Genomic DNA, 72,089 nt, shown 5'->3' with positions numbered 1-72,089 from the left:
ATCTGTATCACATCTAACTCTCGGTCACGTCGGTTGTAAATGCTTGTTCAAACCAGGAGCTCTTCTAAGAACAAGAACAAGAAAAAGGAAGAGACGGTAAAATTGAAAACCAATCCTTTTTACAGAGAGCAACCAATTTTTGATGAATCTTTTGAACAAAAAAATTTAGAAAAACCTTCGTCTTCAAATAAACCATTTTTGGATCAATCCTTATCTTCCAATATGTCTGAAGGAAGACAAGAAAAATAGGCTGATAAACGTAAAGCTCGTGATGACCTTAGTGTCCAGGCTAATGATAGTGATTCCTCTTCCAGCGATTCTGAAGTTTTCGAACTCAAAGAAAATATAGTAGCAAAATGTCAAAAAGACAAAAACTTCAAAAAGATGATGAAGATTATCATGGTCCGAGAACAAGAAGAACACTTTCTATAATTGGCCAAACAAGGAGCTAAACTCCCCCCTAATTACAATGTTGAAAGACTTATCACTAAAGAAGACAATAATCCACTAGCATTGGTGACAAAACAACTACAAGAACTACAAACTGAGATTAAGGAAATGAGAGACAATGACAAATCTCCTATGAAATATTCCTTGGATATGATTTGTCCATTTCCATTCAACAAGAGTCTTTACATGCCTCTATTTCCTTCCAGAATAGAAATTCCTAAGTTCAATATATATGATGGCAACTCAGATCCCCATGACCATGTTCGATAATTTTATGCCCTATGTATGGAGTTCATGCACGAATAGACTTATCTCATGCACCTCTTTCCAAGAAGTTTAGGAGAACAAGCTATGGAATGGTTTTCAAGCCTACATGTAGGAATTAAATCTTTTGAAGAACTAGCTGAATTATTTTTACAACATTACTCCTATAACATTTGCCATCCGGTCACAATGATCGAGCTTTGTAATACTAAACAGAAGACAAGAGAACCTTTTCTTACTTTCCTTCAGTGTTGGAGAAAGAGGTTCTCTAGGTATTCACGGCCCATTCTTGATTCTAAGAAAATGGACATCTTTGTCAATAATTTGATTCCTGAGTTGAAATATAATATCCAAATGCAAGTATACTCTTCATTCAACAAAATGGTAGATAGTTATCTCAAGATGGAAGATGTGCTTGTAAGAAAAGAGATATATCACTTTATAAAGAAATACATCAAGACTCTAGTTCCAAAGAAAAGAACAAATACTGGAAGTATGGCAAAGATAATAACAAAAATGTTGTTAATGATGGAGTGGTTGATAATGTCAAATCAAAATAAAACATGTAGTATTCAACCTGATTAGCAGAACACAAGCCCTCAAAGTAGCTGAAACTGCTACAAAAAACCCACCTAAGAAATCAAAAGAGTGGTTTAATGAGAAACCTTAAGCGTGATTTTACCCCTCTAGGTGAATCCTATGCGTTAGCTTTTAAAACTCTATCGGCAAATGAACTGATCACATTGCTAGACAACTATAAGCCATATGATCCCGAGGTCAAACCTAAATGGTGGAGGGAAAATGATACTGTGAATATCATCGAAACAAAGGTCACACAACAAATAACTGCATGAAACTCAAACACGAGATTCAAGACCTCATCGATGCTGGCAAAATAGTTGTTGGAAACCATACGACTAATGTTGATCACAAAGCCTTCAAACATCCTTTACCTGCTTATGAACAAGGTGATTCCTCAAAATCCAAGGGAGGTACCAAAGTCAATTACACCTATGCCAACAATGACAATGTGATCAACATGATTGAATCTTCCCAATCTGAATATTGTAATGTGATCATAGTTAAAGATAAGCAAAATAAAACACAAACTGCAAATATCGTAACTCGCGCTCAAAAGAAGGTTACTCTCAAAGGAGCTAGCTCTTCCTCTCCTGATCAAACATCATCAAATCCATTGACAACATCAAACATACCGACTGCTTCAAACAAATAGCCAAATACGATCACGATTGTGATCGTATCTGACATACCAATTGCACTTGAATGAGGTGCAATGGGTATGCCAATAGTAATTTATATAACTATAAATGTGGTAGAATATTTATAATTGAATATATGAATACTTTATCAATTTTAGATTCCAAGGTTACAAACTATTACAAAAAGATTTGGTGAGCTTTTATGTTTCCTTCTAATATGAAGTTGGTGTGGAGATTTATTCCTTGCCTTTGGTGGTGTTCCTTCGAAAATAAGATGGGGAGCGGATGTTCCTCCAAAAATAAGATGGTGAGCTGGTGTAGACAAGTTTTGTTGTAAACGAGCTTATTGTATAAACTTCTTAGTTTGATTTCAATAATCTAGATATAGATTAAATTTATATATTTTTTAATTGATTCCATCACTTTTTTCTTTAGCATCCATAAGCACAACATTATGTATATTAGGATTGCTAAGATAACTATTTTTAGTAATGGTTATGGTAAGTGTTTCTACTAACTATTTCTCTTTTGTATAAATCCTTGTCTTGTTAGTTGAATAATACAAGAATCAATATTTCTATCATACTACTTTGAGAGGGAAGTATGTCCCTATTCTTGTGTGTGGGAAGCTAGTTGAATATTACAAGAAGAAATATTTCTATCATACTGAATTGAGAGGGAAGCATGTCCCTATTCCTCTATTCATGTGCATAGGAAGTTGGTTAAATAATACAAGAAGCAATGTTTATATCATACTAATTTGAAAGAGAAGCATGTCCCTATTCTTGTGCGTCGAAAGTTGATTGAATGATGAGGTAGTTAAAATTTTCAGTGATGTGGTCTTGTGCTTGTGGCATTTATGTGAAATATTGCTTTATGCAAATTATTCTTGCCTATATTACCTCTGAAGAACTACATCTAAAAAAATGCATTATCTTTAAATTCTTCTCTTTATATGATTATATTTGTTTTAAACTTTGCTAGCTTTTTTAAATTGATATTTCAAATTATATTTTATCTATAATTAAAATCTCTAAAGAGACCCTCCTAAAATATAAAAAGAAAGATGATTTTATATAGAAATAATACAATAGAAAAATAATTAGGCATCAAACATATACATCCCTAAAAATGTTGAAGTTATAAGCATTGAAATTACAAATTAACATTTGTAAGCATGGGTCGCACTAGAGTATAGCCTATAACTACTATGTGGCAATCTCACAATATGTCCATAGGATTTATGAGCTTTCATAACCTAGTGGGTGATTTGAATCGAGATCATACCCTTATAATTTATTTTATTTTACATATCAGCTCATTCAAGCATCCAACTTATTACAAATATCAGCGCCTTTCAAGCAAACTAACAACAAGTGGAAGACCAAGGGTCACAACTTAGAAATCCACTTAGGAAGACCAACAGTCTACATAAAGGTGTCCCCCATGGGAGTTGAACTTGGGTCTCCACATTGAGAACTCAATGCTTTAACCAACTAAGCTCAACCCCTTGGACTTTTGCCTAATATTATTACATTTGCAAATATTGTAAATTAACACCCTAGGTACTCCCAGGTGCAATATTGGGAAAACAAGTGTAAATGTATAGATTTGCAATGCAACTAAGAAATAATTTGAATCATACGTTCAATAATGGTTACATTCAAATGAATACTAAATTATGAGGTTTGAGTTTATAAAAGAAAATTAAAGTATGTTTTTAATTTTTCTTTTTTTGAAAGAGAAATTGATTTTTTTTCTCTTTAAATCAAAGAAACAAAAAGCAAACATGATGAATCTAGAAAATAAAATGGGAAATCACTATAATGTCTTTGTATGATTCTATTTGTTTTAAACTATATTTACTTTTTTGAATTGATATTTTAAGTTATTTTATGATCTATAATTAAAAACTCTAAATAAACCCTCCTAAAATATAAAAAACAAGATACCACCATATAAAAATAATTACATAGAAAAAGAAATGTTAGAGGACTTTTTCCCATGGAAATAAATTGCAATAAATATAATTAAATAAATGTAATTATGAACATTATTATAGTTATGAAAGGGTGTGATTTTTGGTAACCACCATGTGACATTATATAAAAATGTAAATGAATAAGAAGGATACACGAAGAGAGAGGGAGAAAATAATAGAAGAAAAAGAATTTGAAAGAAGCCAAAGCGAGAGGATAGTTAAGGTCGTATTAATCAATTTTATTTATAATCATTGTTGTGAATACTTAATTAATCATACGGAAAAGACCATTACAAAATGTCTAGATTTGCAATGCAACTAAGATATAATTTGAATGACAAGTTCAATAATGATTACATTCAAATGAATACTAAATTATGAGATTTGAATTTATAAAAAAAAATTAAAGTAAGTTTTAATTTTTTATTTTTTTTAAAGAGAAATTGATTTTTTCTCTTTAAATCAAACGAATAAACAAAAAGCAAACATGATGAGTCTGGAACATAAAATGGGAAATCATTATCATGTATGAAATAAGAATCCTCTAGACTGAAGATTTGTTTTTGTGAATCTACAATTAATTCTTGAAAATTTTACACCTACACAACTTTGTGAGAAGGAATTAAGTAGCTTCTATTTACGAATCAAAGAGAAAATAGACTAATATGGCTTCTAGAGTCTTATTGTACAAAGAAGCAAATCTGGTGACATGGATATGTAATAGCTGATTGAAGTTTAGTGAAAAACATGAACACATTTTTTTGCCAGGTCACCTATTCTTGGTTTTTGGCATAGGATTATCTTGCAATGGCTAATTGTTGGTGATTCCATTTTTTATTACATAAATTTGAGCTTTATGTTTTCCTTTTTGATTGATTATTTTTAGATCGTTTTTTCATTCATTCTCTGCACATAGCAAAAGAAAAAGGGATCGATATCCCTGATTGATGGGTGACAGCCTGTCTAAGGTAGAATTGTTCTTTACACAGAAGTCCAACTACCCCATTTTTTATATCCATACAAGAATTAACTCTTACAACAGGATTATCTTCAAACTAATGCATCATGTCAAATTTTGTAATAGCTTTTTTACAAGCATTTATAAGCCAATCTTGATATAATGTTTCTGGACCATACATGTGCCTACGGAGCCAACTTAAACAATAGGAACTACAAATTTTGATGTCACTTATGAGAGGAAATAAGTAAGTATTCTAACTTAGAAGAAAGTTAAGAAAGGGCAACATTGATGCTGGAGAAAGGCAACAACGGAGTGGTGGTCTTCTAATCATTTTATTTTACCATGGCCAGGGTTTCTAATTTACAAAAGGTGGTGAAGATAAAAGATCAATTCGGATGTGAAAAGACAAAGAAATTAGGGTGATGGTGAAGCACCAAAAGCAAGGGAGATTGATGTGATATTGATGTGATAAGAAAAAAGAAGAATAGTTTTCAAAGAAGCAAATACATAAATAAGAGAAAGCCAATGCAGAAATGAAGAAGGCAGCATGGGAATGAGATGTTACTAGGAAATTGGTTAGGCTAGGAAATTGGTTGGCAAAAAAAAAGAGTGAGCAATTTAAGGATCATAGAGGAAGAGAAGAGGTTGCACAAAGATACATTGTTTATAATTGTGTAGGTGTAGTTTAGTGTATTGAATTTTCTGTATGGACATATCCCACGTCTTTTTATAATTTGATTAAGTCGTTCAACAAATACAAAACCAATTCATTATGATACTCAAAGTAAAAAAATTATTTTTTAGTTAAAATCACATCCTAAAAAATACAAGAGTGAAATGTAGGTGAAATCTAATTTTAACTAAAAACATATCCTCTCTCTATATATATATATTGTGTGTAATGTAGAGCCTTTTCAATATAAAGTGTAGCTTGGGCAGTACAGTTGGACAGTGCACAAGACAGGTGCTAACATGGAGGAGGATCGATGCTACTTAAAGGCACCAACTTTAACCACAATGTAGACACATTCCACAACAAAAAACAAATCGAGAATCAACAAGAACAGAGAGGGCAAAAGTTTTGGAAAACTACATTTGAAATTTTCTAATGTGAGACAACATTCCCGTGAGGGGCAAATCATTCTTCCCTAGATTTTCTTTGAAGAACTACACCTTAAAAAAAGCATTATCTTTTGTTTCCCTAAAATGCATTATCTTTAAATTCTTCTCTTTGTATGATTCTATTTGTTTTAAACTATATTAACTTTTTTAAATTGATATTTTAAGTTATTTTATGATCTATAATTAAAAACTCTAAAGAGACTCTCCTAAAATATTAAAAACAAGATACCACTGTATAAAAATAATTAAATAGAAAAATAAATACGCTTCAACATTTACAATAGATAAAGAAATAGGCTTCAAATATATACATCCCTAAAAATGTTGAAGTCATTAGCATTGAAATTATAGATTAACATTTATAAACATGGGTCACAGTGGAATATAGCCTATAACTATTACGTGGCAACCTCATGAAATGTCTACATGATTTATGAGCTGTCATAACCTAGTGGCTGATTTGAACCTAGATCATGCCCTTATAATTGTTTTTCATTTACCATTAAAGAAGAATGCCCTCAAGAATTTTAATCCACAAGTATTATGTCTAAAATTTCAGCAGCTTTTACATAAAACTGCCTAACATTATTACATTTGCAAATCCTATAAAATAACACCCTATGGGGAAAATAAATGTAAATATGTAGATTTGCAATGCAATTAAGAAATAATTTGAATGACACGTTCAACAATGGTGGCAATCAAATGAATACTAAATTATGAAGTTTGAGTTTATAAGGGAAAATTAAAGTAAGTTTTTAAAAAAATAATTTTTTTTTTTTTTTTTTTGATAAAAGTGGATAAGACCATTGAATTATATTAATAATTTTATTTTTTTTACATGTGTCTGATTTAAGGAAAGATCCAGTAAGAAAACCCTTCAGTATTGCTCAAGATAATATAAGCCTATCTACCCATTACAAAAAGCCCAAGGGCCCCAAAAAAACCTTCCCAACTACATAACCACCTCATTAGATATAAAGGAAGCTGCCATAAGAGGCATACAAAAGAGAACTAGTGAGAATGAAACATCAATCAGAAGTGCACCAATCACAGAAGAATCAAAACTGGATCACCCCTGTCTAAGAAGTACAACTCTCCAACCCCCAATTACATAACCAGTCTCATTAGATATAAAGGAAGCTGCCAAAAAAGGCATACAAAAGAGAACTAGTGAGAATGAAACATCAATCAGAAGTGCACCAAGCCCAGAAGAATCAAAACTGGATCACCCTGTGTAAGAAGCACAATTCTCCAACCCATTGATTAGAATGAAACCAACAACCAGAAGAGAACCTATGATAAGTGAACCCGCCAAAACAAATATTGTGAGCAAACATAGAATAATCTAGATAAGGAGAAGGGAAGGATGAGAGACCATCTCAAATACCAGTCCATCTGCATTTTCCAATTTCTCAAGGACAACCACCATCCACCAATTTTAACAAATCTTCTCCAAATAAAACAAAGCATCTTTCCCAGTGAATAACAATACCAAAGAAGCAATGAATACAAGAAGACCATCAGCCAACCACAGATATAAACAAAACCAGCTGGGGGATTAAAATGGAAACACCCAGCCCCAAGCCACGAAATCTCATCGAAATAATAATAACCAACCCCATATCATAATAAGCAAGCAGTTTTTTTTTCTATTTTTCTTTTTGAAAAAGATATTGATATTTTCTCTTTAAATCAGACAAATACAAAATAGTGATCACTACTCTGGAACATAAAATGGAAAATCACTAACATGTATAAAATAAGAGTCATTTGGACTGAAAATTTTGTTTCTGTAAATCTATAATTTATTCTTGAAAAATTTACATTTGCACAACTTCGTGAGATAGAATTAAGTAGCAGCTATTTAAGAATCAGTGAGAAAGAAGCAATTCCCATGAGATAAATTCCACATTAAAATGGATATATAAAAGGTAACTGAAATTTACTGAAAAACATGAACACTTTTTTTTCGAAGTCACCTATTCTTATTTTTGGGCATAGGATTAGCTCGCAATAGCTAAATGTTGGCAAGTCCCCTTTTCTACTACATAAATTTGAGCTTTATGTTTTTCTTTTTGATTGATTATTTTTAGATCATGTTTTTATTCATTCTCTGCACATTACAAAAGAAAAAGGGATTGATATCCATGATTGATAGGTGATGGCCTATCTAAGGCAGAATTGTGCTTTATACAAAATTCCAATTACTTCCATTTTTATCTCCATACAAACATTAACTCTTACAACAGGATTTTCTATAAACTAATGTCTCATGTCAAATTTTGTAATATCTTTCTTACACACATTTATAAGCCAATCTGGATATCATGTTTCTTGACCATACATGTGCTGACAGTGCCAAATTAAACAATACGAACTACAAATTTTGATGTCACTTCTGAGAGGAAAATTAGTAAGTATTCTATCTTAGAAGAATATTAAGAAAGGGTAACATTGGTGCTGGAGAATGGCAACAATGGAGTTGTGGTCTTCTAATCATTTTATTTTACTATATCCAAGGTTTCCAATCCTCAAAAGGTGGTGAAGACAAAAGATGAATTTGAATGTGAAAAGACAAAGAAATTAGTGATCCGAATTATGGATTCGGATGACAACACCTGATTGAAAACCTGCGGTATTGTAAATTCTGTTTGCAAGAACCAGAAAGCATAGAATTGAAACAAGCCAAAAAGTAATCTATTCCATTCGAAAATCCAACATATAGAAGTTCATGAGATTCCAAGGGTCACAAAAACCCCTTCAAATCGAAGTCCAACAGTCACATTTGTTTTTTACATAATAAAATCTGAAACTATGTAATTTTTCAAAAAACTATATAAAATTTGTCCTAACTTTAACTAGGCATAACTTTAACTAGAAATTGAATGGAAAAGAAAATAGCGTGAGCAACTTAAGGAGCGTAGAGGAAGAGAAGAGGCTACACAAGGATACATTGTTTATAATTTTGCAGGTGTAATTTAGCGTATTGAATTTTTTATATGAACACAAGTCACTTAGCCTAATCACTCGTCATTTTATCTATAATTATTCAAATAAATAATTTATATTTGATTACATATCTTCATTTTTTATTTTATTGTTAATTTGATAATTTTACTATTTAAGTAATAAAACACTATTCATCACTATTCACCCAACCCTCTTTTCAATATTTATTACTCTATCATCCCTTCTATAATTCAACCTTAGATAAATAAATACATAAATCATTTATCTAATCTCATTTCATTAACATTAAAAATAATTAAAAAAATCAATATTATTTAATTTTTTATTTAGTGTGCTTTTCAGTGAACTAATTCAGATTAGTTAACCTCATTAATAATGTATGCATGTATAATAATTATTAATCAAAGAATTTTGTGCTCAAGATCACAAGCTAGTACATGTATGATATTTAATATGTGAATTTGAGGTACTTGGGAGTAGGGGCCAAGATCTTCATATCCTTCCAAAATTTTACTTTTGAGTTTTTCCATCCACTTACTCCAAGGCTAATCTCCACCACTAAATACATACCACTTGGAAGCTTTACGTGCCTCCAAATATCTTAAGGGGTGAGATCCCTTGATCTCCCTAATCCATCTTAGCACTCTATTCATCCTCCCAAAATTTTATAAATTAAGGCTTCCATACAAAATTTAACAAGAAATATTTTAAATGTCATTTAAATATTTTGAGCACCTGACATGTAACTCTATCCAACATCAATCCTTTGACAAAACTACTATGTGATTAATGCATCAAGTATACCTGGGTGAGGGTATTTGGTAATGCTTTAATTATGGGTAAATGTATAAAGGTGTATCACAATTTATGCCAACTTATTAGCACAAGTGAATTTAAGTATTTCTATCTAAAAACTAATTCTAGTCAACCAGATTTTTTGGGGAAGAAAGGGGAGGCGGAGGCTCTACAACTCACTTGCGCTAAGGTTTGTGCGTGTGTACGAGCTTCTCGTCAATGCCAAGGTCGGACGGGCCTCATTTATTGGAGGTCTGTACAGTCCCTCTTTGCTATGCCCTTAGTTGTTGTTGATCGCTTTTTCTTATGTTTCTTGTAGATGACGCATCATTATTTAGGCGGTGAAGTTTCTCTGCCATTAGAAAAATCCTTCAAAGATGCCCTGACTGATCGACCTAGTGTGCACTCAGACGTGGCCTTCCTCCTGCAACCAGTGGCTCCCCTCGACCCCGACAGAGATGGAGAAGGTAAGGGGTTTGTTCCTATTAAATTCATACTTAGACCTAATTCTCTTATGGCCCAGACAATTGATATAGAAAAGAATAGACTTAAGACTTTTGTTATTTTTTGTGCGGCTTTGGATTTGAATGTTCTCCCCTCATGCAATTTTATTAATAATTGGTTCCAAAATATATGAGGAAAGAAACTAGGGTTTTTTGTATCTTTCTATAGAATGATTCAAACAAGGATTTTCATTGTTCTCTTGAATTCTCCTAAACATTAGTATGAAGTAGTTAGAAAACAATTTCGGAATGTGTGGAAATTTTTCTTTAGGGCTTTAAGTTGGTCACCCGAGACAAAAAAAGAAGATGTCATGGCGGTGTCGTGCCCTAGATGGGTCCTGGTTCAAAATGTTCCTCCTTTCTTCTCGAACCTTCTTCCTCAAACAGTGGCTAGTTTGGGTGATATGTTGAGAGTTGATAATTTCGCTACTCTCCTGCCTCATCTAGATGATAGGATGCTTATCACCATTCACCTTGGTATCGCCTTACCCAGTGAAGTGGTTGTTGACCTCAAAGAGGAGTCTTTTTCTTGCCTTGTTAACTTTTTAGGGGGTTTCAATGCTTGTTTTGTTTGTAAAATAGATGGACACCTCTGCAAAGAATGCTCGCTCCTTGTGAAACCCAAGCCCCCTTTCGATATTCATGTTGATTCACCTCCTTCAATTGTTAATGGCTCTGTCGTCTTGGCCCCTACCTCCTCCGCTTCGCCCTCCTTGCCCACCTCCATTTCGGCCTCCAGTTGTGCTTTGCCTTCTGGCTCTGCTTCTCCCTTTGTCTTTCCCTCTCCACCTTCCACACTCCCCACCCCCTCTACCCCCTCCAATTTCACTGGGCTGCTCGGTTGAATAGTGCCCCCTCCCCTCCCTTTGAATGCTCAACAAATGATTTTACAAAAATTAAGGAGCATAGCGGCTACTAGAAATAGAATTGAGATACTTTTCAAAGAAGATAACAAGCACACAGTTGCTAATGTTATTGGCAACAACAACACTTCTTTTGTGGCTAGGGGTTAGGCTACAGCCACCCAAGCCCGTACTCCTAGTAGTGATAATGAGGTCCCTAAAGTGAGGAGAAATGGGGACAATCAAGTTGTGTCTAAGGTCTCCTTGAAGGCCAATCCTCAGGGCCCGAATGAAGCTAGTTTTGAGATCACGAGGGCTTATAATCCTGAGGTCTCGCTTATTGATATCTTGATTTCTGTCAAGCCCTCAAGCACTACTCCCTTCAGGTTCCCTAGTAACCCTAATAGGAGCTTGAACTCGAACCCTGTGGGTGACCCCTCTTGCACCATTAGGAATGTTATTGTGGACATTTCCATAGAAATGGGGGCCTCTGCTACAAATAGGGGATTTAACAAGGAAGGTTTGGATTGGAAGCAATGGGCTATAGTGCCTTATGCCCCCTTTTCTGCTCAAAGGATGTTGGAAAAAGTTATGTCTGATATTGGACTTCAGATTTGTCTAGAGAAGACTTGCAGGCCCCACAAGAGAGCTAGTAAAAAGATCACTTCCCCTTTAGGAGCTGATCAATATGTCGGCCTTAAAAAACACAGAGGTAGATCGTTGGGTTCAACCAATAAAAAGAACAGTTTTGGCCCCCCTAAGAAGCACATCCTAAAATGCTATAAGTCCTTCAGAACCCCAATGGACACTGCGCCCTAAATTTTCTCCTATGACCTTGCATCTCATCTCTTGGAATGTCAGGGGATTGGAGTCCCCAGATAGAAAATATGTCATTAAAAGATTTCTCAGACTAAGGAAAGAGGTAGATTTTTTTATGTTGTGGGAGCTGAAAGCAAAAAACTTTTCTCTAGACATCAATTTGAAATGTATTTGGAAGGAGGCCACTCAATTTAGCACTAAGCACAACAAAGGGGAGGGGGGTACAACTATTCTAATGTCTAGAAAGTGGGCCAAGTTTATAGATTCGTGGGGTATTTCTCCTTGCAATAGAGTTGTTTGGCTCAAGATCAACTTCAATAGTACCTTTTTCGGTATCATCTCGCTATATGCCTCAAATGACCACAGAGAATGTATTTCATTATGGAAGTGGTTGGTTGAATTGGAAGATATCACATGGATTGTTGGGGGATATTTTAACATGATTGAAAATGCACAGGACAAAAGTGGAGGAGCTAAATTTGAATGGAAGCCAAATGAGATATTTTATTGGAATGGGATGATTAATAAGTAGATCTTAGTGGATCCTATAGCTGGTGGGAAACATGAGTATGGGGGCATTTGGTTTACTTGGTGTAACTATCAACAAGGGTCTAAAAGGATCTACAATAGATTGGACAAGTTTTGCTTTAACAGGAGTGCCTTCAATGAGATCTTTGGGCCTGATAATGCCAGTGTCAAGACCATCCCCTACACCCTATCTGACCACCATCCCATTGTCATCTCTATTCACCCCCTTTTATCCCCCATCACAAACCGTCACCCCTTAGATTTCTTTCCACTCAATGTTGGTCTGTTCAAAGATGAATGTGTTACTCATGCAACCTTTCTCATTAGAGAGTACAATGCTTGGTTCCCAACCTTTGAGAACGCAATTGATAAATGAAATCAAAATGTTGATAGTCGGAGAGCCATGTTCTAGATTGTAGGAAAGAAAAAAGTTATGGATGACAGGAAGATGGAGCTGGACCTGCATAACCAACTCTTGGAAGAAGAAGATTATATTCAAAAACACCCTGATGACACTGAAGTAGCCTTTCGCATCAGGGTTACCAAAGATTCCCTAAGATTTTTTCAGAATAAGAAGATTCAGGGGGCCAAGGTGAGAGCTGGATTTAATTGGGTGGAGAATGGAGACAAGGGGTCTAAGTTCTTCTTTAATTTCCTCAAGAAAAAAAAAAGGCTAAAGAGTCAGTGGGTTCGATCAAGGAAGGGGATAAGTTGATTACTGAGCAGGAAGATATCCTATCAGCCTTCTCACTCTACTGTAAGACCCTATTCACTTCAAAGGATTTGGCATTGAATATGGATGCTCATAATGTTTGTGCTCTTATACCTAAGAGGATTGAGGAGGAAGATGCAAAGATGCTTGATAAGGATATCACTTTAGGGGAGATTGCTCTGGCCATCAAAGCCCTGAAGAAAGAGAAAGGCCCCGGACCTGATGGACTATGAACATAATTCTATCAAGTGAACTGTGATTAGATTTATGAAGACCTGTTGCAACTATATCAGACAACTATAGACCAGGGATCCCTCGGCAGTAAGATTAACAATGACACTATCAAGCTAATTCCCAAAGAAGGAGATAATACTCTTATCAAGAATTGGAGACCCATAACCCTTCTAAATGTCTCCTACAAAATAAGGGCCAAAATCCTCACAGACGGGCTAGTAAAGGTCCTTCCCAAAATTATCAATTCCACCCAAACTGGATTCATTAGAGGGAGATACATTCTGGAAAACCTAAGTACCTATTGGGAATTCCTCCACTGGGAAAAGAATCCAATCAAAATGGGGAAATGTTGTTGATTGATTTCAAAAAGGCATATTATAGGATAGAATGGAATTTTGTCTTGAGGATGCTAGAAAGTCTTGGCTTCCCTCCTTTGTATTGCAAGATGGTGCAAACACTACTAAGGGATGTTTCAGCTTGTGTAGAAATTAATGGCAGAAAATCTGATATCTTCACCTTGTCTAGACCAATTAGGAAAGGGTGTCCTCTTGCCTCTACCCTGTTTGTCATAGCAGCAGATGCCCTACGCTACCTTCTTTGATATTGTTCCCTTTCCACCAGAGTATTGGGGATAAAGTTGCCTAATAATTCGGAACTCTTGAATGTTCAGTTTGTTGATGACATGGTCATTCTTCTGAACTTATCAGAGAATAATTTGGAAGCACTAATTGATGAATCTCTCAACCTTTTGTAAGGCTTTAGAAAGAAAAATCTCTCTCCCCAAGTCTATAATGTTGAGTTGGCAATCTCATCCTCCTCCTTGGTTTGCTAAATACTCTATCTCCTGGGGTGGCCCAGATCACCAAGTGAGATACCTTGGCATCCCTTTTGTTGTTAGCCCCAACCTGAAGGAGATGTGGGAGTGGGTTAAGAGTAAGATTGACAAGAATCTTAGGAAGTGGAACATGAATTATCTATCTATGGCAAGCAGATTTCAGATATGCCAAAAGATTTTATCCTCATACAATATTTTCTATTCATCAGCATGGCTATTTAGTAACTATCAGTTCTCTTTCATTCAGAAAGTAATTAGAGTTTTCCTATGGTCTGATGGAAAGGGAGCAAGGAAAAGGCATGCAGTCAAATGGAATTGGTGTATTATGAGCAAACACAAGGGGGGCATTGGACTAAAGGAATTAAAAACCCAAGGTATTGCTTTAGCTTATAAATGGATCTTCAAATCCCTAAAAGGTGATGAACCTTGGAAAGCCCTCATAAGACATTACATTAAAAAAAAATTCCCCAAATGTGCTCCTACATGGAAAGGACTACCATTTTGTGACTTGGTTGCAGGGAACTTTTTGGTGAAACCAATGGGTTCCCCTATCTTTAATTCTCTTTGGAAAGCTTGGGAATGGGCTAAAAGTTACATTAGTAACAATGGTATATTCAAAAAGGACAATACTATTTGGGGGCAGAAATATGTTTGGTGGAATATATTACATAAGGATAGGCCTCTAGCTCTGCTTCAAGGGTGTTCATCCAGAGCTTGGGCGAAGAAAGGGATTCGTGTGTTTGATGATATTTTTTAAGATGGAAGATTTCTTTCTTGGTAGGAGTTGATGAGAAAATTTAGTGTCCCTTCCTCCCAATACTACACCTACACTGTGGTTCATTCTTCTCTTGACCCTCTCTCGAACCCCCTCTTGATCTGCATAGACTTTGACCCTATCGATTCGTATACTTGGCTCTTTGATCTTCCTTTATCTAATGTCTCCTCAAAGACCATCTACCTCACCCTCTCTGAATCTCAGGAGGTTCTTTCTCACCTTTCACATACTTGGCCCCCTCTACCCATTAGCAGTTGGAGCAAATCTTGTCCCGTCTTTGGTCTTCTCCTGTAGAACCTAAGATAAATTTCTTTGTTTGGAAAATAATACTTGATAAGCTTCTGGTGTGTTAGGTTGATGGCAATATCCCTTCTTGTTCCTATTGTAGAACTCTTGATAATGTTTGTCACATCTTTGATTGCTTGTTGGCTAAAGAAATATGGACCATGTTTGGGTTTAAGTTGTGCAATAATATTAATGTAGTTGATGTCATCTGTAGTACCCCTACTCATTTGAACTCATTAGACTCATATTTTATTATTGTTTGTTTTCAGTGGATGCATTACTATGATGTGTTATTCAAATTTTTATGACATCATTTCATGCTTTATCTGGATATGAGATGAGTAATTTATTTATAGTATTTCAATACTTGTGATTTATGGCATTTTATGGATTATTGCTATGTACTGACATTTTACTTTATCTATGCAATGTGTAATTATATGTTGTGTGTCTGCGAGTGTATTGGATGCAAGGGGACGGTTTTCCTTCACTCATTTCAGTGAGACAAGGAACGTCGTGATTCTTCTTCATTGGTGTGTATGTTGTGTTCTCTATATTGTATATATGCATGTGTGGTTCGGTGATGCAGGATATTGCAGGTACAAGTACCAGGTAGGTACGGGGTATCATCTCCACTTGGCTTCACAGGTCTAAGCATGCCTTATATTTTCCAATGAAAGTGGAGGAGGCAGTAGTTGACCCTATTTTATTCAGTTACACTCGTGTGAGTGTCATCAGTTGGTTGTCTTGTCAGTTTGTTTAGCCTTCATATTTTATCGTTTGATCTTTTTATGAGTAATTGCTTGAGATTTGTTCAGTTTGTGTGTTTTAGTGGATTTGATTAATTAATCAAAGTTTATGGAGTTATCTCATAGTTGATTTATGTATGCATTGAGATTATAAATTTAATTAATTAAAAGAAGTTATTAAATTTAGTTGCAAGCTGCATGATATTAGAAATATATTTTATTTAAATTTTAGTGAAAAATAAATCAGGGTAATTGCATTTATTGTTTCCTAGAATTTTAAATAAATAAAAGAATGAATAGAATAAATGAATAAAAGAATTAATTAGAATTGAAGTATTGCTTTAATTTCTTTATTTAGAAAATTAATTAATTTGCATGAGAAAAGAAAAGAATAATGATTTTTAATTATTGCATGTTAACTTATCTTTTGTTAGAAAATTAGAAAAGAAAAGAAAATTGCTTTTATTACTAAATTTAGGTTGTTGGGGAAAAAGATATTCAACCTAGAATTTTAGTTTTAAAAGAGGAATAGGTCATTATTTTAGGATACACAGGAAACAGGTCAAGGATTTAGGGAAGAGAAATTTATTTGGAAGCTTGTTAAAGGATTGGGATCTTCTACAAATTTCTTCCAGGAAAGCTATACCAAGTTGGGTGGCTTCTTTTGATTGTTTCTTTGAAAGAAAATATTTATGTTTCTTCTACCTTTCTGACTGATGTGTGTGTTAGGATGTTTGTCAAATCTAAAATCCTGTCTGATTATTTCTTGTTCTTGGCTAAAGTCCATTCCTGAAGTTAATTTTTGGTTTATGGAAAGAAGTTATTTTCTGGGTGTTTTTAGATTAAAATTTTGAGAAGATTGGGAAAAGTTATTATGGCAAATTTTGTCAAGATTTTTATTGTGCATGAAAATCGCAAGATTTGGGAGGAATGGGACTACCAAAGAAAATATTCCCTCTTGTTTGATTTTTGTTTCGATAATTGGCTATGGCAGACCTTTTTAATATTTGTGTATCTTTGTGGAATTATTTAGTTATTTTAGAAATAAATTTAATCATTAATTAAATTTATTGTGTTATTAAAGTTAAGGGAAATTGTTTTATTATATTATTTTGGAGAAATTATGTATTAATTAATTTCCCTTTTAATAAATTTGATTGGAAATAAATTTTGGATGAAAATAGAATTTACTAGTTTTTAGGTTATTGTATGTTAAAAAATAAATTAATTAAATTAAATTAAATTAATAAAAAAAAATTAAATTTAATAATAATAATGTGTGTGTGTGTGTGTGTGTGTGTGTGTGTGGTATTTTTTGTGGTTTTAATTATGTTATTTTGGAAATGAAAGATATTTCAAAATTAAATCTTTTTTTAATTATATATTTTAATGTGATATAATTATATAATATTATATTCATAGAATATATATATTTATGTAATTATATTATATTATTATATATAATTTGAAATTTGGAATTTAATTTAGATTATTAATATAATCTAATCGGGTTTATTTGTAAAATTAATCATGAACATATAGTTAGGGGGTTAATTTTTATATGATTTTATTTAACTTTATTGGACAAATGACACATTGATTTCTTTGTATTAAAATAGTTGTATTTTCTTTTTGTCTGGAAAATCTTTAATTGCAAGTTATTTATGTTTTTGGCTGTTTTAAGAAAAGATTGTTTGTATTAGGATCTTGTGTAAATGGTGTTTGCAGTCAAGCTTAATTTCATTGCAATTTTGGTTGAGTTGTCATTATGTCATATGTTATTTTATCTTCTTGGTCAAGTGTTGTTGTATAACCTTATTGATGTGAGCCATTGTGTGTTTTGTCGAAATGGTCAATCTTGGGTTAGTGATTGTGTATCCTTCACCTATGGTTTGTCACGATTAGTTATGGCTGTCTATTTCGTCATAGAGTTCTCGTAGAGAGACCTTTCCTGTTAGTGTCCTATGAGAGAGAGAGACTTTCGAGCGGGGGTTGTGCCCAAAGTGGATGATAGGATAACCCATTGAAAGTCAGTTAAGAAGTGATAACCTAATAATTGATTAGGGGGTGGGTAGAATAAATATTAATTAAGATAATGTACCTCGTGCATAGGTGTAGTGCTTGTATAGGGATCATAATGTTACGAGAAGGCCTGGAATGGAAAACTTACCACCTTGTCTTCACAAAAGGATTGGTGGGGTCCACATGAGACTTAGTTGGAGCCGGAAGCCAAGAGAGGTTACTAGGACAGAGAGTCGGGACCTAGGAGGTTTACCATGGTAACCATCAAGCTATGCGATGACACTCTCTCCTTAGAGTCACTATTGTTTTGTGAGTTGAGTCACATGGATGTTTGTAGAGTCTTGTAGTTCTTTTGTACTTGTCTTACTTTGCTTGCTTGAGGGTTTTCTACTATCTCCTAGCACAGTGGGGTGGTTCCATTTCGGGATCACATGGTCGGGTGGTAGTGCCACTTCCCATCAGATGTTCTGGATTGGATCTTCAAGCGAGGAAAGGCTTCCCTAGTGTATCTTGGTTCGTCGTTCATGTACTGTCTCATGTTCGTGATCATTGTTCAATTGAGACCTTGTGGTCATTGTATCAGACTTCTTATGTAACCTTGATATTGTAACTTTGTAATCTGTGGTGTTGTTGGAAGCCATGTATTTATGGATATTGTAATATTATGTCAGTGGAATGTATGTTAATTCAGTTGCTTTGATCTTATGTATAAATGATCTATGGATAAATTGAATGCATTAGAATACTTTAATGTCTTCATTATAGAATTTAGATGTATGTGTAGCTTTGAACTTAAGTATTTACTTTATCTAATTAAATGGACAATTGGATTAACCATGGTGTTAATATAATCTACGATTAATCTTTGTTGGTAACCCTTAGGAAATCATGTGTTAGTCTTCCGTTGTGTTATTAGACGTGCAATGGTTATAATTAATGCCTTGTTCTTTTAAACAAATATATATATCACCCTTTAGTTGCCTAGTTGTGTTGTTTTCCTTTAGGGTTCCTAGTGGGGCATTACATCATTAGTGGCTCTATAGGTAATATCAGGAAATCTAGCAATAATTTTTGGTTTATTTTATCTGTCAATATTCTATGGGCCATATGGAAGATTAGGAATGATTGTGTTTTTAATAGTAGATCTAGATCTCTTACTGAGTCTCTGAGGAGGCTCATCTCTTTTTATGTTTCTTTGCAGGTCTCCATGGTGATTGAAGTCAACAAGAAGAAATTTGAAGACCTCATGACAAATGGGGTAGTTAGGTTGTTCAAGTGGGAAGTGTCCCACGGGTTCACATGGTCTAGGAAGGACACTGCCAATTTTGAATTTGAGACAACCCTACATAATTTCATGAGAGATATGTTGGCTCGCAAAGGAGATGCAGAAGGACATTAGCTAGTTGAACTCCCTATCGCCCAGCTGGTGGTTCACCCATACTTGGACTAGACACATGAGGACAGAGTGCTAGTGTGGATGGAGGAGCAAGTCGTTTAGATAGCTTGGATCCGGTTGGAGGTCTCCTTTGTCCCCATTGATGGAAAGTTCTAGTTTGTCTAGATGGCAGCAGCCTTGTTGACTGCATAGTTGTAAATAGTAACATATTTAGGAAGTTTTCAGATCTCTCCACATGTAATTATGGAAAACTTACTATACATTACCGTCTTGTTCCTTTTTCTCTAGTATCTTTTTGTTGTAAATGATTCAGATACCTTCTGAGGTAGTATTTTGACTGATATGTATGATTTTCATGATTATCAATAGAAAAAAAAATTCTAGTCAACCATATGGTCTAGCTAGGATCATCTAGCTAAGTTAGATATTGACCAAAAATTTTCCAATTGGAAGTGTCTACTAAATGCATATTTTATACCACTTTCGGTCCCCGTCCAATTACCAAAAAGTTAAAATTATTTGAAAAAATTGATGTTTCAACAACTCCTCTAATTAATATTTTTATAAAAATATAAAAATATAAAAATATAAAAAATACCCTTTTGCAAATCTACAAGTGAGTTTTTCTAAAATATATATCTTTTAATATTTTATTTATTGTGTGTGTGTGCAAGGTTTAGCCTCTATAATTCATGATCTGGTCTTGATCCTTTTACTTAACCATTAGTTATTGGCCTACATTTGAAAAACCTTGTGATCCTCAAATAAAGCACATCTTCTATCATTTATAAAGGAAAACAAGATTAGACATTCTAAGTGCATTATCATCAAGCAGTCATTCTAAATCTAAGTCATTAGCATATTGAGCTATAGATTTCATGTGTCATGTTTTGTGATCATGTTATTGAACTAACACTTGTAGAGCACCTGAAAAGAGCATTACATTGCCACCTTTATGTGAAACTCCATGAAAGGGTTTCATACCTAAGGTATAATCATTTCATTTCAAATTTTTCATTGTTATTTTTTCTATGTTCTTTTGACAACACACGCTCTTCTTCATCATCATAGCTATTGTGGAGTTAGCAACACTAACATAGGGTTTGACTTATGCAAGCCCCTATACAACACAGTTCCATTCTTCCCCATATTCCATGTTTGTAAGTTTAGATTTGATAGTGAAAGTGGTACAAAACCATAGAGGAGATTGTTATAGGTTGCATCAAACTTCAAACAATAAAAAAACCTTGGACTAAAGTGCTAAGCATCATGTTATTCTTCCATCCCAAACTGGATTTCTAGGTGACATGTATATAGGACCTCTTGACTAGATTTTTTGTCACATATCACAAATTTAAACACCTTTAAACTAGGACACCCAACACTTGTGTCTAACACTTACAGCTCCAATTTGCATAGCCAAGTTCATCTCCATATCTTCTCAAGTTCGGATCTGGCTCATTGCATTTACTTTCCTTTCTATAATTTATTGTCATTGTGAAAAACACTCATTTTATTATCATTAGCCCTAGATGTTGAACACACTTCATAATCTCAATTCAATTACAACAAAGGAATGATAATCCAAGTGTTGAATTCTCTTATCAATACTATAGTTGATCATATTCATGTTCTAATTATATTCCATAGACATTTGAGATCATAGTTTGCATCCATATACCTAGGATATTAGTTTCCAACACATATCAAGTTGTGAGATAAGTATCATCTAGATATATTGAATTAGAGTCATAATATCATTTCCTTGATGTAAGCTATGTCTACTTTTGTACTAGTCACTTCCTATTTTATTCTAGCCACTTGTCCTTTCATACGTAGTTTCTCCTACAATTTGATATTGCATACTTTGTTCCAAATAGTATACTTTTTAATCTATTGAAGACTACATTAGATCTAAATTCTCACCAAATCTAGACTCTGAACTTTTTTTTCCTTTGTTAGGAGATCTTCCTTGTTTTTGGAAATTATTGCCTTAATCTCTAGTTTGTATCTGCATCCTAATGCCTCCAAAATAGTTTGATAGTAACTTATTCAAAACAAATCAAAAAATACTATTTTTTAACTATTACTTACCTCTACTTGGAACTCGCTTCTATTTAAATTTTCTAGGAAATTATATGACTTGTAGACTTAGAAGTGAATTTGGTGGAGACCCTAATTTTTTCAGAACTACTTCAAAATAGATTCAATTGATTTGAAATCTAGATTGTAGTTATTTCAGTAATCTCTTAATCAACCCTCTACAACGTAAAAAATATATATTTTACAACCTTGGGAGTGATTTGACAAAACCCCAAATTTTTAATATCCTTTGAAGATGTTGTAAAATAACCTTAAGTTAAAAGTGAATATTCTTCAATAAGTCCTTAAGAAACCCGCTAAATTTTTTTTTAAAAAACATAAAATTTAAAGAGATTCGAAATTTTCATTTTTTATTTTTTTAAATACTTCTAAAAAATATTCTATTTTAGTCCAATTGCTTACCCAATCTATACAACTAAAAACAAGAACACACATGAGCAATAGTCTAGGTGACAAAAGGATGAAGAAACAAGAGAAATAATAAGATTTATGTTGCTTTAAATGAAAAATAGAAATAAGCAATGAATATGAAAACAATTAAAAAAAAATCCATTTAATCAAATGCTCACAAAATACTTGTAGCTAAAAGAAACATAAAAAAATGGTTGGGGCAAGTTGGAAGTTTTTCAAGAGTGGTGAAGCCCCTATGTTAATCTTTTGACTTCTACAGATGGCTAAGATGTAGAAAATGATAAAATATTTGTGTACATCCTAAATGTTTCTAGGAATCAACAAAGTATTGACAATGCAAAGAATATAAACTAGAATGAGAGCATTTACAAGGATGTCAATATATCAAGGTGCCAAAGGAACTACAAAAGGATGTTACAAAAAAAAGATAGTAGAGAAGATAAGGGTCATGAAAACAAGAACAAAATCATCTCCAGAATCTTGTTGAAGCCAATAGGACAAAATGTCACAAGACATTTGAGAAAAAATTGTTGTAATGTCAATGTTCTCACAAGGAGAAAGTAAGCTTAATAAAATTTGTAGGAAGATGTAGAGAGTTGTAGATAGCTTAAGAATACAAAAGATTACAACTTTAGTGATACAAAGAGTGAGTTTGAGAGTGTAGGTGAAAGATAGGATCAAAATTTAAGGAGAGAATATGAAGGAGTTGGAGAACCATTTAGATTCATTCCAAGTGGTTACCATTGACTTTAGGTAGGTAGTAGGTGGAAAAATACTAAAACTTGGTCGTTGAATAAGAAAATGTCACAAAAATTTTGTGTGTTGCATGAACATCTACAAAACATGCTAGTATTTTAATAGTTTGAACTTTGGAAAAGATGAAAAACAAGAAATATACAATTTTAAAACAATTATAACATTAGTTTTACAAGAAAGGCCAAGGCAAGGCTTTAGCACTATGGATAGAAAAGCGATAAGACAAGGCTAAAATGAATTTAAAACACACTAGGGGAAATGAATACCAAAGTGAGCCTAAACATAATTTGAATTGCAAGGATATAATTTTTGTCATGAAAAAAATATTTTGCTAGTGTTACATTTTTATCAGTTTAGTTAGCTTAGTTGGCATACCTTTGATGAACACAATAAATCCGTGCTTATAATATCTAAATCTTGCATGGTAGCTAATTCATCTTATTAGCATTTTGTCATAGTTTAGCGTCCGCTTGGAGAAGACGAAAAATATTCTAAAGGAAACATTCTCATCTTTCATACATGTTCATCTCTCTCCACATGGTTTTGAAAGGTCCATTTCTTCTTTTAGGCATGACACTCTTACTTCAATTATGGTACTTTTTGGGACTAACATGCTAACATATAAGCAATTTCCAAAGACATCTTCCACCTTCTTCCCACATTTAGTTTAGGAATGGGAAGATCTTCTATATACACTTTTATGTTTGTTTCTATAGCATGGGTCATCTTCAACATTTAGAGTTGAACTTCCACCATTAACATATGAAATTAGACATTAAAGGAGGTTGTAGGGTCTCTTTTCTTCTCTCTATTTTAGGGGAAGTTTTTCCTCACATAGGGTTTTAATCTTATTAGTTATTTCAAGTGGAGTTGTCTAGCACTACTCTCATTTACTCTCTTAAAGGGAGTTTTGATCTACAAGTTTTGTACTCTTCTTTTTTAGAAGATCATTTTATAAATGGGCACCTAAGATTGCTACATATTAGTGACCCGCCTATTATGTCTTTCATACCTAAGTAGGTGATTCTTATGGGAGTTGTTAATTAGTTTTGCGTTTAGTTATTTACTTTATTGCATTATATGTACCTATGATATGATAAGTTTGCTTAGGTAGATATCAACTTAGGTAGGTTGCACTTGTATCATGCAACTTGTACTTTCCTATTTTGTGTTATACTATAGGCATGTGATTACATCTTTACTGTGCATTAGTTGTATATTCACATTTCTTGGTGGCATATCCTTTATATACCCATATCTTTCTCTTGTATGAACATACAATCGTATTATATTGCACCATATGATTACAATATAGTTTATTCTATCATATTGATCTTCTTTATGTTTTTTTCAGACTTCATGAATTTGAGTGGTTGTCTTTAATGCTAAATTTTAAGATAACAATACTTTATGACACACAAACAACAAATCTACCTTGAACTGTATGACAAAATAAGACCAAGGGCATTGAGAAAAGTACTTGGATTTGAATGAACAATCACTCATTCCTACTAGCTTTGGGCCCTTCTTGCTGCAATAGTGGCCACAAAACTACCCAAACTACATTGAGAGTTGTGTCACCTACAAATATAGAACACAATGCATGCAAACAAAACAAAGGCTAATTGTCTTCTTTGTATCTGATTTGAATGAAAGAAAAGCATACCTTGACTATTTTGAACCTTCTATACATAATGGTAAAATAAAACACTACTATTTACTAAAAAAAAATAATTCTATGGAAATACTCATAACCCTACTGCTTTTGAAACAAAGAATGGATGGAACTAGGACATCATGATTTTGTTACCAAGTTAAATTTTGTAATAAACAAAGAAAACCAAGACCTAATGCGTAGGAGAAAAGCAAAACACTATTGTTATTTTATTAATCAAGTTGCAAAAATACATTATTTATAAAAAATGCAGGTGAAAATAAAATGGACACCTTATTCAATAAGAAGTGTAACGTGCAGATCTTTAAAAGAGGAAAGTGTAACTCCTATAAAAGAGTGCCACACCTCTCCCCCTATTACTCATATTTTGACTAATCTAAACAAGCTAAAATAGGAAAATGCATAATAAAGTAAATAACAAAAACTTATACCAACATAAATAGGGCTAGTGTTGGTGCCTACTCTTAATTGCAAACACACCATTTATATACTTGTTATTACATAAAGAATAATGAATGTAAAAAGAATAGGGTATTGTAGGAAGATTTTTGAATTCAACTATGTACAAACAACGTTTTCGATCACACTCAATGATTCATCATCAGGATGTAAGAGAGCATATATATGAGAGAAATGAAAGTTTGCAGACTCAAATTGAGTAAAATAGAGGAGAGGGGTAGAGAGGTGAAAGTGCACATAGTTCAAAGTTCAAAAAATTAAAAAATTAAAAAAGGAAAGAAAACAAAAGTGGGAAGGACTAGAGAGAGTATAGGGTATGCATTTTCATTGTACAAAAATGATTTATTTGAGGCAACATGAATAACTCAAATTATCTATGCAGTTATCAGCATGCACCTTTGACCATTGTATATGGTGAAAATTGATGATGATAAACTATTGTAAAACCATAAAGATCCACCCATAAACAATCTATGTCTCACAATGAAACATTCACCAATACCAACAATAGAGATACCTAAGATCATGTAAATCAACAAAATAAAGCAATATTACCATTCACATGTCAAGTTGGGTTTCAATCTTCATTGTCTCCTATCTCCATTGATCTTGTTTAATATATTTGCTTTCAGATTTTATGTGTGCACAAAAACTCAACAAAGAACGAAAATGTAGTTGATAGTTTGATCGCGAGAAGGCTTAATTGAAGTAGTTGAGGGCATCATTTTATATAGAGAACATTGTAAGAAATGAAGGGATAAGATTGAGAGGTGTAAAGATAAATGGTCGGTTAGGATTAAAGGTTAGGTAGAGAAAATAATTAAATGATAAAAAGGGTAGATAAAAGAAGAATTAAAAGATGAATCACATGTGTCATAGGTGGAAAAGACTAATGAATTAATTAGATAAATAAAGATTTATTTAATTAATAGATGAAGTGGGATTAATTAAATAAATTAAATTAAGAAAATGACAATTTAAATAAATAAAAGTATTTATTTAAATGAGGAAAGCTTAGAAAATGATTAATGAATTAATTAAATAAATAAGAATAGAAGATTTAGGATAAAATGATTAAATAAATAAAAGAGGACAATATTTTAGGTGTCTGTATTTATTAATTCATTTAAAATCACAATAGAACTGTTTTTCATTTTCAATTAATTAAAAAATATGATCAACAGTGCATTCTAATCCCTGTCCCGGAATGGCTGGGAAAAAGGACAACCAATCTGGGTACACCCAAGGTTCACATCAGACAAAGCAGGGCAAGACCTTCAGGTTTTGGCATATTTGGGGTGCACTATACCTGGAACGTCACTGGTTCCAGGGACATGCCTGTTATCAGGTGAACATGGTAATGAGAGGTTCAAAACAAGCAGTTCCAATGGATAGATTTTGTAAATTAGGTAGAAAACAAGGAGGATTAATTCGGAAGAGCAGAGAAATTTCTGATCATAAAAACAAGTTCTTTGGAAAACAAGCAGGGTTTATCCTAGATTTTTAATTTCATCATCAGTAAAACCAGTGAAATTTCTGATTATTTCTCTTGCATCAGGAATTATATATATTTGTAACTGTGTGTATTTTTCTGAGTCAACATTTCAAATCATACAGAGTGATTCATTATCAGGAAGAATAAAAATAAGAAAGAATTGCAGATGCAGCCATATTTAGGAAAAGAGAAGAGAAGAGAATAAGGAGAGAAAAACATAAGAAAGAAACCAAAGCCATCAAAGCCAGAATTTTTGTGGTCTCACTGTTTACTGGATAGAATATGAAACAGTCAAATTCCTGCTGTATTTACATTACAAATACATGAAGAAGTGCCTGGACGTCAATTTCAACATCTGATGTCATGTTTGCTAAAAATACAAGGCTGTTTTTTCACTGGAGCTATTACAAGGACACCAATACCCATAGAATCGCGTGCTATTTCATACTACATAATATAACCTACCTTTTTTGAGCCTGATGCACTGTAGCCATTCAAAGGTACATCATTAAAGCAACGAGAATTTGCATATATTCTTTACATGTGCAAATGATCCCATGTTCTCAATTTTGATTGAAGTTTAGAAAATCCAGAGGGGCAGGACATATTATTTCTCAAATACATATATACATGAGCCTTGTGAACACAAATAAAATCGTTCTAAGTGCCTCAAAATGTTCCATTAATCAGATGAATCGGAGCTATTGTGAACCCAAACTGCAAAGAAAAATGTAGAAGAGTACTTAAACCAATGAGTAAAATTTTTAGATTGAGGGCAAATAAGGCAATGCAGAGTTGCAAACTTGAAGGACTGAAACCCTCAAACAATTTCACAACAACGTTGTTGGGGTTCAACATATTGGTAATTCGGATTTCAAAAATCTATCTTAAGGCTACAATGACATAGCTGAAAATGAAATGTAGATTAGAATGTACATCAGATAGCGTGCAAGTACACAATGAAGAAAAAAAGTCTGTACAACTGTTACAAGAATGCCAAGAAGAGGATTTATTACAGTTCAGGTGCCAAAGAATGTAGAAGAATCTAAGGTGTTCTCTGCTCTTCCCTTCTTTTTGAGAAAAGAATGAGTATATATGTGGCTGGGCAAAGATAAGATGTCTATGGTACATAATGAATGTGCATAAATAAGCATGCTCACTAAATAATACTATGAAGGATAAATTCCAGAAAATAATGCACATGCAGAAGAAGGAAGAAGACATCTGACTTTATCAGAGTGTTTAAGTATAAAAAATAGAGAACATGAAAAATGGTTGCCTCCATTGCAGAAGCAGAACCATAAAACGTAATGCATTTGAAGGCAACATTTGCTTTCAAAGCATGACAAAAGAGGGCTTTCATGACAACAGCAAAGAGCTCAAGAGATGGAATGCCTTCTTTCTTTTGCAGGTTTTGGTTGAATCGTTGAATCTGGGAGCTTCATGAATGGATTAAGTTTCCCAAGTTTCCTTGAAACAGAATTCAAGAATTTCTTGTTGTACTGAGGAGGCCTTCCCATGCCAAACTTCATGCATGGCCGATCCTTCTCTAAATCACTGAGCTGCATTCTCAACCTTGCTATTTCTAGCTTCAAATCTTGATTCTCCTGTTGTAGCACTATAAATTCATTACGAGGAGAATGGACAGAACTTGTCGCAGCACTATTATTTATCTTCTGAGATTGACAACCACCTTCCCTCCCCATTAAAGTTCCAGACACCTCATTTCGAAGTCGTTGTTGTTCAAAGTACAGCACCTGAACAACAATCTGAACAGGAAGTCGTTCATTCTGAGCTGCATGTGCACATGCTTCTCGAGAGAGTTTTTGGCAATCCATTATGCTGCATACCTTTTTGCGCTCTAATTCATTTAGAGAGGGATGGGCCTGCAAGTGTCAATTGCGAATCACAAATCAGACAAAAGTTCTCAACAAAAATAAAGGAGACATATTTAAAACACATGCATCCTACATAAAATTAATGACTATTAAACAGTAGTATTCCCAAGTAGCAACTACTGCTAACCTTTAGATAGATATCAATAGCTCTATATATACCATCATCAACTGTCCGGGCTTTTTCAGGTATCAAATCTGCAAGTCCGGTGAATTTGGCAATGCTAAGATTTTTATCAGGGGCTATTTCAGCAAGATAATTCTCAAGAAGATTGGCAACCTTTATAAAATCTGTAAAAGCAGGAGAGAAATGGTCATTGGGACCACAGACATAAAGCGTCTCCAAATCACAATGTTTCTCCTGTTCAATAAAATTGACAACGATCCTTTCCATAGAATCGACAGCATAGTATGTATCACCACTGTGAGAAACAGAAGGAATGAGAAGATCATCCAAGGTTGCTTGCTCAAGCTGTAGACCAATCATCTGTTCTAATTCCAACTTGCATGCAACTGTTGTCTCCAAATATATTGCAGTACGAAGCAGCCAACATAGAAAGCTCACAGAAATAGAATTTTTCTCTGTTGGTAGAAGACTTGCAATTGTTTCTACTAGAATCCTTTGTCCTTGTTCTTCTTCATGTTCAATTTTCTTTCTTGATGTCCCGAAAATGTCCTGTATGAATTTAAAAAAGATCAGTTTCCCTCTACAAATCTTTAAGTGAAGTTTAATGGAGTTATTAAGAAGAAATAGACTGAGAAACAAAAACTTCCAATAGTCTACATAAGGGCATATCAAAAGAACATACATCAAATATATTTGTGTAACCTTTAATGACAAATCAATAGACAACTATATTCTATAAAAGTGCTCATGCTTTCTTACCAGTCCTCTCAATGATTTTTGGGCATAAAACATAAGAGCTGCTCCAACAGTGCCATGCTTCAAACCTTTACCTTTCATGGCTATGAGGACTCTTTGAAAAAAATCAATTCGAAGAACAACTATTTCTTCCAGCCACCAATCTATCACAGGCTTTATCTGATAATTAAGAGAACTTGCACTCCCCTGATTGTCTACCCTACCAGATGAACCAACCCAACTCTCCTTAGAGGTCTTTGATGCCACAACTTCTATGCACCTGCTGACAATATTGAGGTCTTCTGCCATGGGAAGGAGGTTTTCACAAAAATGCAATACTGACACCGCACTTGAAAGGTTTTTTGGAACAACTTCGTTGATGTAAGCTTCAACCCGAGATACCAGGTTTGCATTTGCATAATCCTCTGTCATCTGCAGATATTCAGCAGCACAACGAAGCATTGCAATATTTGTAGTACTGACTTCAAAGTTGATTCCATAACAGAACTTTGCAGCTAGCTCAAATGCTTCAGCTCCACCTGGTATATCAGAAAGATCTATCATCGATAGGTCTGCATCCTGTGCTTCTGCTACCAGTTTTCGAATGTATCCACACTTTGATGCAAGAGGAAACTTCATTCAACATAACCATAACCAATCAGAAAAATATGTGGTCAATAAGAAAACCAGAATACTAATTGACTCTGCAAATTTTAGGTTCAAATCATGCTCTGATCCAAGCCAACCTCACAATTACTAAGGATTTGCAAGTCATTATAGTTATTACACAAGGGCTGCATACCCAAAATATATCTCCATTTAAAAACTTATGCTCAAGATAATCTAACTGTACCTTGTGCAGAGAAAATTTGGCCCCTCCTGCTTGAACTGTCACATCACTTGGGATCTCCTGGGAGAAAATCCTATTTAAAACCATCGAAAATTGTACACAGTCAATGAAATTGTGTAAGGAATCAAATTCATCAGAAAATAACCCCATTATCTATCTCTATATAAATATCTTTTCTTTTTCTCTAAACAACATGTATTCGTGACACAAACAAATTAACAGTGTGGCCATCAATCACTATTCTTAGAAGGAACAAATTTCTTGACCAATTTGGTCCCTGATAAATGTAAAAATGCATCTAATCGTTCAATAGACAGAAAGTTCATATTCACCTAATTTGCAACAAAATTTAAATGCAAAAGATCTAGTGAATGCCAGCAAGAAATAATGTATAAGAGATTATGATCTAAAAAGCCTTGGTAAGTGATTTGTATTAAAGAGATAGCCTTTTGAATTGATGGATTTAAAAGCAAAGACAGAATGCTTCTATTAATTGGATTATTGAATTTCTATCCCATATCCTTCTCTGTTGGTGCTAAGCATGTTTAGTAATCCAACTGATTAGGTTTCCCTTTATGGACTTTTTTAATACCCAAAACAAATTTTACCATAAAATATTTATCAGTTTTTCTATCAGCAAGATCCCATGAGGGCAAGGTGACTTTATATGACCATATTAATATATATACAATTTCCAATAACAAGTAGTCCCAAAAAAATGTAACAAACTGCACAAATAATACAAGTATGCTGGAGATTCAAAGAATAAAACACAAATATAAATAAAGCTTTCTTCTGGAATATTCAAAAGCTTCAAAAATACAAAACAAGCTGAAAGTACCAAAATATAAAATAAAATTCAAACAAAGCTTTTTTAAGTACAAATACAACCTTTATATGAGATTGCCCTCAAGAAATCAAAGGAATTTTGTCCTCCAATCTTGAGGAAACCAAAGGGGTTTTATTCTCTGATCTCTAGAATCCAAGGGTTTTTGTCTGCAAATACCAAAACAAAATGCAAGGCACAAACTATGACATAAAAGACTAATTAAATTGACAAATGTCTCAAAGGAAACTAACTACCTCAATATCTAGCACTCGTAGGGCACAAATTCCAACACCCTCGTTTCCCTCTCAAAGGTAGCAATTAAAATATTAATGAGATTCTTTAAATGAAATAGTCCCCACTTTGTCATGGATACCAACTTGTAACTCCTCAACAGTAAGCTATCATAGAAATCTATCCCAAGAAGTTCCCAAGTGTCCCAAATGTTAGGACCTACTTCTAGAATACCATTCCCCACAAGTCGTTATTTTAGTATTATTTTTTTTTATTATAAGTTTCTAATGTCTAGAGGCCTCGTTATCTAAATATTTTCATATCCTAATCAGAGAAATAAGGATCAGATCTACATAAGTTGAATTACTTAAAAGTTAAAAAGGGGGGAATACAAGTCCTCCCTTCTCTAAATGGCTTGCCCACATCCGATGTAAATTTTGGTGTTCAAGAATCTTTGGTCCCTCCCATGTAGCATCTTCTACAAGTAGGTTCCTCTAACAAAACAAGAATTCTACGACTATCCTATTTTTCAACTTCTTTTCTTGTGTGACTGACACTAATATGAGTTTTCCTCCATCATGCAAGGGTGGCAATTCAACTATTGATATAATATTATAATGTGCAATTGAAGTGCCCTATTGAGCCAAGACACATGGCTAACACTATGAATCTTACAATCTGTTAGAAACTCCAATTTCTTGTCCATCTCACCAATTCTTTTCACAATTCCATAGGGTCCATAGATGTGATGTTTGATATTTTCAGCCCTGCTCCACTTAAGGGAGGTTATTTTATAGGGTTGTAGACATTAAAATACATATCTATGACCTCAAAATTTATTTTCAATGTGGTGTTGATTTTCATTAAATTTACATTGATTTTGATCCCGTTGTAGGTGATCTTTGAGTGATCTCAAAATATCTTGGCTATCTTTTAACAAGTCACTAGCTGCTAAGTACCTTGCTATTAGTTAAAACCAAAATTGTAAAAGTTAGTGCATCATATTCATATAAAGCCATAAAAGGAATCATACTAATGGAAATATGATGAGTGGTGTTGTAGTAGCATTTTCCAAGGTGCAACCATTTGACCTGTGTTGTGTGTTAGTCAGTGACATAGTTCCTTAAATACCTCTCAACCCACTTATTCACTATCTTTGTCTTTCCATCTGTTTGTGGATGATAACTGATATTGGGAGTAAGCTTGATGCCAGTAAGATGAAATAACTCCTACAAAATGAGTTAAGGAATCTACTATCTCTATCACTAGAAATACTCTTAGGCAAACCATGTAGCCTAATAAATTTCCTAAAAATTAAATCAGCCACTTGCTGTGCTCTAAAATCTACTAGAATGGAAATCAAGTGTGCATACTTGGTTAATCTATCCATTACAACATAAATGCAATTCTAATAAAAATCAATTGAGATACTTTTCCTCTTTTGATTGGGGAAGGGCAATGTCTATCAAAAACTTGTAGAAAAGGATGCTTTGCTTTATTTGGTTGGCAAGTTGTGCACTCCTTGATATGTTTGAGTACTTCATCCTTAAACCCTTCTAATAGAACTGTTATGCCTCGCATATCCTGCCCCATCATTTTCTTTGTGTTGAAAATACGGGTCCCCCCTTTGTGTTTTCCTTTTCCTTTTTTTCTTTTTTTATTGTTGTTTTGTTTTGCTCCTTCGGGATTTCGGGTTCCCGTAATCTCGGAGTGTTTCTTTGTTTCTTTGTTTCTTCTTGCTCCTTCGGGATTTCAGAGTTCCGAAACCCTGAAGATTGTTCTTTCTTCTCTCTATTGTTCTTCGGAACTTCGGGTTCGCGGAGTCCCGAAGCTTTTGTTTTGATTTTGTTCCATTGACTTCAGGTTCTTGAGTTTCTAGAATCTCGAAGTCTTGTTTCACCTCTTTTGTTTGAGCCCCAAGATCTCGTGTTCTCGAAATATTGGGTTCTCTTTGTCTTGTTTTGTCTGTTTGTTGGACCTCGGAATCCCAAAATCCCGAAGTCCGCCTATTTGTTTTCAGTTTGAGCCTCGAGATCTCGTGTTCCCGAAATCCCGGGTTCTATTGGTTTTGTATATCGTTTCGGAACTCTGGATCCCCAAAGTGCCAAAGTGGTGTTCTATATGTCTTTCCGGAGCCTCGTGATCCCAGAACCCTGGAATCCCGAGCTTCTCCATATCTTGTCGTTTGACTTCGGAGTTTCGGAATCCCGAAACCCCGAAATCGTTTTGCATTAAGGGTTGTACAATCACCCGAGGGGAGGGGTATATATCGTGTTACATGAGTCATTTTGGCTCATTTGTGCACTCGATCATTTTGGATTTCCCTTCTCTCCTTAGACAATCCTTTCTCCTACGGTGCATGTGTTTCCTTCGTCCTTTTTCAAGTAGGATTTTGTCTTGTTTTATTTTCGTTTTTTTCGTGTTTCTTGCTTTCGTAGCTTAGGGTTTAGTTTAGATTTCATGCTTTCAATAAAATAGATTGTTGATTTTTATACTTTCAGATTAATATAAAACTCAGAAATCAGAATTTAGTTTCTAACTAGATTGTTTGCTGTAAAATTTAGAGATTTCTAGATCTAGGCATAACATAGAAATGAACAAAGTAAGAACAAAACACAATTACCCTGGGAAAACCTTCTAGGAGGAAAAACCCAGCCAGAAAAGATCCTCAGATCTGATTATGGATTATATTCAATATTCTAATTACAACACTTATCTCAAGTACTTGAAGAGGTCTGAGATGTTCACTCTTAGGGCTGATGAAATCTTCAAACAAGTCCGCACTTTCATAAGCATTAGGTCTGCCCCTTTAGCACACCAGCCAGCAATCAGATCTGTACTCTTGTTTGCACTAGCTCTGCACTTTTAGTGCATCTTAAGTCTGCATTTTTCCTTGAAACAGGTCTGCAACCTTAGCGCCTTGAATCTAGAGCAATTCGCACTCCTTTATGATGGTATTGCACTTGATGTTAGCACCTTCAACAGCAGATATGGTTCACATATATTCCTTCTTCAATCTTCGCATTAAGCAGATATACAATTCGCATGAAAGGATATTGTGTTGAGTGATAAATGAAGTAAAGTGACCTTTATTTATATGAGGTGAATGATCTAGTTAAGTCAGCTTTTACTTTATTAATAACTTTTAATTATTAATCTCCTTGAGCGAATTGCCTTAGTAGTATAGGGTCAGCCCTATTTATGGGAGCACGTTTCCTTGAGAGTGACGTGAGGATTTAGGGAGTGCCGTGAGAGAGGGCCCAGTCCTACATGTTGAAGGGGGGGCCAGCCCTTTGGGTGGATTCCAATGTTGCCTAAGGCAATTGGAATCCACCACTCCTACCTAATTACAATCAACACTCCCTCTTAATTAGGGAGTAGAAAACATAATCATAATCTTCCATCTTGCACATGAGCAAAGAATGGATTACATGATCAGAATATTGTAGTCTTCCATCTTGCACACAAGCATATAATGGAACTACATAATATAATCTTCCAGCTCGCATACAAGCATAGACTGGATCCACCTTACATTGCCCGCAGAGGATGGTTAACAATTACTCTTCTCCCTGAGAAGATTACAATACCACCTTACATTGCCCGCAGAGGGTGGTTTGATACAAGACAATGTATCACTGAGGTTGACACTCCCTTTCAATCAGGGTTTCATTTTCCAAAACACCGAGTCTATCTTTCAAGTACACAAACTTCACTTTGGACAGAGGCTTGGTAAGAATATTTGCAACCTGCTCATCAGTGCTGACATACTTCAGCTGAATGGCGCCTCTTTGCACCATATCTCGAATGAAGTGATAATGAGTTTCCACATGTTTTGACCTGTCATGAAACACTGGTTTGATAGACATTTTGATACAACTCTGATTATCACAATGAATAATTGTAGGTCCCCAAGGTTGTCCAAACAGCCCAGCAAGAAGCTTACAAAGCCACACTGCTTCTCTAGAAGCAACGCTTGTTGCAATATACTCAGCTTCAGCAGTACTTAGTGCAACTAAGGATTGTTTTCTGCAAGCCCAAGAGATCACTGCGGATCCTAAGCTGAAACAAATGCCGGAAGTGTTTTTCCTGTCTTTGACACTTCCAGCCCAATCTGTATCTGAATAACCTTCCAAGGTTATTGAAGTGTTAAGTGGATACTTCAACCCATAACCCACTATGCCTCGCAAGTATCTTAGGATGTGCTTGGCTGCAACAAGATGAACATGTTTAGGCATGCTCATGAACTGGCTGAGAGCATTCACTGCATAGCATATGTCTGGTCTAGTGTTAACTAGATACATCAATGATCCAATCAACTGCCTGTACTCCGATGGATCTGCAAAATCAGAGTTAGCTGCAGAAACACTTAACTTCTTTAAGTTAGATTCCATAGGAGTAGATAAAGGTTTACAATCCATCATTCTAAATCTTTTCAAAATATCAATAGTATACTTTCCTTGACTTAGAAAAATTTCGTTAGATCTTTGCCATACTTCTAGACCTAGAAAATAATGCATTAGACCTAAGTCCTTCATTTCAAATTCTGAAGCTAGTTCTTTCTTACATCTAATGATAAGTTCATCTTTACCAGTAAGAAATAAATCATCCACATATAGAACTAGAATTAGCATATCATCATTGGATATCTTAAAGTAGATGTTAGAGTCAGCATCATTTTTACAAAATCCTAAACTTAACAAGTATTTATCAATTCTTTCATACCAAGCACGAGGGGCCTGTTTGAGGCCATATAGAGCTTTCTTCAATCTGCACACATGAGTTTCTCTATCCTGAATCTCATAACCCTCAGGTTGTTCAATATAGACTTCTTCCTCAATGACACCATTAAAGAAGACAGTCTTAACATCCATTTGATGTAGCTTCCAACCTCTAGCTACAGCAATAGCTATTATAGTTCTAATAGAGGTAAATCTAGCAACAGGAGCAAATGTTTCTTCATAGTCTATTCCTTCCTTTTGAGAAAAACCACGAGCTACAAATCTAGCCTTATATTTTTCAATACTACCATCAACATTATATTTAATTTTGAATACCCATTTAGAGGAAACAACAGATTTACCTTTGGGTCTGGGCACAATGTCCCAAACATCATTCTTGATGATTGACTGATACTCTTCATCCATAGCAAGCTTCCAGGCATGATGGTTCAAGGCTTCTTCAACATTGCAAGGTTTAGACTCAATGAGATTGCACATTAATGCCACGTAGTTGGAGAATACTTGAGGTCTCTTGGTTTCTCGGAAAGTGCCATTGGGAGCTGCAAATCTTTCGGCTTCTTAAATGATGTTTCTTACCCAAAGTGGCCTCTTTTTGGTAACAACAATGTCACTAGGTATATCAGTGGGATTCATAGGCTCTGGTGGATCATTATGTTCTTCTTGAGGTGGAGGTTCAACAGGCTCCCTCTGAATCTCAGGGTTAGTATCAACATTCATATCTTGATTGTCATTAACTTCATCAATAATAGAAGAACCTTTTGATTTCTTAAAGGCAATATCTTCTTCAAAAGTAACATCCCTACTTACCTCAACATACCTTTGACATGGAATATAGATCTTGAAGGCCTTGGAGGATTCACTATATCCGACTAGCATGCCTTTCTTCCCGGAGGGCTCCAACTTGGTTAGCTTTTCCTTGGGAAAATGAACATAAACAGGACTTCCAAAAATTCTTAGGCGACTGATGTCCGGTTTGGATTCTATGAAGACTTCTTCAGGAGTCATATTCTTTAGAACACTGTGAGGACATCTATTCTGAATATATACCGTTGTTCTAGAAGCCTCAGCCCATAGAAAGGTCTGCAAATCTTGATCATGAATCATAGCCTTTGCAGCCTCAACAATAGTTCTATTCTTCCTTTCAGCAACTCCGTTTTGCTGAGGATTGTATGGAACACAAAACTCCCTCTTAATTCCTGACTCAACACAAAAATCATAAAAGCTACCGGAGGTATACTCACCTCCATTGTCACATCTTAAACATTTAATTCTTTTACTAGAAGAGTTTTCAATCAATGCCTTAAACTCTTTAAATTTACTTAAGACTTCATCAGATTGTTTAGATTTCAAGAAGTAGATCCAAGTTTTCCTAGAGAAATCATCTATGAAGATTATGTAAAAAAGAAATCCACTTGGAGATGCTATAGACATAGGACCACATAAATCAGAGTGAACAAGTTGTAGTTTATCTTTAGCTCTACTTTCACTTTTATGAAAAGGGCTTTTAACATTTTCACCTATAGCACAACCTTTGCATGTATTATCATGAATTTGACTAAGTTTAGGCATACCTTTGACTAACTTTCCAAGAGAGGGAAGTGTTTGATAGTGTAAGTGTCCAAGTCTTCTATGCCATAGCTCACAGGATTCGAGGGCCTCATTAATGAGGGCTTGAACAGGGTTAGTAGAGAGCTTATATAAACTATCATATCTATTACCAATTACACGAGCAAACTTAAAACTAGATTTCTTAGGCCAAGCAAGTACTTTTCCCTCAGAAAATGCAATTTGATAACCTTTATCTTCTAGAGCAGAAATGAAAATTAAGTTTCTTTTAATTCCAGGAACAAATAAGATGTCACTAAGGTGAAGTGAAATACCAGAGTCTAAATTTAAAGAAGTAGTGTCAGAACCTCTTACCGAATATCAAGCATCGTCACCAATTACCACATGAAGACTGGTATCCTTTTCTATTAAGTCTGAAAGATGATCACGGTAGCTTGTGATGTGTCTGGAAGCACCACTATCAATCAGCCATGTATTACTATCTGTGGGTATGCTGCTTGACAGGGCAGAGATGAATAAGAAGTCATCATTTTGTTCTGAGACTTCATTTAGGTTGGCTTCTCTTTGAGTAGGATCATTCTGACATTCTTTAGCATAGTGACCAAATTTGTCACATCTGAAACATCGAACACAAGAGATATCTCTTGGCTTCTTCCAAGAATGCTGAGAACTAGGTGGTCTGAATTCTCTATTTCTCTTGGGATGATGCTTCTTCCAATTTCCACCTTTCTTGCATTGGGCTGCAAGCATGTGTTGATCATCTACATGAGGACTTTTGAGTTGCCCCCCTTGTGATAAGGCGTGACTCTTCTTGAATGCAATCATTCTTAAGGTGATCAAGGGTGGGTAACTCAGTTCTACCACTTATGGTTTGAATAAAAGACTCCCATGAGTGTGGTAGACCATTTAGGGCAATCATAACAAGATCCTTGCCTTCCATGTTATGTCCAATTGTACCTAGTTGATTCTTTAGTTCTGAAATTCTCATAAAATAAGACATAAAAGAACCTTCTTTTAACATTTTGATATTAAGTAATTGTTGTCTTAAAGTAATTGCCCTACTGAGATTGTTAATTTCATAGGTACCTTGTAGATGACTGAATATTTCTCTTGCAGTAGTGAATGAGGCAATGGAAGTGACTATGTGGTCTTTAACTAAATCAATGAGAAGCTTTCTGGCCTTGACCACATCCCTTTTGAATTGTTTTAGCTCAGCTGCATCCGTAGGTTCAGTTAGCTCTTTCACTTTTATGAAGTGAAGAAGATCTTTCTCTAGAGCCACCATGATTCGAACCTTCCATGCAGCAAAGTTGATATTTCCATCAAGCCTATCTTTAACTTTCAGCCCCATTGACCTGACCTGTGAATGAGACAACAATTTGGAAATAAAAGAGTACTAAATTCTGAAATCTGAAAGTTGATCTAGCCTATAGCTTTGATACCATGTTGATTTTTCTACTTTCAAATTAATATAAAACTCAAAAATCAGAATTTAGTTTCTAACTAGATTGTTTGCTGTAAAATTTAGAGATTTCTAGATTTAGGCGTAACATAGAAATGAACAAAAACACAATTACCCTGGGAAAACCTCCTAGGAAGAAAAACCTAGCCAGAAAAGATCCTCAGATCTGATTATGGATTATATTCAATATTCTGATTACAACACTTATCTCAAGTACTTGAAGAGGTCTGAGATGTTCACTCTTAGGGCTGATGAAATCTTCAAACAAGTCTGCATTTTCATAAGCATTAGGTCTGCCCCTTTAGCACACCAACCAACAATCAGGTTTGTACTCTTGTTTGCACTAGATCTACACTTTTAGTGCATCTTAAAGCTGCACTTTTGCTTGAAACAGGTCTACAACCTTAGCGCCTTGAATCTAGAGCAATTCGCACTCCTTTATGAGGGTATTGCACTTGATGTTAGCACCTTCAACAACAGATATGGTTCACATATATTCCTTCTTCAATCTTCGCATTAAGGAGATATACAATTTGCATGAAAGGATATTGTGTTGAGTGATAAATGAAGTGAAGTGACCTTTATTTATATGAGGTGAATGATCTAGTTAAGGCGACTTTTACTTTATTAATAACTTTTAATTATTAATATCTCCTTGAGCGAATTGCCTTATTAGTATAGGGTCGGCCCTATTTATGGGAGCACGTTTCTTTGAGAGTGACGTGAGGATTTAGGGAGTGCTGTGAGAGAGGGCCCAGCCCTACACGTTGAAGGGGGGCCCAGCCCTTTGGGCAGATTCCAATGTTGCCTAAGGCAATTGGAATCCGCCACTCCTAACTGATTACAATCAACATAGATATCCTGTCAATCCTTAGGGTTAGACGTCTTGTTTCGTTGTTTTGGGATCTCAAGTCTCCGAAATCCTGGAACTACCTTTTGACCTCTTCGGAACTCCGGGTTCCTGAAGTTTCAAAGTCCCTCTTAGTCAAGTCTCAAGTCTTTTGGGATTTCGGAATTCCGGAATCCTAGAATTCTCTTTTCGCACCCAAGTTGAAATCCTTCAGAATCCCCGAACCCTGGAATCCCGGGCATCCTAGTGCGCCACTGAGTCTAAACTTCTTCGGGATCCCATAACTCCAAAAGCCCGAAGACCATCTTAAGAAACTATTGTAAGCACTTCGGAATTTCAGGAATTTGAAGTCCCGAAATCAAAGCTTTTGAAGTTTTCTTCACCCTGGAACCCCGAGATCCCGAAGTCGACTTTACTAAGCTCTTTAGAGGCTCCAAAACCCTGAAACCTTGAAGTTCTAGAGTCTCCTTTATTTTGTCAATATGGTGAAGCTGATTATGTATTTTTATGTTGTAGGCTAAAGCGATCTTATGGAACCTTCCACATCAACTCGAAAGAAGACTAGAGGAGAGATCAAATTGGAGAAAAATCCGCGCACAATGAAATACCAATACCAAGGTCAGACCTTGGTGCCAAAACTAGACAATGGGGTGCAGTGGGTAACCGATACCGAAATAGGTCATATTGAAATAGAGGAAATCAAAAAGCAAGTTGCCCAGAGCAATTTGGATGCACCCTATAGACGGAGCAAGAGATCCGGATTGGTGGAAGCTACAATCTTCCTGCAGGCCATGCAATCTATGGAGCTTATCATGACAATAGGTCAATATTACAACCAGGAAACAAGGGAATAGGTTGATACAGGTGGGAACGTGATTGTGGACCTATCTCCATAAATGATTGGAATGACATTTGGCATTTTTGAGAGAGAGAAAGTCTTTCAGACTTCAAAAGAGGAGGCAACCACTATTTTCAATAAGAACTCCTCCAACTACAGACGACACATAAATGAGGCTTGGCTGGAAGAGCCCAAGAAGTTAGGTCTCAAGGCAAGTGATAACATCCTCAAGGCAGATTTTAAGGAAGCACAAATGGACCTGATCATTATACTGAATCGCGCCTTTGGTAAACCAGATTATCGACATTATCACTTATGGATGTTCCATTACATGCATACAATCTTAATAGGGAAAGAATATTTTGATTGGGCAGAGATTGTTTCTGACAAAATCGATAAGTAGCTAACCACAGTATTGCAAACGAAGAAGTTCTTCATGGATTCTTATGTCATGTAGGTGGTAGCGCAAGCTGGCAGATACCCTGGATTGAAAACAAAAGGTAGGTTGAGGGAATACCCAAGACAAAAGAAGGTATGGGAATATTATACCTAGTTGCCTATTACACAAGCTAAATTTCATTTCAAAAGGATAAATGACGCATTCATATATGCAGTCATATGCAAGCTAACTAGTGACATAGGATATAGAATCTCACCCGAGGCAATGACGGTGATCAAAGAGTGGGGTTGTTGGTTCATTCAAAACCAACGCTCTACCTACATTAGGGTGAGTGGATTCACTGGGAGGCCATTCCTCCTTCCTTGATACTACAACAATAAGATAATTATTCTTGAATATACCAGGTAGATCGTGGGATTACAATCACTTCTAACTCTGAAGCACAAAACTGGGGTTGCTTTTCCAATTTCAATATACAGATAGCTAAGGCAGCTAAACAAGAGCTACAGGATCTCATCTTAAAGGAGTTTGATTATGCAAGGAACAAGTATGATCCATTTGGAAAACTGAAGCAAATGATGTTGGTTTCATATCTGGGTCACCAGCCAGCTTTAGAAGACTTCTGGGCAAACATGCAGGACAGCTTTGAGGCACGGGAGAGAAGATATTACAGATTGACAGTTCCTCAGATTAGGAACTTTAATATAGAAACCAACCTCCCCAAGGATCTGCGAGATGATGGCGAGTTGCTAGATCCAGTATATAAGGAAATTGGAATTGATAAAAGACCACTCTCTCCTATCCAATGGTCTGATCAGGATTTTGTTGATATTGATACAGTCTCAGAGAAAGTAGTAGAAAGAACAATGCAATGGTTAAGTTTGAGGATTCGGCCAAGCACCACAAAGGAAAAGAAGAAAGATAAAGCTACTGATAATCGTCAATCCAAAATACACAAGGAGTACACAAGGAGAACACGATCCAAATCAAGAAAGAATACTCTTGTTGCTCTTGAAGCTGCTACACAAATGATTGATAATCAAGAACTCAAAAGGCAATTGGATGCAAAAATGAAAATATCACAATTACTCAAGACAACTGCTGAACATGGGATAACCAATAGATTACATGCGGTCCCTCAAGCTTCCATCCATCCCGTTGTTCCTACCATTGGGATCATGCTAGGAGAAGGTACATCACAAGCTGAAACCACTGAAGAGAAAGCTCCTCCCACAGCACCAAAGCCCACACCTGCTCTAGTTCCAACTCAAGAGAAGGTAGCCATACATAACATTGAGTTTGATTCTAATCAGGATGATGAGCCCATTGCTATCATTACACAGAAAAAGAAAGGTGGAATAGCACAAAGACAGCCTATTGTTCAACAGGTTCATGATGCACCTGAGGCTCAAAGGAACATGAAGTTCAAGTACAACCAAAGGAGGTGCATATACAACCAATGGAGGTGCATGTACAATCAATGGAGGTAGAAGAGAAGGAAGAACAAGATGAAAGACTCATCCTCACACCTTAAGATCAGGAGATGTTACTCAAACAATTAGAGGGAGATGGACAAAAACAAACAGATCAAACAACAAGGGTGTTTGAAGAGGAAGTGAGTGAAAAGATAGAAGAGTTGGCTACATAGTAGCAATTGCATCATGAACAGATACTCCAATCCAACTTGGCTCAACAGGTTTCTTAGATTTCTCTGCAATAGAGTCATGAGCAACCTCAGGATAGAGGGCAGCCAAATAAAGAATAGGAACAATAGGAAGAAGAGCAACATGTGGAATCATGCAGGGTAGCTACAAAAGTAACAATACAGGGAGGGTATCAAGACGACAGTATGCCCCAATGGTTGAATTTCACTTTCAAGAAGAAGGAGAAAGTCATCCTCCCAAGCATTACTTTGCAACACGCAAACACTGAGTCCCCAAGGAGAATCAAGAAGGCTAAGACAATTCATCATCTTTCTGGAAGTGACTCAGGGGACGTAATTGCCAATGTAGCAACTCCCGTACCCGAGACTGAAGGACAGCCCCAAGCTACTCCAAAGTACCAAGTGTCAAAAGTTAATCTGGGTAAGCAGACCAAGTGGGGGGAGGTAGCTACTTTAGTTGCTGCAACTTCTACTATTCAGACAAGAATAGAGAAAGAGTATAAGACAAAGATAGAAGTCAAAGCACAACTAAGGCAATATAAGCAACTGATCATAAAAATATCAAAACCACTTGACTCCATAATAGAGGACACCTTGTCGTCTACCTCATCTCTCCCATATGGTGATGTAAAAGCATTATACAAGATGAGGAAAGTAGCTATAATGGTTAAAACATGGGCTCAAGATCAGTTGAGTAAAATCAAGATGTTCTTGCAAGATATGATGGAAATCTACGAAGAATTTCATTCACGGAGAAGGTCCTCATACATTGCTCAATGCAGTGGGAACAACAACTCGTTAAGTTCTCGAAGCAGCACAAGACATTGAAAAAGATCCAAGAAATAGAAAAAGAAGTAATAACTAAAGAAGATTTATTCAGAGGAGAAAATATAAAAGGCTTACAATCTTGCATTGATGTTCTAGATTTGAAAATAGAGATGATGGATCAATGTAGGATCAAGGTTCTTAAGAAACACACTCCTCTTGTCACTTTGTTGGAGCAATATGAGCAATTTGTTACTAAGTTGCTAGGCAAGTATGGTTTCGGTCTTCGGCAAGATGGATCACTTCATCAAGAGAATATACTCAGCCGGTGGGATGCCTACGTAGCAAAACATTTTGCACCCACAGTCAAATTTAATGTTGACCTTATGAATAGATACATGTTTTTAGTCTTTCAATGTCAATGATCAGAAGAAATGATGGATGAAGTGGTTAGTAGACTAGAGAGTACAAAGGAGATACTTAGAGTATCTAAATTCAGAATGGGCTATATTGCTGACCCACTTGCCACTTCCGTAGACTGCTTCATTAGCAACTACCAAAACTACAAGAAGAATAGAAGACAAACAGGTAGTTAGTCACATAATGCATGTCAAAGCAATGTCACCGCCATTAATCACTACAACATCAACAGACACTTCATGTTACACTTTCCTTCCTTTTGCACCACCATTGCATGATTCGAAGGTCTTGGAGCTGATGCACCGTCAAGAATATGAACTGCAAGCACCAATTTCGTAACAGTTAAGTGGAGTTCATAGGCAGCAACTTGCATGTTGACTGCGACTCCCACCATTTTGTAACTAAGTTTTGGCATGATTTATTCCTAGGGTGTAGGGATGAAAAACTATAAATTGTAAAGTTTGGGCCATTTAGAGGGTCATCAAATTGATGATTCAAGGCCAATTAATTAGGAATTTAGAGTCTTTTATGCAATCTCTCTCTCCTACCTATTTGTTACAATTGAAACATTGTTATTCATTTTGAAGATTAATACAAAGCAACTTGCTGATTGCCTGATCTGCGATACGTGTTTTCGTTGTTGATGTACTTTGCAATTGGGTATCTTCTTTCATTTCAATCAACAGTCTATCCCTTTTGGTTCTATGGTTTTGTGATCTGATATCTTATCCCATTTGTATGTGAGTTTCTTGAATTTGCATATTTATTGGAACGTTACGTAGCTTCTGTTTCAAATGTTATTGATAATACCTCTCTGTGATATTGTAATGAACCCTTACTGCACCTGCCTTGCCTTCCTGGGATTAGGAACAATTTTGTCACTCCCAAAGTTTGGTAAGGGCAATAAATCACTAGGGCTTCCTGCAATATTTAGACATTATGATGAACCCATGTCAGCAATGATATTAAATCAGTTACATGACTTCTGCATAAGAATAAACTTATTCGGAACGCTAGGGTAATGCTCCAAGCTGGCCTACCCATTCAAAACCCATCCCGTCTCTTAGGGCTCGTAGGGTTACTTGAGGATGGGCCCAGTATGATCTTGGCTGGCACTCCCTTGTTCCAAATATGTTAACAAACAGGGAACATAGAAAGATAATAAATGTTTACAGCAGACCTAGAATTAATAATTACAGAATTTGTGTTATTTAGCTATCATTTCCCCATCCTACTAATGGTGGAATTGATTAATCACAACTAGCTTAATTGCAGAATATGATTATTATCCATTAGCGTTCATTTCCTTTATTTATATTAATATACTTGTGAATACATAGATTATGGTTTATTCCCTTTTTATCTGTTACTAGAGTGCATTTTAATGATTTACTAACTAAACCTGATGTTGCAAGTTGCATATTAAACGTGGGGGATAATTTCAATTTACTTTGATTGCTGTACTTTTTCTTATTATTGATATGAGTAATTCCATTGGCAAAGAGTCTTATTTATCGATCTACATTTGTGATTTTTAGCAATTAAATTGTACAGTTACATATATTATATTCATTCCAGATGATTTTAAAAATAAGTTACAGGAAAATAGAAAGAATACATTTTTGCATATGAAGACACTTCACAGAGCGATAAGAAAACATGGTTGCATTGTGACAGCAAGACGGACTAGCCTAGGAATGTACCTGACTGCCAGCGATGGGAAGGGGGGAGGGGGCTCTATACGATTTAGATGCTGGTTCTTCATCGCTAGGAAGACCCAGCGTCTCTCCCTCCTCACCGTGTCAGCCTGATACAATCGCAGCCTATCCCGTAGGGTTCCATGCATAGTAATGAAACTGATATGATAATATTGCTGAGTAACAAAGGTTACCTGTTTGCGGATTCTTTTGGCAATTTCCTTCTTTCCACCTCTTACTTTTCCTGTGCTTTCCCTGGACGGTCATGCTTTATACTTACCATGAACCGTGCGACCTTTTTGGAAAACATGGCATCTTTTACGAGTGGTTTTGGGAAAGGATACACCTTTCCATTCATGCTATTAGTTAAGGAAAAACATACTTAACCAACCGCATAGACTTTATCAATTTGAAATAAAATACAGTTAACTAATCGCATAAACTTTATTAATTCAAAAGTTGAAAATAATACATTGCGTGGAAATCTGATTCGGTTATGCATTTTCTGTTTACACGGGAATATGACAGATATACCAACTTCGTATTCACTCGGTTGTGCATGTTAACTTCATTATCCCTTGTTACCCTGACTTATCTTTTGAAGTTTGTTTGTAAGTGAAAATTGGAAAATACATACAAAAAAGGTTTTGTATGTTTTGTTCCAACCAGCTGGCCCCTTAACAAGTACAGTTGCATCAACCACTGAGTGACCCAACAACATCATGACCCGACTATAGAGACCTTGGAGTTATCAATTCTTCAAGATTGATTGCTTTTCAGGAGAGATGGTATACATATTCATATTCTACCTGATTGTTGGTGAGTGTATAAAAACACCCGTCAACAAGAACCTTTCTTTTATCTGCTTTTAAATTTTGTAGAATCCAGTGTGTCCACCCATAGGTGCATCATGCAACGCTTTCAAAATATTTTCTTTCACCTTAGATTTAGGTGCCTATCCTTATCCTTATGCAGGATGTAACCATCTAATACCACATATCTACTATCAAAAATCTAAAAAGTGACACAAGGAGCCTAAATTGTGAAGGTATATCTAGAAGTTTCCTTTCATTATTGATGGCATGCAATCCTAGAGTTCTGCTTCTGTTTTGCATTTTTTTACTTAGCCAAGGAGAGAAAACCCCATGAGCCAAGTTCTATGACACCTATCTATGCCAGCCACAGGTCAGATCTAAGGTAATTTGTCCAAATAGGTCTAAAATGTTGGGCAGTCTATCATTTGAACTTTGCCAAAGCATGCATGATGGCAAGCATCTCCTTCTCATAGATAAAAAAAACTATTTTCTGAATCTTTCAACTTTCTACTCTCAAATGCTATGGAGTGTCCATTTTTGCATTAAGGCTACTCCAAGTCACTCTCTTGAAGCATTACATCCTGCAACAAATGGTTGTGAGAAGTTTGGAATAGAAAGTACAAGGCATGAGCTTATAACCTCTTTAAGCTTCTGAAAAGCTTTTTTGAGCTGTATCATTCCATGAATAGGCTCCTCCCTTTATCATGTCAATAATGAGTGCTGCCAGCTAACAGAAGCCCATATTGAACCTCTAGTAGTGGCTACAAAGACAAAATATTCTCTCAATTGTGTTAGTGCAGTGAGGGTAGCCAATCTAGAATGGCTTGGATCTTCTATCAACCTAAACACCTTGAGCACTAATGACATAGACCAAGTACCAAATCTCTATAGCCCCAAACTCACACTTAGATTCCATGCCAAAAAGATCTCGTGGCTTTAGTATTCCAAGGCCATATCCAAGCGTCTAAGATGATATTCCCATGTTTTACTATATATCAAGATGTCATTAAAAACACTAAAACACATTTTCTTAATTGATCATTGAATACCTAATCTGTTGTAGTTTAAAAAGTGGCTGATGCATTCATCAAATCAATTGGCATGGCTGGGAACTCAAAGTGTCTATAATGGCACCTAAAAGTTGTTTTGTGCATGATCCCACATACATGAAAAATATAATAGTAACTTGATCTCAAGTCAACATTTGAAAAATATACTTGTTGGCATTGTGTTGTCATTGATGTCAACCGGTATAAGAGTACCTACCGGCATGAGAGACGTATGTGCAACACTGTCAAGGAGCACAGGTTGAGATATCTTGGATATCACCTTGTGTTGTAGAACACCGGTAAGGTAAGGAAGATGACCCCGGGAGTCACCGGTACACGGGTTAGAGCTTGACTTGTGTAGATGAGATGGTAAGGTGATCAATACCGGTACACTATATCACCGGTAAGGAAAGGATGTCAACTGGTAAGTGACGTGTTGACATGGGGAAGTCTGATCAACCAAGTGAGTGGTTGTCAGCCTGCAAAGGTCAGGACCAGTGTACAAGCAAGATGGGCAAGGTGTTTGAGCGGTTGTTTGTGATGAAGAGGCAGAATGTTACCTGAATCACATCAACACTAGAGGAGAAGAATGAATGGGTCACCGGTATGCTGTGAGGTTGCAGATCAGCAGGACTCCCACCGGATGAAGATGCAATCATCATGAGAAGCAATGACTGACAGTGAAAGTGCCATCACCGAAGGACATGTGCATGTTTGAAGAAATGCTGCATAAACAGGGAAGTCACATAAGTACACTACAGGATGCAAAAGACAAGGTGCCACTCCACCGGTAAATGGAACTTATCTCCAGGCATGCATAGTGTGCATCATGATTCTTTGAGATAAGAGAGAAGAGGTAAAGGCATGTTGTAATGCCGGTACAGAAGGAGTGTGGTGTGTTTGTCATTTTGACAAACCGGTTGTGATATAGTCCGAGCTGATCAGGGAGAAGGCAAGGCTGATCAGATGCAGTCAGAGGAGAATGGTCGGACTGAAGATGAAGTTTGTTGTTAGTTGATGACAAAGTGTCATCAAGAAGGTTTACCGGTATGAAAGTCCACCGGTAATATGAGCAAGGTGCAGATGCAAATGTCTTCCCACCTTGCGAGAATGAGCATGCTCAAGATAGACATGTCTGACGACCGGTCAAGGGGTTCCATCGGCAGTTCAGCAGAATGCAGACATGATGAGTTAACCGGTAGAGTGTGAGAGGCCGGCAGGGTTTGTATACCGGCAGAGAAGAGAAACCGATAGAGTGTTTGGTCGGTGATCCTATCTAGACCAACGTGAACAGCTAAGCTGGCAGATGGTAGACATGGATGCCACTTGGATTCAAGGTGGCGAACCTGCATTTGGATAAAGATGGAATGTACAACGATAGAGTAGTTGCAGGGTTGGTCGACATTAATGGAAGGTCCCACAAATCATGGGACATGTTGTAGAGCTGTTGCAGGGATTTGCAGCTCGAGGTCTGGAGGACAACTATGAGCCAGCTAAGAGTGATTGAGGAGATCGAGGCGGATGAAGGAAATAGCAGAACGAAATCTTGGTGTTTGACCAAGAGACCAGCCGATAGGGTAAAAAGTAGATCGCCAGAGATGGAAGGCGTGATCTAGGAGGCACGTAAATGGCGGAGTTGTGCAGACTGGCAATCTGGAAGATCAGATCGGACAGGATCTAATTGGATTTAGTTTGCCTCGAGGATGGTGAAGAAACCCTAACCGCCTAGAATTTGAATTGGCTTTCGGCGGGAAAACCAGTCTATAAATATGAAGGCAAAAGACATTGTTAGTTGCTGCTGGTGAAGAGAAGAAATATATTGTGCTATTGCGAAGTCACTAAGTGTTACTTCTGCATGTGAGAGAAAATCAACCAAGTGCTCAAAGAGTATCGGAGACAAGAGGGAGAGTGAAGAGCAGAACCAACAGTGGTTATACTGGCAGAGAAAAAGTGAAGAGTGTCAAAGAGAAGGCAGACAGTGAACTGATAGAGTTTAGCACTGGTAAAGTGCAGAGAAGTGAGGAGGAGATACTGCAAAGAAGAAGAGCAGAAGAAGTGTACTGATAGGGCTTACCGGCAGAGAAGCAGCAAGAGAAGTGAGTTGGTGTTCCAGAGAAGGTATCTCACCGGCAAAGTAAGGTATATGAAATGGTTGCAAGATTTACTTGTAACAAGATAACTACTTTTGTATTTGAAGTTTACTTTAAGAACACTGAGTTGTAGCTCGGTACAGGGGTTGTAGCCCGTAAAGTCAGTGGTTGGTCTTCCTTGGGTAGGTGCCCTAAAGTCAGGGGTTGTACCTCCTTTGGGTTATAGCCCATAAAGTCAGGGGTTGGTGCTCCTTGGGTAGGTGCCCTAAACTTTGTAACAGTGTTTTCATTGTGAGGCTGGATTGGAGCAGTAGACTCCAACAACATTGCTCATTGAGGTTTTTCCCATCTTGGGTTTTCCTCAATTATATTGGTGTTATGTGATGTCCCTTGTGTGATTGCTCTTGTGTAGGTCTCCCTACTAACCAGTAAGTCTGCATAGAGTTAGATCTATTAACCGGTATGCTCACAGAGGACAGCAAAAGAGAAAAGTTTGAGAACCACTGATTCACCCCGCTCTCAGTGGTGCATTGTGTCTAACAATTGGTATCAGAGCATAGGTTCCCAGTTAGAAGAGTGTTCTCCAACTTGGGTAGGTTCCAACCTAAGGACACAATGGTTTGTCTAGTGTCTATCTCTGCTCCTGTATTTGATGGTTCAAACTTTTCTATTTGGAGTTGCAGAATGGATGTCTTCCTATCCTCTTTAGGGTTTGATGTATGGATGTCAGTAGTTGATGGTCTCCCCAGTAAGGCCAGTCTTCCTACCAGATCTATAGAAGAATGAAGAAACCAGTGCAATGAAGAAGCTATGAAGGCTATATTCAGTGGACTCACCAGTGATGTCTCCTCACAGGTGGAGAGATGCACAACAGCAAAGATCTTATGGGAAAGATTAAAGAGGCTCTATGGAAATGAGCCCACTACTGCAAAACCAGCATGTGAAGGAAATGTGAGAAATACATCTCATGTTTGTAAGGATGATGAAGATAGATCTACTAGCAACAATAGAAGTAGTGAAGAAGGAACCCAACTCTTCTTGGCTCAAGAATCTAAAGAAGAGGTGCATACATCTAAAAGTGCCAGGGAAAATAGATCCCATCGACAAGATGTGTTTGGAAGTGATAAGGAAGGGGAAGAAGAGGATGAAGCAGAAGTTGATCTTGAAGGAGAGCTTGTGAATGCACTTGAAGAACTCAGCAGAGTTAGAAGGGAATACAAGCTATTCAAGAATGCTGCTATAGTAGAGAAGAATCGGTTGACAAAATGCCTTGAAGATATTGAGAAATGCTTCTCAAAGTTGAAGTCTCAGGAAAAGAACACAAAGATGTGCCGGTGTGAAGATCTAGCCTCTCGGCTAGAGATAAAAGATAAAGAACATCAAAAGCTGCTCGGAAAAATAGAGGTCCTCCAAATTCACCTTGAGAAATGTAAAGATGAGCTCAAGGTGAGAATCCAGGCTGATGGTAGCAATGATGCCTTGGACAAAATGCTGAAGAAGCAAAGGCATGTCAAGAACAGTGAAGGACCAGAAAGTGGTGCCAATGAATGCTCCACCAGCAAGAATGTCCCCCACAATGACATTTTGTTTATCTCCTCAAATGGAGGAAACATTGGCTAGACCTTCCCAGTTAGAAATGTTCCTCGAATGAAGGTTGACCTAACCACAACTAGTGAGGACTTGCCGACTAGGGTGAAGACCAGTGTTGCAAAAAGGAAGAACAATGCAGATCCCAAAGGTGAAGGGAAAATGAGAGAAGACAGCTTCACCGGAAGCAAGAAGATAAGGAAGCAGCAAAGAAGACCCTCTACCGGCAGAGGACAAAGAAATGCTACCACCCACAGGGGGAAGCAAGTGTGGGAGAAGAAGAGATCAGATGGAAGAGCTGCACAAAATGGACAACCAAGGATCCATTCTCAAAGAAGAAGAAATGGAGATGCAAAACTGGTAAGATCTCCTCATGCATGGCAAAATAAATTTGTAAGTCATATGCCATCATTTACCAGTTACTGCTTTGCATGTAATGCTTATGGCCATAGGGCAGAAGAATGTAGAAAGAGATCTAGAAGGAATGATTTGGGATCTCATAGAAATCATGCTTATGAGTGAAATGCATCCAGGAGTAGATACATGCATGTCCCCTCTCCCGGTTATGCAAAGGTTGTTTGTCATACCTGTAATGCTTTTGGCCATAGAGAGCTTGAGTGCAGGAAAAGGAACCTGCAGTCACATTGAGGCCAGTATAACAACTATGCACATGGAGGCCAGTATAACAACTATGCTCTGCAGAAAAGTGGATATAGAGCATTTGGAAGTCAAAGACCTGCATGGAACCAAAGGAGAAATGTCCCTACAGGAGCAAGAGGTCCACCGGTTTCGGTTGCCAGTCACAGTAACACGACTAGAAGGAGATGGTCAAACCGATATGTCAAGAGATTTCCCAAACATGAAGTTGGGATGGATGTTGTGTGCTACTATAGCACTACTTCTGGCTGTGATGGAGAATCAGGAAATGGAAAGACCCATCAGCAGAAGAAGGAAAAAACCTGCTCCCAAGCTTGAAAATGAGAGGAAGAATGAGACCAAGCAAGTATGGAGGAAGAAGACCATGGACCGACACTATGCACTCATTGCACAGCTGATGTCTCCTAAGGCCTAAAGGAGATGCAGGACCTCAAGGGGAGTAGTACATTGAACTTATCATTCACCCCCTCAGTGATGAAGGCAACATGGAAGAACATGTTGTTGCCGGTATGAAAAGTTAAGTGTGCGAAGAGGCTTCCTTGACTTCACACCTACAGATGAATGTTGGATCACTACTGATGTGTCTGTGCATGACAAGATAACAATTGGAATCAAATACATGGGGACACAAGATGTCAAGAGTCACATGAAGGTGCTCCGGTAGTGATAATGGACTGGTACAAGAAACTGGTATGTACAGATTGTTACCGGTATGACAGCTAACAGGTACCTGCAGGTTATGTAAGACAATGAGGTTGGAGATCATTGCAATAGCCCCAGTAGCTTGGAGTGAAGCTATTTCTCAGGTGGTGTTGATGAAGACCTGAACGACATGAGTGGGCCCGGTTGTTGATCATGCAAGCTTGCATATATTTGGGCTAACCGGTTTATTTTATGGCATGATGATGTTATTGTATGGCACCGTGTGATTTCAGGATCATGTCATAAGCTGTGGTGGATACAATGGAACCGAAGGATTATCAGATGATCATATATGCACAACTCAACCGGTATATGGTGAAGATTGGAGTGTTGGTATTGGACCTGACCGGTGATGAGAACCTAAGATGTGTATCTCAGGGGGAGTTCAAGTGCTCATGATGCAGAGCCGACATGCTTGAACTGATAAGGATACTGACTGCCCAAACTGCAGATGATGAAAATTGCAATAGGAATACCCACGAGAATTTCCTTGTAAGGGGTATCTACCTGTCCTCTGGTTGGTTGTATTGGTAGTACAATCACATTTGATTCCTAAAGAAATTTAGATCAAACAGGAGGTGATGCAGGTTGACCGACAGGTGAGTAGTGTTCACTGACACATCCCTCTGAAATTGAGTGTTTTAACAAATGGTACAGATTTTACATACTCAATTGGTGTCAATTGATGGTTGAATCCTCCATCTCAAGTGCTATGACTTGAGAAAATGTAACAGAATGTAAGAATTGGTATCAAAGGAAGAGGAACAACTGATAAAGAAAAAGGGGAGAAAGAATTCTGTCAGTAAATGATAAATACAGGGAGGAATGATTTCCTGACAATGCCTTTAGTCATTGTTGTCAAATGGGGAGAAGAATGATTGTAGTATACTACATACTACATGTGTGAGAATCCACGGATCATAGTAAGGGGGAGAAGGATTATGTAGTATGCCGGATACTACAAGAGTTGACATCAATGCCAAAGGGGGAGATTGTTGGCATTGTGTTGTCATTGATGTCAACCTGTATAGGAGTACCTATCGGCATGAGAGATGTATGTGCAACATTGTCAAGAAGGAGTACAGGTTGAGATATCTTGGATATCACCTTATGTTGCAGAACATCGGTAAGGTAAGGAAGATGACCCCGGGAGTCACCAGTACACAGTTTAGTGCCTGACTTGTGTAGATGAGATGGTAAGGTGATCAATACCGGTACACTATATCACCGGTAAGGAAAGGATGTCAACTAGTAAGTGACGTGTTGACATGGGGAAGTCTGATCAATCAAGTGAGTGGTTGTCAGCCTGCAAAGGTCAGGACCAGTGTACAAGCAGGATGGGCAAGGTGTTTGAGCGGTTGTTTGTGATGAAGAGGCAGAATGTTACCTGAATCACATCAACACTAGAGGAGAAGAATAAACGGGTCACCGGTATGCTATGAGGTTGCAAATCAGCAAGACTCCCACCGGATGAACATGCAGTCATCATGAGAAGCAATGATTGACAGTGAAAGTGCCATCACCGGATCACATGTGCCTGTTTGAAGAAATGTTGCACAAACAGGGAAGTCACATAAGTACACTACAGGATGCAGAAGAGAAGGTGCCACTCCACCGGTAAATGGAACTTATCTCTAGGCATGCATAGTGTGCATCATGATTCTTTGAGATAAGAGAGAAGAGGTAAAGGCATGTTGTAATGCCAGTACAGAAGGAGTGTGGTGTGTTTGTCATTTTGACAAACCAGTTGTGATATAGTCTGAGTTGATCAGGGAGAAGGCAAGGCTGATCAGATGCAGTCAGAGGAGAATGGCCGGACTGAAGATGAAGTATGTTGTTAGTTGATGACAGAGTGTCATCAAGAAGGTTTACCGGTATGAAAGTCCACCGCTAATATGAGAAAGGTGCAGATGCAGATGTCTTCCCACCTTGTGGGAATGAGCATGCTCAAGATAGACATGTCTAACGACCGGTTAAGGGGTTCCACCGGCAGTTCAGCAGAGTGTAGACATGATGAGTTAACCGGTAGAGTGTGAGATGCCGATAGGGTTTGTATACTGGCAGAGAAGAGAAACCGGTAGAGTGTTTGGTCGGTGATCGTATATGGACCAACATGAAGAGCCAAGCTGGCAGATGGTAGGCATGGATGCCACTTGGAGTCAAGGTCAAGAACCTGCATTTGGATAAAGATGGAATGTATACCGAAGGGTAGTTGCAGGGTTCGTCGACATTAATGGAAGGTCCCACAAATCATGAGACATGTTGCAGAGCTGTTGCAGGGGTTTGCAACTCAAGGTCTGAAGGACAACTACGAGCCAACTAAGAGTGATTGAGGAGATTGAGGCGGATGAAGGAAACAGCAGAATGAAATCTTGGTGTTTGACCAAGAGACTAGCCGATAGGGTAAAAAGAAGATCGCTAGAGATGGAAGGCGTGATCTAGGAGGCGCGTAAATGGTGGAGTTGTGTAGACTGGCAATCTAGAAGATCAGATCGGACAGGATCTGATTGGATTTGGTTTGCCTCGAGGATGGTGAAGAAACCCTAACCGCCTAGAATTTGAATTGGCTTTCGGCGGGAAAACCAGTCTATAAATATGAAGGCAAAAGACATTGTTAGTTGCTGTTGTTGAAGAGAAGAAATATATTGTACTATTGCGAAGTGACTAAGTGTTACTTTTGCATGTGAGAGCAAATCAGCCAAGTGCTCAGAGAGTATCTAAGACAAGAGGGAGAGTGAAGAGCAGAACCAGTAATGGTTATACCGGCAGAGCAAAAGTGAAGAATGTCGAAGAGAACGTAGATAGTGAACCGGTAGAGTTTAGCACTGGTAAAGTGCAGAGCACTGAGGAGGAGATATTGCAGAGAAGAAGAGAAGAAGAAGTGTACCGGTAGCACTTACCGACAGAGAAGCAGCAGGTGTGAGCAGCAAGAGAAGTGAGTCGGTGTTGCAGAGAAGGTATCTCATCGATAGAGTAAGGCATATGATATGGTTGCAAGATTTACTTGTAACAAGATAACTACTTTTGTATTTGAAGTTTACTTTAAGAACACTCAGTTGTAGCTCGGTACAGGAGTTGTAGCTCCTTTGGGTTGTAGCCCATAAAGTCAAGGGTTGGTGCTCCTTGGGTAGGTGCCCTAAAGTCAGGGGTTGTAGCTCCTTTGGGTTGTAGCCCATAAATTCAAGGGTTGGTGCTCCTTGGGTAGGTGCCCTAAACTTTGTAATAGTGTTTTCATTGTGAAGCTGGATTGGAGCAGTAGACTCCAGCAGCATTGCTCATCGAGGTTTTTCCCATCTTGGGTTTTCCTCATATATATTGGTGTTATGTGATGTCCCTTGTGTGATTGCTCTTGTGTAGGTCTCCCTACTAGCCGGTAAGTCTGCATAGAGTTAGATCTATTAACCGATATGCTCACAGAGGACAGCAAAAGAGAAAAGTTTGAGAACCACTAATTCACCCCCCTCTCAGTGGTGTATTGTGTCTAACAATATTATCCCATGCAACTCATCAATGAGCTCATCAATCCTAGGAATAGGGAATTGAATTTTGATTGACTTTTTATTCAATGCTTTGTGTAATTGACATACATCCTCATTGTACCATTTTTTCCTTTGTAAGGAATACTAGTCATGCAAATGTTCTAGAACTATGTCTAATGTGGCCTATTTCCAAGAACTCTGTGACCTCTTTCTCTTGTTTGTATGTCCATTAGTGGAAATAGGAGGTTATCGTTATAGTTTTAGAGCTTGATTCCAACTCTTTAATATGTGTGAGGCCTCTATTAGGTGGCAAACTTAGAGGCATATCACTAAACATAACTTTATGTTTATCCAAAATGGTTTGAATATCAACATTGTACCCATAATACTTACTGTGCTACCCATGCAACTTGTCCCTTGTGGAAATTTCTTTCCATACTCTTATCCATTGTTCCTTGTGGTGATGCCTTAGGAATACCTCTAAGAACCATGCCTTTCCCTTAAGATTTGCATTTATATTCCACAAAATGATAATTTTGAGAAAATTATCCAAGGGAACACAACCGCTGTAATTCCAAAAGCATATGTGCTTCCAATAATCCCACAATATAGAAATCGTCACATATCTCAATCACCAATGGATAGTTTCGGTTACTGCATAATCTAGGTCAACAGAAGAATAAATCTATCAGCCACAATGATATTGAACCTAGAAAAGTCTTCATCTTTTAATCCTCTCTTAGCCACAAGCCTTCATCAATGAAGTTGTGGGTAGCCCCACTATTGATCAACATTGTAATCTATTGTTGGAATAACATCCAATGAACCCTAAGTGGGTTATGTTGTGGTGCTCCTAAAAGAGCTACACAAGTGTTGCTACTACTCACAAGTTTCTCAAGTTTATGATCATTGATTTGCTCCTTTATGACTTCTTGTAGACCTATTCCTTTAGGTTCATCTCCTTCATTAGACATTATCTCAATATAATGGAGTTGGCCCTTGCCAAGGCATTTGTGATTATATTGCCATGGTTCTCTAGATAATAAACACAAATTCTTTCTCTAGATATCATTCCTTTTGTTATCATCTATTTTCTTTGTTGCAAATAGCTGCAATGTAGTCTTTTGGGGTGTGAGTTGAACTCTCTTTTTGGAAATTTCCCTTCTTAGGTCTAGGAGTAGGTGGTTTTGATGATTAGAATTTTTTATTTAGAGTGGATGGTTCCAATATCATGGCTTTCCTAATGCTTTCTATCAGAGTTATGGGACTTTCCTAGACTCAACGAGTCCCGAGGTGAGTGATAATCGCTGAGTTTGGGTGACTTGCTACTCACTGAGTCTAGGTGAGTCTAGCAAGGTAGACTCGCCATTTTAGTTATTTTTAATTTAAAAAAAAACTTACAACCTTTCAATTCTTGTTTGGTTTATGACAAGCACATCTAAGATTTACAAAAAATATGTAAATGGTGTGCACCATGAAAGTTTGTATGGTTTTGAAGGTCTTCATTTGGGCTTGATGGCAGGGGCTCCACCCCTCGACCCTATTAGACACTACCCCTAGAACCCCTTTTTGTTGACATCAGTTCTTTGGTGAGGATTAGCCTATTACCCTGACCCTCGTAGGCTAATGGGATTGGTTAGAAGGTCTTTTGAGGATTGGTATCATCCCCAGTGTTCAAAGTGCTTCAGTTTGGTCTTCGTTTGGCATCATTCGGACATCATTTGCTCTACTTACTATTTTTAGTAAGTCTTGGGATGTTAGAGATGGACCCCTCCTATTTTTAGTAAAGGGGGTATGGTCATATGCAGTCTCCTCATGTTATCTCCCAGTTCAGATGACGTTTGAAAATACAGAGTATTCATGGAGATATTAATGTTTAATTGGCTCAATTAAACATTAACTATTTGGAGATTATATTATTAAGTTATAAAATGACTTTATATTATAAAGCACTTAAATGAGGGCCTATTTATCATGAGAAGGGGGCCAAGTTTATTAATAATTTATGAGCACATAACCCAAGGTTTAATTACATTATTGATGCCAATGAAATATTATAAAATTTTAATGTTAATTAAGAGCTTTTTGAAGAAGTTCGAACTTCTTGAGGAAATATAAGTGTGCAAAAGGAATCGAACTTCATTATGTGATTGGAGTTTTTGATTGAAGTTTCTCTGGAGCATTGAAGTGTAGAATACCAAGGGTTTCTGCAGGATTCAAGGCTTGTCGGCATTGGAGAGCGTGGCTTCTTCATTGTAACAACATATAGAGGGTGTGCAAAATCATTTGATTATGCTTGTGAGAGTTGGCTTCATTCAGGAGTCAATATTGAGCTGATTGGAGGGTTTATTTAAGAGAGAGTTTGTAGATTGAAAGAGACTACATTGCGCTACAGTGTCGTGAACAGTGAGCTACAGTAGTTCGAATTCTATAGAAGGTGATTTAGAAAGGTGAACAGCTATATATATTTGACAAGGGCTTTGCATATGAGGAGAATCAAACCAATATATCAAGGCAGCCATTGAAATTCCAGGTTTTCTATCTATGGTCATTGTATTAGAAAATCATTACTTCATTGCATCATTTGCTATTATGATTATATCATGAAATACTTGGAGGTTGCATATGTTTAATGGAGATATAAGTTGCATATTCCACATTCATGGTAACTTTCAACATTGATCAGCCACTTAGCTTTCATGCCAACTGTTTGCTTAAATGCCTAATGGCTGTAGGTATACATTGGGATGCATGACAAGTGTTTGTCTTAATGTCAACTAGCTGTACTAGTTAATTTCAGTCATTACATGTGTGTGTAAAGGTCTAAAACAGCTAGTATATCATTTCTATAACAACCTTGCATTGTTAGAAGCTTTCCATAACTTCATTTGCAGCCTACAAACCCAGAAAAGACAATAAAAAAATTCATAACAGCGGCTTCAAACATTGTATGCCAAGTGTTTGACAATATTCCTTGGGGTTCAAATAAGCGAAACAAGGTCAAATTAGCCAAGAGTTATTACAGTGGTATCAGAGCGGTTTCCTACCAACCTGTTGGGTAGATTGATTCAGCTAGTTAATCATGGTTACTTCAAGTACCCAGAATCAGTGGGACCAGAATATGAAGCAAGTGTATTCCTCATTGGAAAAGTTAAAACAAAACCAGAAGAAGATGGATGAATTGATTTTACACCTTGCAAAACTTGATAGAATTGCTCGGTATATAACATCTATTTTTAAGGGGAAGGAGAAACAAGAGGACTTTATAGGGGAAGTATCTAGAAACCTTTGTAATGAATTTTTAGCAACCCCTGAACAGCATACAGCTGAACCTATGGCGAGCAAAAATCAAACTTACATGGAGGAAGATGTTGGGCACAAGACACTTCATGATGACTCCAAGAGTGAGGAGGCACATGCACAGGAAGTGAGGGTCAGATTTGAAGAGAATGTTGACACTGATAGCACTTTAGAAGTCGTTATCAGTCATGATAACAATTCTGATTTTTGCAACAGCAGTCATATTTCATTGCCTAATCGTGAGTTAGCAGCCATCTCAGGTGAGATTGATGGTTGTGTGGAGGCACCTAATGCCGACACTCAAGTTACGGGTGATGTTGAGGCCATAGGTGTTGTGGATTCAAACCACAACAAGTCTGATTTTTCCAATCAGACCATGGAAAACAAATCAGAAAATTTGCCTAATGGTGATGGTTTCGAGGATTGTTTGACCGATGTGCACACATCTATATGGATAGGGGACGTGAGCATTGATATTGGCGGTTCAGCAGTCTCTAACATGTTATTCGAGCCATCCCAAGAGGTACATGACAGCGATACACTTGTTGAGGATGTGTGCGAAGTAGATAGCGCACATGATGATGCTTACCACTCAGTGAGCAATGACGACTCCGCCTCTTACCAGAGTGTAGATTTCAAACCAGGAAATTTGAATGGAAGTGAGAAGTTCTAGGGTTCTCACCATTTAGTAGGGCAACTAAAGGTGAACGAAAGTATGATAACTTCAGCCTTAGAACACTTCAATGTTGTGCAACAATTGGTGGCACATTGTTGCTGGACTCCTGGTATATGTGAGCACTTGGATGGTGGGCTTACCCTTGCAAAGTTTCAGTCCCTCAAAGATGTCGTTGGGGTAATGCGGAATCATTACCTACAAATATTATCAGATAGAGATCATCTCCTTATGCTTGACAGTATCTATTATGATGCATTGAGGGGGAAAGAAGAGGAGGTTGACGAGCTCACTCACGAGCTTAAGGTGACTTTGGACTCGTTGGAGAGCACTCAGTTGGCCCTTCAGGAGTCGTAGGCACGGGTTGATAATCTTACCGTGGAGTTGAGTCGAGCTCAGTCTTCACCAGCTACATATACAGTACAGTCTCCTACAGTGGCAGTTGGTGATGATCTTATATCCATGGATCAAGGATGTGGTGATGGATATGTTGAGGATGTCATTGTCTCCATCACTGAGTTAGGTGCATTTGATTCAGATGGGATGAGCATCTTGGTTGAGAGCAGTGGAGAACCACATGTTGCACCAGGTTCTTCAGTGATTGGTGCTACGACAGGTGATGCAGGTCAAATTGTTGATAGTGCTAGTATGGTGGTGATGGGTTCTCCAGAGAGTTGTGAGTTGGTGTACCGTGACACTCCCTCATCTACACAAGTGACTGGTAGAGCATTACCTGGTTGGGAGTATGGCTCTCACACTGATTTTTTTCCCTCTCCTGGAACCAAATCTGTTTCCTCATCTCATGCAGTTGATCTGGGTGGACAATTTGTTGCGACTCGAAGTCAAAGTCATCAACTGCAGGTTTCTGGAGATAAGGTTGACTCAACCTTATTTCGCTTTTACGGTGCCAACTTATTTGTTGAGCACTTACTTGAGACTTCCGAGTTTCAAGATTGTTTGTATGGAGCTACCGGGGATACTCTCATTGGAGAGGTTCTCATGCCATCAGGCGTCTTGTGCGAGAAATTGTAGACACTTTGGCTACAGTGCTTCCAAATAGAGATTTTGCGATTGGGTTCGTTGAGCAGGTTGCCAAAGGCCCTACCCAATCCGCTTTTCGGGGCCAGAGTTTGGAATCATCTTTTGATTCCAGAGCTGTTAGTGATGAGTCGTTGATCGAGGTTGGAGCCTGCTACAGAAATTACATTGTGAGGAGTGCTCACCACTTTTCCTTTGATCCACACGTGGATGACCTGATGATGCGTAGGTGTAGATTGGCTCAGGGATTATATCATCCCTTGTGGGATGGAGGGTCGCCATCTACAAAAGATGGGACTAGAGGCTGCAAGTACTTGATTCAGATGGTTGTAGGAAATTATTTGCAGGGACACCAGTCAGTTTTCCATTATACTGATGTGTATCCGAAAGGGTTGGTCACTCTTATCTCACCAAAATTTTGTATGGATACATGGTTACAGGGTGATTATGGTGTCAGTGCTACAAGCTGGATTACTTGTCGAGTCAACACATCTATGGGAGTCTAGCAGAGGTGAGAGATAGTTGTGGAGTTGCAAATACCTTTAGGAATTTGTATCTCTTTATCGAAGATGGATGTGAGTGTAGTTTGCTTCGGGACCCGAGTGAAGACAGGGTTAACACTGTAGTTTGGGTGGGTTCCATTGGTTGGCTTCACCACTTTTGGCATGGTGAAGATGAGATCAAAGTTGAGCAGTAGGAGTTTGAGGATCTACGTTGCATGCTTTTATTCGAGGTTTGGGATCTTTTGGGTGCATTGGGATTTCAGACATAGCTTGCATAGGAATTTATGGGTGTGCACATGATGTAAAACATGTACATTTTCACATTTGACCCTCATGTACATGATTTGTTTCAAATGCACAGTTGAATGGCACATGTGATGGACAGTTTGTATGACAGCATACCGTGTGCCAAGTTTGGTAGCAACCAAGATCAGTGTTATGAGTTGCCTCCACTTGAGACTCTTACTCCAGTGACACCAAATGGCGGGGATGAGTTGATTCAGCAAGTTCAGCTTGATGTGTCAGGGTTACAGGAGTCATTTGTTGATAGCAGGGACATTGTGCAGGTCTTCACTTGGGATCCAGGTGGAGGAGTCTATTTGCCATCGAGATTGCTTGGGGACAAGCAATTTCAGGAGGGGCGGACTGTGATGTCCCCTTTTTGTTGACATCAGTTCTTAGTGAGGATTAGCCTATTACCCTGACCCTTGTAGGCTAATGGGATTGGTTAGAGGGTCTTTTGAGGATTGTTATCATCCCCAATGTTCAGAGTGCTTCAGTTTGGTCTTCGTTTGGCATCTTTCGGACATCATTTGCTCTACTTACTATTTTTAGTAAGTCTTGGGATGTTAGAGATGGACCCCTGCTATTTTTAGTAAAGGGGGTATGGTCATATGCAGTGTCATCATGTTAGCTCCCAGTTCAAACAATGTTTGAAAATACAGAGTATTCATGTAGATATTAATGTTTAATTGGCTCAATTAAACATTAATTATTTGGAGATTATATTATTAAGTTATAAAATGACTTTATATTATAAAACACTTAAATGAGGGTCTATTTAATATGAGAAGGGGGGCAAGTTTATTAATAATTTATGAGTACATAACCCAAGGTTTAATTACATTATTGATGCCAATGAAATATTATAACATTTTAATGTTACTTAAGAGCTTTTTGAAGAAGTTCGAACTTCTTGAGGAAATATAAGTGTGCAAAAGGAATCGAACTTCATTATGTGATTGGATTTTTTGATTGAAGTTTCTCTGAGCATTGAAGTGTAGAATACCAAGGGTTTCTGCAAGATTCAAGGCTTGTCGGCATTGGAGAGCGTGGCTTCTTCATTGTAACAGCATATAGAGGGTGTGCAATATCATCTAATTATACTTGTGAGAGTTGGCTTCATTCAGGAGTCAATATTGAGCTGATTGGAGGGTTTATTTAAGAGTTTGTTTGCAGATTGAAAGAGACTATAGTGCGCTACAGTGTCGTGAACAGTGCGCATGAACAGTGCACTACAGTAGTTCGAATTCTATAGAAGGGGATTTAGAATGGTGAACAGTTATATATATTTGACAAGGGCTTTGCATATGAGGAAAATCAAACCAATATATCAAGGCAGCCATTGAAATTCCAGTTTTTCTATCTATGGTCATTGTATTAGAAAATCATTACTTCATTGCATCATTTGCTATTATGATTATATCATGAAATACTTGGAGGTTGCATATGTTTAATGGAGATATAAGTTGCATATTCCACATTCATGGTAACATTCAACATTGATCAGCCACTTAGCTTTCATGCCAACTGTTTGCTTAAATGCCTAATGGCTGTAGGCATACATTGGGATGCATAACAAGTGTTTGTCTTAATGTCAACTAGCTGTACTAGTTACTTTCAGTCATTACATGTTTGTGTAAAGGTCTAAAACAGCTAGTATATCATTTCTATAACACCCTTGCATTGTTAGAAGCTTTCGATAACTTCATTTGCAGCCTACAAACCCAAAGAAGACAATAAAAAATTCATAACAGCGGCTTCAAACATTGTATGCCAAGTGTTTGAAAATATTCCTTGGGGTTCAAATAAGCGAAACAAGGTCAAATTAGCCAAGAGTTATTACAGACTTGCCTAGACTCAACGAGTCTTGAGGTGAGTGATAATCATTGAGTTTGGGTGACTTGCTACTCACTGAGTCTAGGTGAGTCTAGCAAGGTAGACTCGCCATTTTAGTTATTTTACAACCTTTCAATTCTTGTTTGGTTTATGACAAGCACATCTAAGATTTACAAAAAATATGTAAATGGTGTGCGCCATGAAAGTTTGTATGGTTTTGAAGGTCTTCATTTGGGCTTGGTGGCAGGGGCTCCACCCCTCAACCCTGTTAGACACTACCCCTAGAACCCCACAAGGAATGCTGCCCCTTGATCCCACTGGGGTCACTTCCCCTAGACCCCCACGAGGGGCGCTGCCCCTCAACTCCGTTCAGGTGTTGCCCCCAAACCTCTATCACACTATAAGTCTAAGCAAGTAATAGGTCAATGATGAATCATGATCATTAAATCTACAAAATACATTACCCCTATTTCAAATCTCTGCATCTTCACAGCCAGGGCCACAATTAAGAATTATCTTGTTTCATACATTGAACAACTTGTTTGGTATACAAGGACTACCATAGGCAAAGCTGCATGCTATAGTCATTGTACTATTGAATACAAGTTAAGTCATAGTTGGCAAGAAATGCCATTTTCATAATGCAAAAATATATCAATCATGCTCTGCACAGTGCATAAACAACTCATAGAATAATCTTATCTATTACTATCCTAGCTAAGGTCAAACTAGGTTCAATCTTTTAGGATCGAAGGGAGCAAGACTTAACCGTCCCTCTTTGTTAATGAGATTGACAACAAAACATGCAGTCTTGATGGCTTAAAGAAAATTTTAATAATAAATTCCTCACTTGAATATACATACCAATCACTGAGACACAAGAAAATATCATGGCTACATCATCATCTAGGACCTATCTTTGCATATATACTTATGTAATCAATGTATACTTGTGTATGTGATCAAAGTAGCTTCTCTTTGATGAGGTTATTGTGTATTTAAGGTTTATTTATTAAAGGGTGCATGAAACAATTTTTAAATCCTTATAAAACTTTAAATTTCTTGGATTTTTCAACGTTCCAAGTCTTCGCTGAGTCTGAGTCTGAGTCAAAAATCAGCTTGCTGAGTCTAAGGCAAGTCCAAGTCTTGTAACTATGCTTTCTATAGTGATGATCGTGCAAAGTCCTTAACTAGACCCTTGAGTGACTCATATAAATCTTCAACAAAGAGGAAATTAATCCTCTTTTCTTATATGTCTTAGTACCATAACTGCAACTCTCTAGAAATCTACTACATAAGAATCTACCGAGTTTTGTCACTTGATCCTAGCAAGTTCTCTGAAATATTCTTCTTCATTTTTTTTCTCAAATATAGTTTCTAATCTTGGTTGAAAACATCTAAAACTTGAATAAGGTCATGCCCTTGTCTAATTAAAGCATAGTAGCACTAATCATAGGAAATTCCTTCCAAGTGCAATGTGGCAAACTAGATTGCATCTTCTTCCATCATGGAGTTGGGCGTGATGTAAGTTTGTAATTTCTGCAACCAAGCCTGAGAAGATATATCGATGCTACCATAAAAAATTGGTGGAGTTAGTTTGTTCACTTTATGCTTTGATTCGTTCTCATTTATATTTTGGTTACTCCTCGACCTCTTCCATGTTGAATACTTTTCCCAACAGCTGCAAGTATCTATCAAAAGGTATGTCTGCCTTGAAATCTTCAGTCTTCCCTTGATATTCTTCGAACAATATATCAGGCTCCTCTACAAAAGAACTTCTAGGCTCTGCTCTTCTTGGTCTCTCTATAAAAACATGTGTCTAGAGAGTTTTAGAATAGAAATACCTATTGACGAGAGCATATAGTGGATGAATAATGATTTTTTAATGTATTGTTTTCAAAAATAACAATGCCTAGAAATATGTATCCATGGATTGCACAAATAATATAAATATGTTGAAGATTGAAAGAATAACATACAAATGTGAAGAAAGATTCCTTCACAATATAGTAATTACAAATTATATGCTTCCACAATATGCTAAAACTTGAAAAATATAGAATTTCTACAAACATCAATATATATTGAAATCTAAACAAAGTTTTGAAATACAAATACAACCGTTGTGTGAGATTTCTCTCAAGAAATCAAAGGATTTTTGCCGACCAATCTCTAAGAAACCAAAGGAGTTCTATGGTCTAATCTCCAAAATCCAAAGGTTTTCATCCTCAAATCCTATAGTTGAATATAAGGCTCAAACTATGACATAAAAGACTCAATACATAGCACCAGCAAGCTACAAATTCTTAAGCTTCCCTTTCCCTCTTAAAGATAGCAATTAGACCATTAACGAAAAAATCTTTAACCAAAATACCCTCCACTTTATCATGAATGCCAACTTGTAACCCCTCATTAATAAGCCGTCACATAAATCTGTCAAGGGGAAGCTGCCAGGTGTCTATGAGTTACAACAATCCAATCTTAGATTTCCATACCCACTAATTCATTATTTTATTCCTTTCTATTTTTAGCACAAATTTTCAAAACTCATTAAAATATTTTTCTATCCTTTATCAAGAAAGAAGCATTGTGCCTACATAAGCTGAATTGATTTAAAGGGGATATTACAATTTTCCCATGAGACACCAAGCTTGTGCTAATCTTGGGATGATACGTGTCTTGCAACCCAATAGGTTCTTGAAAAGATGTTAAGTCCCATTAATACATTTTCCCAAATATATGAAAGTTGTACTGTCTGTTCTGCCAAGCCAGTGGCAGTATTCAATACTGCATCATTGAGGATAACTTGCTTGTTCATGCATTCTGCTTACAGCTCAGCCAGTGGACTTCCATAGATTCCAGAACACGGTTTGCTGACATATTAAAATTAGTTTGTGGCAGTGAAGTTTGGGGTCCCTGCTTCTAGTTGAAAATAAACCACACAGGTTAGATTTCAAAAATTTGCCCGCTTCTGAGAATTTTGAAAATGGCAATATGACAAATAGCTACCTATTAGTTTTGGGTGGTGTCTTTTCTCTCCAAAGATTTGGTATTCGTCCCACTTCTAAGTTAACAATATCACTTTTAGGTTGTCCATTGTCAATGTTACTTCCATTCATCTTCAAAATAGTGTCTGTCTAAATAACAGTTAAAAGATCTGACCAATAAACTCTCTTATTGAAATGACAGACTTTATTTTATTTTAATCCTGTAAGCTATTTGTTGGCATGCAACTTCGAGGTCAGCTGCAGAGGAACTCTCCAGCATGTGATAACACACCAGTCAGCTGAGATGAGGGATTGTAATGACATGAGGATTACATCGATTGCATAAGGAATCATCCCAGCCCTGCATACTGTAAAAGCTCCAGAGTCTCACCTCCGTGTACCAGGCAAGCTATTGCAGTTTACTAGATCTTACAGACCATGTTAGCACAAAGGATGTCAAAAGGCATCATAGGGGACAACTTGGTAGAAGAGAAGATGCAGCTAATGGAATTTGATCAAAATGATGAGAATTTGATGAAAATGAGAAGCAATCAAACCCCATGTAAAAGACCTGGATAGAAGGACTCTTACGCTGACGAATAGAACTCATCCAATAGGACAGGGCCTTCCCTCTCCTGGCCATGAGGAAGAGGTAAAGGCTCTCTCCCATGAACGGCTGTTAGGCTCTTGTCCACTGGATACGCATAAGATTCCTTATGCATAACTGGAAAATCCTCGGTCACTATCTGAATAATTAGACAAATAACAGCTAACCAACCAAACCCCCTCCAATAATTTGAATTTCTCCATGAAAGTATAATCTTTTATCTCTCTCAAGTCCACGCTAAAACATTACTTGTAGCGAAAAGAAAAAAATCTTAAGCCTTGTTTTGGATCTTACTAGCTGAAATTTTCATGTTCGCAAGCCTGATAACCATCACTTTGGATTTTAAAAATGAGGTATATTGGCTCAAATTCTTACGAGAGAACGATTGTTAGCAACAATGATGGAGAAAAGTAAAGGATTATATCGCAACAGCTTGCAAGAAAACAAGTTTTGACAGTAAAACAGAGAAGGTAGAGGATTGTCCTTCCATTTCTTTATTCAAATAACCTAATAATATCATTCCATGACTAGATGCAGGGCAGCAGCTGCAATTCTCTTTTCTCTTTCCACCTCATAGTAAAAATTGAGGATACGGATGCCAATTTTCATTTGGGCACACCAAATTGTTCATTAAAGCATGCCAATTTTCATTTGGGCATCATCTGACGATAAGGAAATGGCTAGAATACAAAACTACAGACTCAAAACGGCATGTGGGAAGAAGCAAATAACCAACCAAATCCCAGAGTGTTATACACCTAATCAAGAGTAATTCATTATCCAACCTATTCTAACATACTGAAATTTTCGAACAAAACAACTCGCGTCAATGCAATTGAGCATTCCAACTGCAGGATTTAAGCAAACGGACCTTATTAAAATTAAATCTCATAACTCTACAAAACCCACAACATGAAATGTGATAAATTGAATGAGAAAAGACTGATTTTATAAATACCATTCACTTGTTCTCTTCATGGCATTTGCAAAGAGCTGTTTCTTCTTCTTTCGTGTTGGAGCAGCTGCTGCTCCTCCTCCCAACATCACCATCTTATGGTTGTTCTTCTTGTCCATATGCCAGCACGGGATAACGTTTTTGATAGCACCACTCCAAACAAAAAATTAGATCCCAAATACGGAATACCAACAAAATCTCATATCTTGCATCAAATTTTCCCATAAGCTCCCGTTTATTAGAGAACAGATATTCCGGCAAGTGGAGCATCATTGCGGTTATTCTGTTTTACAGTCATTTAACACATTCTAATTTGAACATTTTATCTTAAATTTTGCCAGAATTATGCATGGCTTACGTATTAGCTTACGTTCTAAAAAGTTGCGAGATCATTTTATCGACGTTTCCCAAAAGCAATTCATAATTTTTTTCTCTTGAAAATTGGAAGAATGGAAAAATTTATCTCTACCAGACCACCATGCCACAAAGAAAAGCTTAACGTTAATAAAAGTGGTGGAAAGGCCTTTTATTAAGTTTTCTAGGTAAGAGAAATTAATTTTTTATTAGGAAAAACAATTGTTGATATTTGAAAAGAATTAAGTTAATTCTTTTTAAATAGGTTGGAGGTAAATAATAATAAATGTGATTACAGTGCAATATATCTTATAATAGTGATATATAAATGTATAGAATTGTATTTTTTTATTGAATTTTTTAGTATAATTATATATTAATAAATAAAATATTTGTATATATTAAAGGTGAATATTTTCAATTCATGTTTTAATATATTTTCATATATAAGAGTTTATTATATTTATTTAGACTTAATGTTATATATTTGTCATTTATTACATCTTTTGTTTCTACACTTACATTCATACACTCATTCCTTACCTCAAATCTATACATCCCTATCCTAGTTCAATCTCACAATATGTAGGCTAGACAGTACACCATGTAGAATTGGTCCCCCTAAAATTAAAAATTTTAATAATTCAAATTTTTAGCCCTTACCTATTTCACTAGTTATAATCAAGCTTAACACATATTTGTACAATTAATTGTTTTTGATATATTAAATAGAGAAAACAAGGATTCCAGAGTCTTTTAGCAAAATAAAGTTCATTAAACTAGCCTAACTACCACAAATAAAAAATTGTCAAAAAGAAAGACAAAATAACATAGTGCACAATAGACACAACAAGTCAAAAATGGCCATGGAGGATGGTTAAATCCCCCAACCCTTAATAAATATGTAACCCCTCCTCCCAAGTAGGAGTGACATCAATGTCCACGTGTAGGCCTTTCACCTTCTTATTGGAATTCTTAGCTCTATTGTCACAGACCTACTTTCTTTTTGTGAGATCAAATTCCAAAAGCATAATACCACTAGCAAAGTACCTCATCATGTCATAACTGAGTCTAACAACTTTAGCTAAAGCATCCTCAAATTTGTTGATTTTTCTCTAAACCACATCCATAAATAAAAAAAAACTACCTAAACAACATTTGAAGCTCATATTTGAAATTAAAAATGAAGGTAACATGAAAATTAAATTTTGCTATTTTTAGGTCAGCTTAATGTGGCGAGGAAGAAAATTAATAGATTGGAAGCCCTCAATGAAGTATATTCCAGAGCTTCTAGCTAGGCTATGGAGGACAAAGACCAGAGAGTTTGGGAAGCAACTAACGATTTGGCCGAGAAGTTAGACAAATGGGAAGGAATGGAGGCAGAATTGAAGGGGCTATATGAGAAGATTGACCAAAAAGAGGACAAGAAGGAAATATTGAAGGCTATGGAGGAGATTCAAAGCAACCAAGTGTCCCTCAAAAGAAATATCGAGGATCATGCAAAGCAATAAAAAATTTAAAAGGAATTTGGCAACCCTATAGGCTATCCAAGAGGATATCAAAATGAAGCAAGCTCAAATAAAGAGGCTTTTGGACTCTTCCCCTACTACAGGGTTGGAGGCATTAATATCCAGGATGATAATGACTTCGAAATTACCTATTATTTCATCTGGAAAAGGATCCAATAAATGACTCTCCTTCTCTGATAAGGTGAAGGTTATGAGTTAGGATTGGAAGATTGAGAAGCCCCCACTAGGTAGGCCATTGGTTTGTGCCTTTGATGGGGGTGGGTCTGTGTTTTTTGTTTTGCTAGTTATAGTCTCATCTATCTTTGGTTTTTGTTGCATCTAGTTGGGCGCTCACTAGTTTTTGTTCTTTTTTAGCAGTTGGCACTGGGGTTTTGGGTTCTCACTCCTCATGAGTCTCATGGATTTTCTCACCTTTTCATCTATGTAGTGGTTATGTAATGGTTCAGGCCTCTGGGGGAATGCACCAAGATGGGAGACCAAAAAGATGCCAAAAAACTTTTTGGTCCCCAATAGGCCCTTTGGCGCATGCCTTATTTGGCGTGCGCCAAATATAAAAGGAAAAAGAAAAAAATAGAAATCGCATTTCAAATGCGTTTTTCTTGTCAAACCCGTGGTTGGCGCTGTATTTCTCGCCTTCTAGACTGTGCACGCTAAATAGAGACATAATTTTTGCTTCCAGAAGTGTGAGATCTTCATGAAAATGGCACCACGACATCGAGGGGGTCAAAGATGTATGCATTTCTATTTTTTTACTCTCAAATTTTGTTTAAAGAATGGATTAAATTAGGTTTTTAAATTGAAATCTGTTTTAAATTTCAAGAATTCAAAATCCATCTGAAAATGTTGAAAACCCACCACCACCTCCTCGTGAAGATCCTTATGAAGAAGAGGCACAACCAACCCCTCCCCCAATTCCTAGACATCCCCCAAGCACATAAGAAAACATATTACAGAAAATTGAAAACAACAAAAAACAACTTGAGGAGTTGATAAATAGGTTGAAAGATCCTAATTCCACAACCTCTCATAGGACAAGTCTTGCTGAGTCACTGCAATCTATTGTAGCCCATGTAGGTTCAATGAGTGGTCAAATTAATATGTGGTCCAACAAAAGAGAAGAACAAAAACAATTTTATAGAAAAAATGTTGGCATTACAATAGAAAGGAGATTGTTGGCATTTCAATAAGGATATTGAGAAGGTTGTTGGAGATTGTTGATATAACTAAAGAAGGATGATTACTATCTTAATAATATTATTTTGTCATTGATGTCAAGAAATTGATTTTCTGATTCAGTATGATGTTGCCATATCTTGAGAAGTATGTGTTGATGAATATTAGGAGGTCGGTAAGTGACACAGAAAGAATGTGATAATAAAGGGGAGATATAAGCTATTCAATGGGCAACTATTACCGAGTTAGACAATGATGAGATCATGTTGTTTTGATTTTTTTGATACCCTACACATGTTGTTGATTATAAGTTTAATATTGTATTATGTCACCGAGCAAGGAACCTAGTCGGTAAACCCTAAGGTTATCGATATCGGTGAACGAAGGCAGAATGTCTACCGAGCGAAGTTCAGTATTAACTGAGTAACAACCAAGTTATAATAGATCGCATTGGATGAATAAAAACATTATTTAATGAAGGATGCTGATGAGCTGGAGATGAATAAATGATTGGTTTGTCGCGCAAGAAGTTTGTTAAGAATCTATGGCAATGAAAATACAGGAGGAAGATCTACAACACAGATTGAACCGCAATAACCTAGCACAAGTTCCTAGGAAGAAATGCAAGTTCCAAGGCGAGGTAAAACATTTTCAAATCGAAGGATACATTGAACCTAGTCAAGTTTGATGATCTTATGGCTAAGATTGATCATGGGAAATGTGATCAAGGAGATTAAGTGGTCAGAAATTGTTTATAAATAAGGAATTGTTGATAAACACTACATGCAGGTAAATGTATGCACAATGATGCTACAGAAATGTTTACCGAGCTTAGAAGCTTGAAGATCTGATTGAAGAACAAATTGAGAAGCCCAACAAGCCCATCAAGGGATTAGATAAGTCTTATGACAAGATTGTTTTGAGCAAATAAGAATCTGCTTTAGAATTTCAGATGTGAAGTTGCAGATATATTTTATTAATGTTGTTTATTTTGTAAGTGACAGGAAATCTCTTAACTAAGTGGATCTAACAGTCTTA

The 72,089-nt window shown here is 36.7% G+C and overlaps 1 protein-coding gene across 3 annotated transcripts; it reads right to left on the bottom strand.

The window, feature by feature from the left end:
• Positions 1 to 27,286: 27,286 nt before the first annotated feature.
• LOC131037408 (BTB/POZ domain-containing protein SR1IP1) lies at positions 27,287 to 68,293 on the bottom strand. Of its 3 annotated transcripts, XM_057969542.2 has the most exons (6): positions 67,999 to 68,286; positions 67,840 to 67,888; positions 29,976 to 30,045; positions 29,147 to 29,755; positions 28,391 to 28,936; positions 27,287 to 28,251 (listed from the first exon to the last, which is right to left on the bottom strand). In XM_057969542.2, exons 2-6 carry the CDS (start codon positions 67,881 to 67,883, stop codon positions 27,745 to 27,747), a joined length of 1,776 nt encoding a protein of 591 aa, XP_057825525.1. In that variant the 5' UTR covers positions 67,884 to 67,888; positions 67,999 to 68,286; the 3' UTR covers positions 27,287 to 27,744. The 3 variants fall into 3 exon arrangements, with proteins under 3 accessions (XP_057825525.1, XP_057825523.1, XP_057825526.1); XM_057969540.2 differs by lacking the exon at positions 67,840 to 67,888 and having other exon boundaries at positions 67,999 to 68,293; XM_057969543.2 differs by lacking the exon at positions 67,999 to 68,286 and having other exon boundaries at positions 67,826 to 67,844.
• Between the last annotated feature and the right edge of the window lie 3,796 nt (positions 68,294 to 72,089).

The sequence above is a fragment of the Cryptomeria japonica genome, chromosome 5, assembly GCF_030272615.1.
Source record: "Cryptomeria japonica chromosome 5, Sugi_1.0, whole genome shotgun sequence".
NCBI classification, from domain to species: domain Eukaryota; kingdom Viridiplantae; phylum Streptophyta; class Pinopsida; order Cupressales; family Cupressaceae; genus Cryptomeria; species Cryptomeria japonica.
The sequence above is the reverse complement of the archived record's forward strand: the minus strand, read 5'-3'. Positions and strand labels throughout refer to the sequence as shown.

Coding starts and splice junctions, on each gene's coding strand:
- LOC131037408 (XM_057969540.2), bottom strand. CDS start 68,114: ATGGACAAGAAGAACAACCATAAGATGGTGATGTTGGGAGGAGGAGCA. Junction 29,756..29,975: donor CCAAATTTTCTCTGCACAAG/GTACAGTTAGAT, acceptor TGTTGAATGAAG/TTTCCTCTTGCATCAAAGTG. Junction 28,937..29,146: donor AAAAATCATTGAGAGGACTG/GTAAGAAAGCAT, acceptor AAATTCATACAG/GACATTTTCGGGACATCAAG.